Source organism: Bactrocera tryoni, chromosome 4, assembly GCF_016617805.1.
Source record: "Bactrocera tryoni isolate S06 chromosome 4, CSIRO_BtryS06_freeze2, whole genome shotgun sequence".
NCBI classification, from domain to species: Eukaryota; Metazoa; Arthropoda; class Insecta; order Diptera; family Tephritidae; genus Bactrocera; species Bactrocera tryoni.
Window position 1 is genome coordinate 20475155 of NC_052502.1, and position 72089 is coordinate 20547243.

General features: G+C 32.8%; 2 protein-coding genes across 3 annotated transcripts; both read right to left on the reverse strand.

The window, feature by feature from the left end:
- Positions 1-4150: 4150 nt before the first annotated feature.
- On the reverse strand, positions 4151-4816 carry LOC120773718 (keratin, type I cytoskeletal 9-like). The gene has a single exon (XM_040102766.1). The coding sequence runs from the start codon at positions 4814-4816 to the stop codon at positions 4151-4153; it is 666 nt and encodes a 221-aa protein (XP_039958700.1).
- Positions 4804-57109, reverse strand: LOC120775565 (homeotic protein ocelliless). Of its 2 annotated transcripts, none has more exons than XM_040105793.1 (4): positions 55857-57109; positions 33729-33958; positions 25623-25777; positions 4804-6016 (listed from the first exon to the last, which is right to left on the reverse strand). In XM_040105793.1, exons 2-4 carry the CDS (start codon positions 33925-33927, stop codon positions 4826-4828), a joined length of 1545 nt encoding a protein of 514 aa, XP_039961727.1. In that variant the 5' UTR covers positions 33928-33958; positions 55857-57109; the 3' UTR covers positions 4804-4825. The 2 variants fall into 2 exon arrangements, with proteins under 2 accessions (XP_039961727.1, XP_039961725.1); XM_040105791.1 differs by having other exon boundaries at positions 33720-33958.
- Between the last annotated feature and the right edge of the window lie 14980 nt (positions 57110-72089).

Genomic DNA, 72089 nt, shown 5'->3' on the forward strand with positions numbered 1-72089 from the left:
TGTTTTAAAGAACGCAAACTTGCGAAAAACTTAAGCGCATTAAAGCGCAACAACAACACAGCTAACCGTTAACACAGCAAAACAACACAACGCAAAGCAAAAACGTAAAATTTGCGGAAATAAAAACTTTGTTTTATTATTCATAGTTTGCAATCGCCTAACAGTAATATATAACTGTATATGTGGTATATACACTAACAAATATAAACGCAATTTTTTTGTTGTTTTCAATACACATTACATTATATTTATTTATTTGCTTTCAATTATGTATATATAATTTTTTTTGTTGTCTTTTAATTTAATTGTTAAAGTAATAATAATTACAAGTGGTTTTAATTATTTGTACACAGATTAAACAACTTATTAGTTAGCTAGTTATATATGTATAGGTTGTTGTTTTTTTCTTTGTTTTTCATTTTTATTTACTTCAATTACATTTACTGTTAATGACAGCTTTAATTATGCATACGCTTTACAACTTAATGCGCTAACTAATTACTTTTCTTTATTTTTTATATAATTATTAAACTTATTTAATTGTTTTTTATTTTTATTATTTTTAATTATTTTTATTTATTTATTTATTTATATTTTTTATTATTTAATTATTTATAATTGGTAATTATTTTTAATGATTTGTAATTTTTTATTATTTTCATGTTTTATTATTTTTTTTATTTAATTATGTATTATTATTATTTTTATTTATTTTTTATGTTTATTTAATTTAATTTTTTTTTTTTTGATATTTACAAATTAATTTAATTTTGCAATTCTGCTTATTTGCAACAATTAATTTAATAACTTAGCTGTCTAAGTAAAATTAACTAGCGGCTAACTCATCAACTTTGCTCTCTGATATAACGGTTGCTTGCGGTCCATAACCAGCCTGTCAAGCAACCGGCGCCTTATAAATGCCTTTGCTTTGCTTTTATTAGCCTAAATTGTTTTTGTTTTATTTTGTTTTTGTAATTTATTTTTAATAATTTACATGCTTCATTTTTATATTTTCATTATATACCATTTACACACACTGCTAAAGAAATGCTCTTATAAAATAGTTCGTTTTTTCTTTCTTTTCTTCGTTAAATATGCAAAATCTGAATTTTTGATATGAAATATTTGCGTTATTAGTTAGACTTTATGCAATATTGTTGTTGTTCTTTTTAATAATATTTTTTTTTTATTTTACTTTTGTTTTCGCTTATATTATTATTATATTTTACAATGCATAGTAATTGTGGGACGGGTAGAGGGGTGTTTCGGAATGCTGACTTAAATGTACAATTTGTGTTTGCAACTTACCGACTAAATTATGCTAATTTAAACTAAAATGCAGCAAATGATTGATTTTATAATAAAATCAAAATTAATTATTTGAATTAATTGCAGTGGCAGGGCGTTTGATGTGGTGACAGCATGGTAAATACGATTTTTTAAATGTTTGAAACAGCGGTTGCGGCAAACGAAAAATTTTGAAAAATAAGTTTTGCGCAATTTTGTGGCTAAAAATGTGCATGAAAAGGGTTTTAGGTGTGTGTCTATGCTAAGGCAGCATTAAAACAATAATAAATAATTAATTATAATAAAAAACAAATTTTTAGGCAAGTAAACAAGTTTCACAAAGTGAGAGTGTAATATTTGAAGTGTGTAAAATAGAAAAAACAACAAAAATGCAAATTTATTTATATGTTAAGGGCCTTCATTAAAAACTTTTTTTACTTATTGTTTTTACATCATATACAATTTTTTCAATTAATGTATTGTTTAGTTATTTAAACTCACTGATACAACATTTTGCACCTGCGTATAATAATTTTATTTACCTAACTGTTGTTTTAGCAGTTTAAAATAATTGATTTTGCTGAATAAATGATCCGTGATGAGAAAAACTGAAAAAAGAAAAACACTGTCTGTTTGTTTCTGTCTGTTGGAGAGAGTTAAGCCACAAAGCACCCAATTTGTGATACAAGTTTTGTGATAAGATGCTAAGATGCTAAGACATAGAAGATCTGCTTCTATGTGAAGATGTAAGATATACATACATACATATATAAGGCCTCGGTGGGCTCATAAATTAAATAGCTGTGCTGTGGGCCTTAAACCTCCTTTCTTTAAGTGAATATTTAAAGCTCATAAAACCACCAGCACTTGACGATTAATAAGTTGATGTTTCATGATTCAAAAGTTGAAGAATTTGATGTACAATATATACCCATTTTATGATAGGTTAAGTTAGGTAAGACGGCTGATTCCCAGCATGGCGGGGGATCACACATAGACTGTTATGTACAGTCCATTGTAAAGCTAAACGAAAAACCTGCCTTAGTTGGATCTTAGCTATCCGCAAAAACACCCTGAACCTATAATTAAACTGGTTAGGGATTTATTATTACGCCAGGGAAGAAGAAGGTATTTTATTTCTATTTCACCTGTATATCTGAACGTATGAGATCCGAGGTGTTTTTGCCCAAGCCATGGAAATAATAGCGACGCTTTTCATTACTCATAAGAAAGGAAAATATATTCGTTTTTTTTTTTCAAAAATCTTCCAATATTAGTAAAATAAGAATATACAAAGTTCGCACTTTAGACCAAAAATTAGTGAAGTATTTAGTTCCGAAATTCCTAAATTAAGGAATAATTTTCGAAGCCATTTTTTGATTCGTCAGCAGTTTTGTTAAGAGTGCTTTCTAATTTTGTGTTTTTTATTTTAATCGAATTTTTATTTTCAATTTACGAATTATTTATCATTTTATTAGAAAAAATATTGAAACAATAAAAAAATGTTTTACAAAATATATCATTATTCAAGTATGGTTTACAGTTCGAATTTATTTTAAGTTCCGTTCAATATTATTTCTTTTATTTTTAATGATTTACAGCTTTAACATATAAAACATAAACAAACGAGAATTTTAGTAATTTAAATTAATAAATAAAATTTGAATGATTTACTGTTATAATCTCCACTTTCCTGTGAGTATTGTTTATGGTTTATAAATCGATTAAAACTTGATAATTAGCCGTGCAGAAACAATTTATGAAAATTAATCAATACATTTTCTTAATAAACTCATAAATCCATTTTACAAAATTTCAAAACATAATTTTTCGAAGAATTTTTTTAAGCGTAACTCCAAAACAATAAAACTTTTCAGCAAATTTTTGCAGTGTAGTTCGAAAACAAAAGGTTTTGATAAAAGTCTTCGAAGTTTAGTTTGTAAATAAAATATTGTTAAACAATTGAACAAAACATTTTGAAATTATTTTTAGTCAGCGTATTTCGAAAACAAAAGATTTTGAAAAAATTGTTTGAAGTGTAGTTCGAAAACAAAAGGTTTTGAAACAATGTATTGCGGTGTATTTCGAAACAAAATGTTTTGAAAAAAGTTTTCAAAATTTAGTTCAAAAATAAAAGATTCTTAAACAATTTTGGCAATGTGGTTCGAAAACAAAAGATTTTGAAACAATTTTTCTGTCAGCGTTTTCGAAAACAAAAGGTTTTGAAACAATGTTTTGCAGTGTGTTTCAAAAACAAAAAGTTTTGAACATTTTTTTACAATGTATTTCGAAAAAAATATTTCAAAAATTTTTGGAAGTTTAATTTAATTTTTTTTTTAATGTAGTTCGAAAACAAAAGATTTTGAAAATTTGTTTTTAAATCTGACAAATAAAAAGTCATAATTCCTCATCACCAATTATTGGCTAAATATTATTGATAGAAATTTCAATAAACAAAAAGGGGCAACACTACAGCGCATTACGGTATATTTGAGTAGATACATTACTTACGTTACATTTTTCGTTTAAAGTTTTTGTTGAAATTCTGTACAAACACACACATACGTACACACGTTAACTATAATTAAAGAGATTTTTGAAATTTTTGTTCCTAATTTATCACTCAATATTTCGTTGATACTGGCTGCAAATGTTTTTGCCTTCACACCTTGCTTTCTTCTCTTAAATAGCTTCATTCTGACAGCAATAATTCCGCTCTACTCTCTATCTTTCACACACTCGAACACTTTCACTCACTCTAACTCTCTATCTATCTCTCTCACCCCGCGCACTGAGCATTTTCGTAGTGTTTCTCAACACTGTCACTAACGGATATGTCTCTTGAGTGTTCCCAACTCCAAGCTCACGCATACTCATCCGTTGATTCGTAGAAATGCGACGGCGGTGCTGGTGGCGGCAACAAGGGCGCTCCTGCCGACGGCAAATGCAGTAGCGGCAGCGGTGCACTTGTCATTGTTGTTGTTGCTGTTAGTGGAGTTGTTGCCGGTGGCGGTGTGCTGCCTGGCGACAGCTTTATGGCCAACTGTTGTGGCTGCTGGTGATGATGTTGCTGATACTGATGTTGATATTGGTTGGACAATTGTTGTTGTTGTTGCTGTTGGTGCTGCTGATGCGGCTGCTGTGTGGACGCATACTGATGTTGCAAGTTACTGCGATTGTTGACATTGCCGCCGCCGCTACTGCTGCCACTACCACCACCATAGTGTGGCAGCATTGCGTAGTCTTCGTTGCCATCGTGCAGGCCATAAGTGCCACGCCCACCTACGCCAATGTAGTTATTGCCGCCGCCGCTGAAATGCTTGATGCCCTCACCATATATGCCACCACCACCGCCACTACTTGCACCGCTGCCACCACAATTACTGCTGCTGCTCCCACTACCCATTAACGAAGCGCTGATGCTGCCGCTAACACCTCCGCTACCGCCACCGCCCACACTACCGCTGCCGCTGCCACTGCCGCTTCCGCTAGCAGCGCTGTTGTTGCTATTGCTGTTGCAATATTGCATCAGCAGATTCTACACCATGTTCACGTACTTGTCTTGTGGCGACATGTAGTCCAGGCTGTTCTGCGAGAAGGCCTGCGCCGACACGGTGCCGGTGAACGAGGGACTAGGTGATAGGCCGAAATTCGAGGCGCTGTAGCCGGTGTGGCCCATATTGTAGTTGACCTGATTCTGGTTGCTGAAATACTCCATTTGCGAGTAGTAGCTCGGCGCCTGTGCATAGTTGTTGGGATACTGTTGATATTGATTATGCCAGAAATTGTACGAATCATGATTCGGCATGTACGCCGAATGGGCGGCCGAGTGATGCGCCGACTGTGCGCTTTGTGCGGCATGTGCTGCAGCGGCGGCCGATTGTGGTGACATGGGTGTGATGGGCGGTGATGGTGTTGTGATGCTGGAGCTCGAATCCATCGGTGTTATATTGCCACCGGGTTGCACCAAACGTGGATTCGTCGCGGCCGCAGTGCCATAGATGCTGTGATGATGTATGGCGCTGCTGCTGATGTCGCCGCCGCCGTCCTTCAATGTGTCGTAGGTGGAACGCAAAGAGCCGTCATTGCCGACCGGACCGCCAGGGTAGCCGCCGCTGATGTGTTCCTTCTTGCAGACAATGCTGACGGGACTCACGGAGGTGGCGGGTGTGGGCAACAGTGGTGAGGAGTTTTGATGCGCAGCCACTGAGGCGTTCAGTGAATTCACCGTGGCCACGGATGGGCCGGACGCTAGCGAATTGATGCCACCACCGGCGGACATGTGATGCGGATGTGTTGAGTGTGCGTGCGACGAAACGGCCGAACCGGAGGTGGGCGTTACCGCTGAGCCCGAGGCGGAAGCGTTTAGGAAGGAACTGTGATGGGATTTTATAGACTGTGCGACGGCGGCGGCGGCTGCGGCCGCTGCTGCTGATGAACCGCCGGCATTGTTCGGATTATTCGCATTGCCGCCGGCGCCCGAGGAGTTGCCAGATTTATTGCCGCCGCTGCCGCCGGACGTGGAATGCGATGAGTGTGAACTCGATTTGTTGGCATTGGATGAGCTGGAATTGTTGTTGCTATTGCCGCTATTCGATGTGTTGCGCGATGTAGAGCAGGAGCCGGAGCCGGAGCCGGAGCTGACATTCTTCGAACTGTTAAGGCTATTTGATTGCTGTTGCTGCTGCAGTTGTTGGCGACATTTGGCGCGCCGATTTTTAAACCAAACCTGGAAGGAAAGAGAGGAAAGTGAAATGTTGAAAGTTGAGCTTACAATTATTTTATAAAAAATTTCAATAATTTCTGCAAGTTTTAATTTAATTTTATTTGTGGAACTTTTGCTTTAAGCTGAATTTCGAAAACGGCTTAAAATGATTTTAAATTATTATTTTTAAAATTTCCAAAAAATTATTACTGCCAAATTTCGAAAACAGTTTTGAATATTTTTTTTTACAAATTTAGTAAGATGTAGTTAACAATTTTTATAATTTCTTTAAATTGTTTGCAATTTTTTTGGGAGCTGAATTTCGAAAATAGTTTTTAGTATTTTCTGCACGTTTTAATTTGTTCATTTTTAAAACAGTATTTTTATTTTTTTAATATTTAAAAAAAATTCCAAAATTTTCGAACATACTTTTGAATATTTTTTTCGAATTTTTATTAACGTTAATTTGAAATTTTGTAAAGATTCTTTTTTTTTAACTATTGTTGAGCTGAGTTTCGAAAATAGTTTTCAATATTTTCAGCACGTTTTAATTTGACTTCTTTTAAAATAATAATTTTACATTTTTTAATATTTAATTGCAACATTTTCGAAAACATTTTTGTATTCTTTGCAAATTTTAATTTACATTAATTTTAAATTTTTTTGATTTGTGTGTATATGCTATTGTTGACCTGATTTTTGAAAATAGTTTTATATTTTTCTGCAGATTCGAATTGAATTTAATTTAAAATTATGCTTTTTTTTTGATTTAGTAATTAAATTTTTAGTGTTTTCAAGAAAATTTGTCTTTGCTAAATTTCGAAAACAATTTTGTATATATTCTAAAATTTTCATTAAATTTCCTTTAAAATTTTTACATTTTAAAAAAAATTGCTTGAGGAATGTTTGTTGGCGCGGGATTTCGAAAATAGTTTTCAATTTTTAGGCCAGTTTTTACAATATTTCAAAAACAGTTTTAAATATTTGCTAAAAGTTTTAATTAACTTTATTTTAAAATAATACTTTTTAAAATTAAAAAACATTTGGTACAAAATTTTGAAAACAGTTTTGAAAATATTTTAAATATTTTTCGTGTTTTTTGGAATTCTTGAGGGAGCTGAATTTCGAAAATAGTTTTCAATATCTTTTCAATTTTTTTATTTTTAAATACTATTTTTAAAAATTAGTTATTGCGCAATTTCGAAAATAGTTTTGAATACTTTTTACAAATTTTGATTAAATTTTACTTACTAAATTTCGAAAATAGTTTTTAAGCTGTTAATTTTGACTGTTACATAATCAAAAAAAAATATTTTTAATATTAAAAAAATATACAATAACAAAAATAAAAATATTGCTATATTTCAAAATCATTTTGCAAGTTTTGCAAGTTTTCTTTTAAAATTCTATTCGCTTAATGTTCACTCACACGCAACTAAAATAATTAAAATCCGCAAAATGTCAATTTAACGACTTCAATTGCCGCATTTCGCTGACAAAAGCAAAGAACAGCAACGCAAAACAGAAAAAAATCAAAACTTGAAAGCAAATTACAGTTACGCAATTCTAAAATTCAATTTCATTGTTGATTAAATGATTTCAAAAGTGACTACTTGCAAGTAAACGAAGCTAAACGCAAATTTAACTGCGGAAATATGGCTGAGAACAACGGCGAAGGCAGAAGGGTGCCACCCTCACACGCGCACACACACGCACGCATTGAAAGCAGCGAATACGAAGGCCTTTATAAAAAGTGAAATCAAAATCAATGCATTACACTTGACAATGGCACGCCAACTCAAAGAAAACTGTAATATAATTCGCATTTCAACGTTTCGCCTTTGTCAGCGGTGTTCCAGAGGGTGGGGTGAGTGGTTGGGGGGAGTGGGTGGAATAGTGAATAGTGACGCTGTTGATGAGATGTGAGCAATTTGCGAGCCTTTTTGGTGGATAACGGAGTTGTTGTTGTTTTTGTTGCTGTTGTTGCTACTACTATGCTTGTGGTTGTTTGTGTCACTCGCGTTGTTGTTGTTGTACTTTAAACAAATTTTATGCGGCAACAATGCATGAAAATGTGCTGTGGTGGGGCGTTAAGAGGGTAATGAAATTTGATACGCCTTGTTTAATGCGTTTTTCCTACTCCCCTCCACACTATATACTCGTACAACGGTAATCTTGCGGCGAACACACAGACACACAATGTCAAATAAAACGCCCTCAATTATTTTACCGATTTCAATGAAATGCTCGAGTGAACACGACTCGATAAAAAGTCTCATTGTGTGGGGTGAAGTGCACTGTGGTGGGTTGTGGTGTGAGGTGAGTAGAGTTAAAGTAACGGTTGGCGATCCTTTGGCAAGCACACTGTCAGCCAGCAAGTGTTAACTTCACAAGGCCGGGTGATAATGTACATATAAATGTTTGTGAGTATGTATATGTGGGTGTATGTCTGGCTTGTAGAATGCTTGAGTGTTGGTTAGTGTAAGTGGTGCACTCATTTCCTTCCTCAAGTAGTGGTTGCTGGGTGGGAGTGCTTGATAAATTCGGTTGTTTACCAATGCTAACCATTAGCAGGCGTCAATAAATGTGTTTGTGCGTGTGCGTGTGTGTGTGTGTGTGTGTATATTTATTAGGAAGTGTGGGCATTGGCGTTGTAAAGTAGACCAAAATCACTGAAATAATATTGGTAAACGAATACGGTCGTTCGCACACACACATATACATAAATATTATTATATACATATGTACAAACACACCTACATGCATATAGTACAATCAAGCAGGCTGAAAGCACAGTTGTTTGCCTCAACGAGAGGATTTCAAGCGCTGGCTCTGTTTAAGCGCTCATTTATTCATGATATGTATGTATGCATGTGGGTTGGCGGTGAATGCTTGAGAACCGGGCGTGCGGTCAGGCGACGTCAGTGGCAGCGTCGAAATCAGTTACAAGGACACTTTTCTCTACGGTTTTTATACCCAGATCCACCAGCCCTGTCCAGCTATCTGTTCAACTGCGAATTAGTTACTCAGTTTTCGAGATCTTGAACTGAAACTTTGCATACATTCTTTTTCTGCCAATAAGCTACTCATTTGTCGAAATCAGCGATATTAGATCACAGTGGCATATAGCTGTCATACAAACTGACTGTTAAAACTCAAGTCCTTATATGGAAAATGTGCTTATTTGACAAGATATCTCCACCAAATATGACACAGATTATTATCCAAATAAACGCTATAAGCTATGAAAAAATTGTTCAAATCGGACCACTATAGCATATAGCTGTCATACAAACTGACTGATAAAACGCAAGGCCTTCCAAGGAAAACTTTTTATTTGACGAGTTATTTTTACGAAATTTAGCAAAAGTTATCTTCCAAGTCAACGCTAACAACTCCCAAGAATTCGTTCAGATCGGACTACCAAAGCATGTGGCTGCCATACAAATTTACACATCAAAATCAAGATATTATCTCTTTTCATGTTTTTATGCTATAAGAAATGCAACTGTGTAGGGTATAGCAACGTTTTCATGTTTTTTCCTCTCCACAGAGTTTATTTTGAAGCTTCTGCATCAGCTCTCCTTTAGCATAACAAATAAGGATAAGTGAATGTCGCCGCCTGCCGACTGTTACCGAAGTTAATGGGATGTTGAGGCAGCAAGTCGAGAGGGTGCAAATGTGTGGGCGTGGGTGGGGTTTGCGCACTCAACAATATAATCGAGTCAATTTTCTTAAGCACGCGCACAAGCAAGCACACACACGCACACAGAAATAGACACATACACTTGCTGCGTTGGTGGGCACATTTTTATCCTTTAGCCGTGAGCTGATTGAATAACTTCATCAATGGGCTGCGAACAAGTTGCTCTTTGGCGTTTGTCGGCTTGTTTCCTCGCTTGCTTATATTTGTTTGTGTTGCGGTGCACACGCGCGTGACTTTTTGCACTTGCTCTTGGCAGTGTTGCGGCCAGCGGCGCCGGCGTTGCAATCAAAACACTTTTTATGTGCCTTCTTCGCTAGAGTGCCGTTATAATTTATTCATTAATGCCATTTCCGTTCGGTTGACGGTCTCTGCTGTTTGCTGCTTAACACTTGACGCCGAGGAGAGTGCCCACCACATTGTTGTGTTGTTGTTGGCTTTTCGTCCTTTTTTATTATAGTTGCGTTAGCACTAACAACAATGCCGCTCGCACTAAATAAATAAACACAGTGGCAACAAAGTGTGCACACTCCACATTTTCGACACTCTGCGGTGGCTAATGGACAAATATGTGAGAGTGTGTACTGTGTGTGCTGTATATGTGTATGTAAGTGTTAAGCAATGCAAAGTGCTGCTGCATTTTGATACATTGTTGGGTGTGTGGAAATGTTAATTGGTGAGGGAAAATGACAAAATGACGAGTTGTTGATGGAATTTTCTCATTCAAAGTGTTGTTGTTATTATTTTTGAATAAAGTGAGTTTTTTTAATTCAAATAAAATAAATTTTTTAGAGGAGCTTGGGGAGAAATTTCTTCAAAGTTTGAGTTAAATTTTTTGCTCTTGAAGTCAGTATCAACGAAATAAGCCTCGGCAAGTACTGGCAAGCGTAGAAAAAAATAGATTATTGAGTTAACTTTTAGTAATGTTTTCTGGATTCCCTAATATAAAAATCTCTAATCTCAGAACTGCCAATCCAAAGGCATTGAACTTCTGATTTTTATTTTCGTAAAAATTGTTTATCACAAATAAATTATAAAATAATTAAATAAATAATTTTTCTCAAAAAAATCAGAAATTTAAAATCTCACAGTACATTTTGTTTAAGAATTTGAAATACATATTTGAATTTAGTTTTAAAATTTATTTTCTGTAATTTTTCTTTTAACTGGAAATATTTTTTGAAATAAATTATAATAATTTTTTTTCAAAAAAAAACTCCAAATTAATGAAATTTTGTAAACGTAATTACGTATGTAAATACAATTTTTAAAATTTCATAACTTTTTTTAGAAAAAATAAAATGTTCATTATCTTCCAATATTTAATAATTGAGAATTTTTAAATTTGTATTAATTAAATTATAACTAATTTTGTTTTTAAATTTTTCTTTCTAGAAATATTTTTTAGTTGTAATAAATTCGAATAATTTTTTAATAAAAAATTAAATCCAAAAGTGTGTACATAATGTTTAAAAATTTATAAACGTGACTTTTTATAGAAAAAATATAAATTTTACATTTTGGAAATTTTAAAAATTCATATTTTTACAAAAAAAAATTAAAATGTTCTTTTCTTTAACTCAATTAAAGCCAGAAAGAAATAAAAAACATTAAAACATAAATTATTCATATGTATTATGTGGTTAGCTTTTTTAATAAATAAATAATTTTTTTGTTTTTACTTTTTATTTATAAAATTTTTTTTGTAAATGCTTCCTTTTTTCGTTAACAATTTTATAATAATTTTTTTTAATTAGTTGTGTTTAAAATTAGTTTTGATTGACATTTTTATTGATTTTGAATTAATAAATATTCTTTTTCATATAAAAATATTTTATTGCTGATTTTATTCATTAATAAAATTTAACAACAAAAATATTTTTAAAGAAACAATATTATTTAAATGATACAAATATTTTTTTTAAATTGGCAAAAAAATTTAAATTTAAAATTTTATGTAACAAATTTTTTCATTAATATTCGTTTAATTGTGAATTAATTTTTTTATAACATTTTTTTTAAATTAAATGTTTTTAAAATTAGTGTTCATTGATATTTTTTTTATCATAAATTATTTTTAATTAATAGATAAATATTATAAATATTTTTTTATGGAAAAAAACTTTAGTGCTCATTTTTTCGTAAAAAAAAAACAGAAAATACGAAAAAATATTTTTTAATTAAAAATTCTTGAAAATTCAAAAATCTTATTGCTGATTTTTTACGAAAAAGAAAATTTTATGAAAGAAAAAAAACGATTTTTACGAAACAAAATTATTTATTTATCAAATTAAAAAAATAAATCTTTTTTCAAAATAAAATAAGTATGTAAATACTAAAATATCAAAGTACAAAATATATTTTTTAATTTCAAAAAATAGAAAACAATTTTGTGTTTTTATTAGAAATTCAAAAATTGAGAAGTTACAAAAATATTTTTTAATAGCAAAAAAATCTCAAATGAATTATGCAATGCCCATTAAATGTGTCTTCTGTATTTCCTTTCAGAAGTCATACGAAATTATTTAAGAGTGTTATGCAACTGCTAATGACAAACACAACAATGAGCACAATACAACAAAATAAGTTTAATTGCGAAAATAGAAAAAATAATTTTCTGACAATTATAACAAAAGCTTGCAATTAAAAGCCCGAGGTGTCTGCGGAGTCAAAAGAAGCTGGCCACACAAGCGGGTCTTACTAACGTACATAGACATACATATACATATGTATGTATGTATATACTTATGTGATTCTTATATTTGTATTCTTGCAACAAAGCATTTCACAATTATCGCATTACGCACTTGTGTTGTGCAAACAGAAAACACGTATCTACATACACACGTATGTAATATATACATTCAACTAAATATGAAGTGTTGCTATGTGACATAAGTGACAAAAGAAACAAGAAAACGCAAAGGAAGTGATGAATAGCGTCTTTAATGGTCAATGGTGTGCCATAATGTTCAACAGACAATTTTCAAAAACAGAGGAAAACAAAGAAAAGCTTTCGTATGCATTGTGGCAGGCGCGCGAAATGCGGCAATAAATTGTAAGTTTATGTAACATGTGGCGAAGTGAATTGGAAAAAAGAACAAACAAATTTTTTTCTTTGTCTTTTTGTAGAAATACAAAGCGCTGAGAAAGCAAAAGGAAATAATTTCTCAAATAAAATCGAAAAAGCGCAAAATTGTGTGAAAGCAATAGAATTAAAAAGAAAACGGACAACAATTGAGCATAAATTGGGAAGTGATGTAAAAAGTTGCAGCAAATAACCAATTTCAATTAACAGTAAATCAATAAAATAAAATTATATTTCGGAAAAAGAAAATTAAAAAAATGAAAAATAGCGGAAGCAAGGAAGACAGTCCAAAAAGTACACAATTAATAATAATAAACGCTAAGCCAATTAATTACGCTGACGACACACTAAATTTGTGACAACGCGACGCAAAGTGATGGAAATAATTTACAAATTGTGGTCGCAACAACAACATACATACACAGTATATTTGAATTGAAAAAATAAACGAAAAATAAAAATCAGAAATTACAAAATTTAAAGGTGTTGGATATTTTCGAGCAAGCGTGCAACGCAATGAGCGGAGTCAGTGAGCGAACATTTTTAATCCGCAGTGAGAAAATTAAAACGGGAAACAGCTGCAGTGCTGACAAAATATACACCGTTATTTATATAAACATATAAACACATTTATTCGTATGTATATATGTATGTGTGTGGGTTTATAAATAAGGTTACGTTGACAATGTGCATGTGCAGCGAGCGAATGCGTAGCAGCCCTACAGGCGCACAAACAAAAGAGTTGCGCTAAGCGTACCAACACATGCACACACACTCTTACGTGCATAAAATGCTTAAATGCAGTTATAAATTGAAAATATTATAGTTGAATGGAAATTATAGAAATGCTGCGTGTAGGGTGACAAGCCGTTGAAGCGTGGCAGCGACAATTTTACAAAACAAGAACAAGAATAACAAGCAAAAACGTTAATTTTGGTTAATCAGCAGAAATACCCTTTGCAAATAAAACGGTTTTCTATACAAGCACTTCATTTTGATCGTGCAGTTTGTATGGCAGCTACATATACATATGCTAGAGTGGTCCGATCAGAAAAATTTATTCGAAAATTGCATCGTTGCTTAAGACAATAACCTGTGCCAAATTTCGTAAGAATATCTTGACAAATAAAAAAGTTTTCCATATAAGAACTAGATTTTGATCGTTCAGTTTGTATGGCAGCTATATGCTATAGTAGCCCGACTTGAACGATTTCTTTGAAGATTGTACCGTTGCATAGGACAATAATCTGCGCCAAATTTCGTAAGGATGTCTCGTCGAATATAAAACTTTTTCATATAAGAACTTGATTTCGATTATCCGGTTTGTATGGCAGCTATATGCTATAGTTTTCCGATCTGAACGATTTGTTCGGAGATTGTAACGTTACTTTGAACTATAATCCATACCAAATTTTGTGAAGATATCCTTCAAAATGGAAAAGTTTTCCATACAAGCACTTTATTCTAATCGTTCAGTTTGTATGGCAGCTATATGTTATACTGGTCCGATAACGACAGTTCAAACAAATAAACAGCTTTTTGGAGAGAAAAGTACGTCTGCAAAATTTCATAACAATATCTCAAAAACTGCGATACTAATTTGCGTATATCTAGACAATTCTACAAATCCTGTTCAGGGTATAAAAATGCAAGCAAAATCAAAATGGTAGGCGCTCTAGGCATACATAGGCACACATACACAAGCATTGGATATGGAGTTTCAACTTGTATCTATATAAAATGCCGTTCGTGCCACCGGTGTTTGGTTGGTCGCTGGCTCGCTCGCCGGGTCGGTTTTATCTGCGCCTGACGGTTAAATTTGATTTATGGCCAGGCGTTACAGCAGCCAGCAGGCCTCGTTGTGTGCCACCCCTAGCACGCGTAAACCCTCTAAAAATTCATATTCACACCGCTATTAGGCAGCAAGCGGCTGTATAGTCGAATACAAATACAAAAGGTTACGTTACTAGAATATATATGTACATTCAATACATATGTATGTATGTATATAAAGCATATGTATGTATGTATATTTGTGCGATTGGGCAGGGCGTAAATGTTTGCGCTGCGCTGGTGCAGATAAGCTGTGGAAAATTATTACATTATTTGTATTGGTCGCCAGAGTCACACGACACATTTGTATGCGGGCAACAACAGAACAACAAGGACCGTTGCATTCGGGGTACCGTTCAGATTTCATTGCGCACAATAAATATCACGCTCATGTCAGTTGCTTTTTTTCCACCTTTCTAATTTTGCCCAAATTGTGCGCCCGCCCTATCAATTGTGGCAGCCAACAACAACAACAACAGTGCGTGCATGTGTGTGTTAGATGTATGCATGTAGGTGTGCTGTGCAATGAAAGGAATAACAGTTTACTTTGATTTGCGGATTTTGTGCGCAATGCGGAGGCAAATGCTTGCATGTACATATGTATGTATGTGTGTGTTCGTGACGATGGTTGAGTGTTGCTTTTAGGTTGGCAAGATGAATATCATTCAATTAATATTACAGTAACGATTTGTGTTATTATTTATTGGTGTGCGCGGCTTGGCGGTTGTGGTCTGATAGAGTCATATGTACATAAGTCGGCATATATGTATATATGTATGTTTGTATATAATATATATATGTATGAAATAGTCAGTTTTTGCTTTGCACTAAATATTCTGCGAGGGGTTGCTTTTGCTTGTGGGAATGGCCTTTATGAATATGATTTTCGAAAATAAAGTAAATGCACGCACAGAAATGCCCCATAAATATTCATGAATCGCATAAATAATGTTTCAATTTCGTATGCGTGCAGCAACTAAATCTGAAAGGTATCTATGCGGTAAAATATGCAGGATTTATAATTTACAAATATGTATATCGAAAATTATAAAAAATATAAAATTTATATTTTATTTATATTTTCAAAGATAAAATTATTTTTTTTTATTTTGAAAAAATTAAAAAAAAATTATATTTAAAATTCTTCGTTGAAATTTTTTTATTAATTATAATTTTTGCATTAATATATTTTTTTTTATTATTTAATTTTTTCGTAAGAAATAATTTAATTAATAATTTATTAATTAAAAATATTTTGAATAATTTTTTTATGAAAAAATCAGCAAAAAGATTTTTTACAAAACAAAAGTATTTATTTATATAATAAGTATCAGAAATTGAAAAGTTATAAAATATTTTTAACAGCTAAAAAATCTCAAATGAATTATGCAATGCGCATTATATTTGTCTTCTGCATTTCCTTTCAGAAGTCGTACGAAATTATTCAAGAGTGTTATGCAACTGCTAATGACAAACACAACAATGAGCACAATACAGCAAAATAAGTTTAATTGCGAAAATAGAAAAAATAATTTTCTAACAATTATAACAAAAGCTTATAACGAAAAGCACAAGGTACCTGCGAAATCAATAGAAGCTGGCCTCACGGTTATGTAAAACCCGAATTTCAAGTACATACATACATATGTATGTAATAATGAAGATATATAGATAAGTAACTGTGTAGTAATATTCCAACTGACGAGTAAAAATTTATTAAATTTCGAAAATTATTTACATAGAAAGGGTTTCTAGTGCTTGGAAGAGCATTAAAATATGCCGTTTTAAATTGTAATTTACATTTTAGAAGAGGGAAAACATAAGTATTTAACGACATTGTTGCTATAGCAAAATAATAAACTTAAAAATATTAATTAATTAATTAATCAATTAATATTATTAAAAGAACAATGAAATTAACAATTTTTTTTTTATAAAAAAAAGAACGGTATATTTATGGGTTATCCTTTTGAGCCCAAATTGGTTATTACACATATAAAAAAAATGTCCTATATATAGTGATTTTGACAGCTTGTGGCGGCCATGTATAACTACAGAATTATGTAAAATTTTGTCGGTGTGTTTAGTGAAATGAAATTTTGTCAGTGTGTTCAGTAAAATCAAATTTTGTCAGTGTGTTCAGTAAAGTTTGCCAACGTCATGAAACACTTTAATGCTACATTTGGATATTGTCCCAGATTCACAAATTCACGTTACCGTTTGGTGCGGATTGTGATATAGAGGCATCATCGGGACTTATTTCCTTCAAATTGAAACAGACAATGCCATTACCATCAATAGCGAGCGTTATAACACAATATTGACCGAATTTTTCCCAGAGTTTGATGAAATCGACGCGGACGATCTCTATTTGCAACAAGATGTTCCATATGCAAACATGGCCTAATTGAGTGCAAATTTTGTCGACTTGTTAATTTCGAGAAATTACCGTCAAAATTATGCGATTTAACGCCTTTAGAATATTTTCCCTTGGGGATTATTATACTATAAAGGATTTGCCCCTCGAGCAACGCTTGAAGATCTCATTGCATGTCATGTATTAGTTAGATTCTATCTTTTCACACCGTATGTAATATATAAACATATATTTTCCTCAATTGTTTCCGGTTTATATAGTGTAGATATTTTATAAAGAAGATTATATCTTTTATCACTGTTATTTTACTTTTTTACACAAATTTATGTCTGCAAATTATGTCATTCTCATTGTCTACTACATACGGCTATCCTCCTCTATTACTAACCATTGAGAGGAGTTATGAGTACTTGTAGGCATTGCTAACGCCTCATGGTAGAAAGAGATAGATTGAGTTCAAATGTAAATATTGGCAAATTAGCGATCAGTGAGTTAGAAGTATGTAACTTAAGGGATCATCTCAGTGTAACCCTCCGAAAAATCACTGATTTTCGCGATTTTGTTTTTTATGTTGAAACTAACTTTTTTTTTTGTAAAAAAATACTTTCATTACGAATACAAAATAATTTTTTTATGTTTATTTATTAGGTGTATAATAGTTAAATAAATTGATTGATAAAGTGACGCGTAAAAAAGGTCCTGTACGATGTCCACAATTGTGTAGGAAAGTTGCTATCGCGCTATAGAAGCTTTTTGTTTTTTTTTTTTTTTTTTGGAAATTCGACAAAATGGCGACTGTTTGAATAAAAGATATCGATTTAAGGTCTTTCTTTTGACAGTTTTTCGTAGAAAAAAATAGGAAGATTTCAAAAAAAATTTATTTTTTGAAAATTTCACACTGAGGCAATCCTTAAGATCCACATACATAAGTCAGTTGACGTGAGTTCTAAAAAATTTTTGACTCCGCGATTACTTGATATAGAATTTTTGTTAAGTTATTAATTCGATCAATATCTAAGTATGGATAAAAAGACTGAATTTTTCTCAAAAGAAAAGTCAATATTACTTATCTAAAATATTCATATGTTTGGTATATACATGCAATATATACATACATACATTGCGAATATACAAGTAAATGGAAGTGATAAAAAATATGATTTTCAGATTTGTGCATATTAATTATACGTAGCGTCATCCAAAATTTTTTTACTCTAGCATATTATCGGGAGCTTTAATCCAAAATATTATTTTGTAAAACGTCTCTTTAAAACATAAATTCCTATTAATGGACTGCAAATATTCTCTTTCTGTATATTTTCTTGAAATTATACATTTCCTTTTGCATTTATTGATTTTTTTCGTATAAAATCTATATATCGTCACCTGAAATGCAAAATACCGTATCAACAAAAAATTCGAAATTGATTGTCTTATTGATTACGCTTCACTACTTCAAATTACATACATAATATTACATATGTTCAACATTTTCAAGTTCTGCACTCTGATATAAACCAGTTTTAACCAATATTAAAATTTTTTTCACTCATGTTCCATTTTATTTCGTGTCTCATTCACGCCATTGTAAATTTCCGAAAATGTTGTTACGTTATTTTGCATTTCAGGAGACGATATGTATATAAAAGAAAGTTGTGCTAGTTACACCATTTATAACTCAAGAACGGCTGAACCGATTTGACTGAAAATTGGTGGGGTTTCTTTGTTCAAAATTCGTGTTTGTAGGAATCATTTGAATATATGCATACAATTTTAGACAGATTCTTCCACAAAAATAATACAACTGCTAAGTATTTGGAATAGCAGAAAATAACTGCAACCAAATATGCAGTGAAATAGATTATAACTGGCTCAGTAACCAGTCGTTGATGTGCATCCCAAAATCCTGTCATAACCTTTCCAGCCGACTTTTTCGTCTTTCCACGCCTGAGAACCGGTTCATCATGTGCAGTCCACTAGAATGTCTGCCGATTTGACTTCAATGGTTAAAGATGGAACTATGTTTCTATTAAAAATCGATCAGACACCTCAGAATCAGTAATTCGTTTTTTTGTTGGATTATGAACTTGCGAGGCACCCACTTTGCACAGAGTTTTCGCCTCTTAAAGCTTAGCAAATATATTTTCATTGGTGGATTTCCTTGAGCCCAAATTCAACTGTATTTTCCCCCAAAAAGCTATGCTTTATTAACACACGAAATTCTTTATGATCCACATTTGGAAACTAACACAAGTTGCTTCACAAAAATGCTATATCTCATTAACTAATAGTTATAATCCAACTAATAGAAATCACATAGATGGTATCTAGTAGTAGTATTATCTATGTATCAGACACAGTAAAGCGTGGACGGGTCCTCTAGTATTTTTATAAAAATAAATACAATTTTTTTCAGATTTATTGATCAATATGTATTAAATAAAAATACTCTCTTCGGATTTTCCCGCAAAATGCTTGGAGCATTTCTACCTAACATTTTCGAACTGATTTGGCCTTACAGTCGCCGCTTTGTGCAAAAATCAAAGAATCATAATTATCCTTCTGACTTCTGCAGTTGAGAGATTGACGAAAAATTTTTAACTCTATCCGAATAGAGCTGAAGCTGTCATAACGAATAGACAAACAATAAGGGCATAATGTGGGTGCTGCAATACACAACAGTTTACTAAATGGCTATTTAAATTTCTACTTCAGGGACAACTCTTTGCAGTAAAGGATAAAATTAACGGGTGTAGCACGAGTTTCTGGCATTCAAAGAATTTCAACATAACTAAAATGAAGACATTTCTATGTAGAGAGCACTTTTGTCCTTTGCGCTTTGCGGTTGAAAGTGCTTTTGTGCACCGTCGTCGTCGATTGGCAGCGCGTCAAGGCCAATGTCTCACGTCTGCCGCGTGCCTGTCAACCAAACGGCCTGCGTGCCGCGGCGAGTACAGGTACAAAGGTGCGCTGAATGCAGACAGTAACTGATATATGCATTTGACTGCGTGGCGTGGTAATTCAATATTTTTCTAGCAATGTGCACGCAAAATGCGCACAGAACGAACGGTAAATGAAGCAAAAAGAAAGCAAAAACAAGAAAAACAAGAAAAACATGAAGAAAATAAAAGTATAGCACAGCCAAAGTCACTTGCAGTCAACGCGTTTAAGGAAAAGCGCGCATGGGTGTGTGTGTGTGTGAAGGGAAAAATGAGAAATTGTAGCCAAAACGCAGGCAGCGGATACCTTAGAAAAAACCAGCGTATTGATTTTTAGTGTAGGAATGCAGAAAGCAAATAAAAAAAAAAAATAAAAAACAATTTGCTGTTGTAACTGATAATTGTAGACGCACGTTGGTATGCATGTTGCATAAATAGATACACAGATGTGTATGTGTGTGTCATTTGTAGAAATGCCTCAAAAGTGGAAAAACAAATTCAACTACAATAGGGGGGCGTCTGTCTGCTGTCCACCTCCACATGTCGTGTCATTTTTCACTTGTTCCTGCCACGTTCCCGCCGCACACATACATACGTACACACATGCAGACACATATGTTAAAAAACTTATGTTTAGTAATATATGTATACAATTACTGGTGGCATGAATGACCCTCGCACACACCACCCCGTCGCGCGTACGTGCTCAAGGCAGCAAGTCAAGCGCCTTAAAAGGCTTCCTTTGGAGGCGCAACGTGCTGCAGACGTACAAGTAAAAGAAATAAAAGCGCAAGAAGTGGAAAAATGGAAGAAGAAGAAGAACGGCAGTAGTGTTGTGGAAATGTGCAATTGCAATTGTCATTAGTGGCCAATATGTAGCGAACATATGCAGTTTTTGTATTGTTGTTGTTGTTATTATACATTGTATATGCATGCATTTGTTTGTCTTTCTGTTTGTTTGCTGCCTTTTTGCTTGTATTCAATGTCACGTCCTTAAATTACACAAAATCAATACTTGCAATTTTGTTGTTGTTGTTGTTGTTGTTTATGAATTGGCGCGATTTTTGCATGTGACTGCAATGTGTTTCACAATAATTTTGGTGACTAGAGTTTTGGTTAAGTATAATTTTTTTACTATACAAATTTGTGGTTAACATAGAAATTTGAAAAAAATTCAAATTTCAACAAAAATTATGTTTAAATTATTTTAATTTTTTTGCATCGAAAAAATTTTTCAACCATGTTTTTAATTAATTTCTAGGTATTTTGTATTAAAATAATTTGTAGTTTTTGATAGATTTCTTAGCAATTTTCATTTCAGACATTTTTTCTTATTTTTTTGCTTTATTTATTTTTTAAAGTTCCAATTTTATTTTCATAAGTTTTATGTTATTTTCACATTTTCATACAAAAAAAAAATGTTTCTTATTCATTTTTAATTATTTTTAAAATTGAGCAATATTTTTTTATCATTTCTTAAGTTCTCATTTTATTATTATTATTACTTTTTATTTTATTTTTAAATTCTATTTTATTTTTTTATTAATTATTATAATTTTTTTATTATTATAATTTTTAAATTTATTTATTATTGATTTTTGTAATTTTTTTATAATAGATATTTTCAAAATTTTATTATATTAATTTTTTAATTTCTATTTGTATTATTGTTTTTTTTTTTTAAGTTTCTAATTTTGTAAATATATTTTTTTTTTGTTTTTGCATGTACATTAAAAAAGAATTTTCCTTATTTTTTATAGTTATTTTTGAAATTTTTAAATATTTTTTTCTTTTCTTTAGTTCCAGTTTTATAATTATTATTTTGAAATTTCTACTTTTTTTAAATTATTTCTTGTTTATTAATTTTACATTAACATTTTAAAAAAATTTTAATTTGATAAAAAATAATTTTAAAAAAATATTAATATTGCTTTATGCTTTATTATTTTTTTTAAGTTCATGTTTTAGATAACTTTTTTTGCAATTCCGTATCAATAAATTTTAGTTTTTATTTTATAATAATAAATTATTTTTATTTTAAAATTTTAAATTTTTACTTATTATTATTACAACAATAATTTCTTTTTTAAATTGGTTTCTAATTATTTTTATTAAATTTACGTAGTTTTTTTAAATATTTATTGTTTTTTTTAATTTTTTAAGTATTTTTATTGTTGTTTTTTTTTTTTAATTTTGTTTATTTTGTATAGTTTTATTTTTTATATTGTTATTTATTTTATATAATTTGTTTTTTTTTTATTTTAACTGCTTTAACTTTTTTTTTAATATTATTTTTGTTCAAAAGTTTTCGCAACTCAAATTTTTTGCCGTTTTTCATTGCCAGCTGTATTGACATAAAGCATTTGTCAGCTTGGAGGTAATCACGCTAACAAAATCAACAAACTTCCTATCTGTCCGTCCATCTGATTGCAACTCACTCGGCGGTGTCAACTTCTTGTTGCACGTTTGCTGATCGTTTGTTTGCTTTAGTCTGCTCACAATAACGGCAATATTTTGCATGTCATGCAACCGGCAGCCAGCCAGTTCAAATAATACCAACAGCAACAATAATCTACAAACCCAACAGCAGAGCTCAGTTGACATCTCAATTTTCAGTTAATGATATTTCATTATTTCCCAAAGTTTACAACAACAAGAACAACAGAAATTTCAATAGGAATTGTTGCAGCAAAAATAGCATTCAATTACAGCGCCAGCACACGCATACAATCGCAAATTTTCACAATTTTCAGTTATGATTGGCCCCAGGCCACGCTAACGTGCCAGCGTTCTAAGGTTGCACGCAACATGAGTTGGGAAGCGTGCAAATTCTAAGATTCTAGTTTTCGTGACAGCCTGCCGTTGTGTTGATAATCAATTTTATTTCTTCAGCAAACAATAGCTGCACACATACTTGTATATATGTATATAGCATGAAGAGATGCTCGTTGTGGGACGCCGAGAATTTTGCTCATTTTCGGTTGCATAATTTTGTGTTTGTTTTCTGCATTTTTTCCGCTTGTTTGTTGGAGCCAAAGGCAAAAATTCGCCAGCACTCATTTGGGTATACTTTACACCATAATGTGATATATCAATAATGGAGATATACATATACACAAACATATGTATAACGGTGACAATTACTCAAATGGTAAACAAATAAATTATGTAAAGGTACACAATATGAAATATGGCTTTGTATGTGTGTGTTTGTATCAAATGTAGCAAACAAAGGCAAATAGTTGCCAAAATCACAGCAAACACGCCTAAATAAATAGACGAGCAGCCGGAAATGGCGGAAGTAACAACATAATTTTGTGGCGTTGTTTGCGTAGAGAAATCGTAAAACTGATATGACGTGGGGTTTACGCATTCAAGGGGTGTGCGGAGCAGTGCAGAGGTCATAGAGACATTAGTCGTGTGACAATTTATTGCAAAATCAATGCATTTATGAAGCATTACACTGGGCGAAATTGCATAAAGAAATTTCAAAAATTGAAAGTTTTAAAATTTTAATTTTTTTGTTTGAAAAAATTAATAATAAGTAAATAAAAATAAATTTAAGCTATAATAGAGCTATAATAAGACTATTTTCAAAGTTTCTTTACTGTAAAAAACTCGATTTTTCTTGAAAAACAAGTACATTTAAAAAAAATTAACGAAAAATTATATTAATAGTAATAAAGTAAAAAAGTAAAAAAAATAGATATTAATTAAAAAATTAAAAATAAAATAATAATAATAAAATATAAAAACAAAAAATAAAAAAAAAATAAATATATATAATACTAATAATAATATCTAGAGTTTTGATGAAATATAATTTTTTTTCTATACATATAAAATACTAACATTCAAATTCGAAAAAATTCAAAAATCAAAATTCGATAAAAACTTAAATTTAAATAATTTCAATTTTCTTATACGTTTTTTTGCATCATGAAAAATTGTCATCTATTCCTTTAATTAATTTCTAGTTGTCAGGCTGTCACAAAACCTAGAGTTTTATTTTGTATTTTTGATATATTTTTTTTAATTATTTTTTTTAACAATTTTAATTTCAACCTATTTTATTAATTTTTTTTTTATTATTACTTTTTATAATTCTTTTAAAAATATTTTTTTATTAATTTTTTAAATTTCTAATTTTATGTTTTTCTATTTTTGATTTTTTTCCGATCTTAATTTTTTTTTTTATTCTTACATTAACGAAAAAAATTTCATTGATAAAATTTTAGAATTTTTTAAAGTGGAACTTCTTATCTCGCCTCCCAAATTTTTTCCTTCACATCACTCAGTTCTATTAAGTTCCAAAAACAGCCAAAAATAGAAAATATCACTTCCTCGTCGTCAAATCTCGTACTTTCGTATTTCTATTCATAACTCATCAAGCCAAATGGTAAACTACAACAACAATCGCTTAAATTTTCTTCACTGTGTACCATTGATATCATTGTTAGCCAAAATTTGTCAACGCTCCCCTCTAAACAACTAAACAAACAAGCGCAAAAATTAAAAGAAAACAAGCAAACCGAACGACACGAATGCCCAGAGCTCCTCTCACACGCATATAAAAACATATGTACGCACGCAAATGGAGCGAGAGGGTTGGCTGTCACACGAAAGTAGGCAGGAAAATATGTCATCACACAAAATGAAATGCAAAAACGAGAAAAAAAATGATTTCACGACGCTATTGTCAACGATGCCAGCGCAGATTTTCCTTTGCTGTCAGTCAATTTGTAGCTTTCGGCTACCGAATACCAAAAAAGGCAGTGGCACAAATCGCATTTACCCCGCAAACAAGCCGACAGCCACGCTGTTTTAAATACATGTGTGTGTGTGTGTGTATGCAAGCAGTGTTTGCACAGCAGGATATGCAGCGACATTTAGCTGCTGCTGCACCGCAACTAGTCAAAAGACGGCTGAAGGGCGGCAAGTGAAGAGTTGAACTCCATATATGTATGTATGTACATATGTATGTATATACATGTATGTACATATGTACATATACATATGTATGCATGAGTATGAATATGTGTATGTCTGTTATACAGTTAACCGCCTGAGGCCAGTCCACGTTTTCTAGCACAAAGATGTGCGGTGCGGTGCGCAAGTTTCCCAGTTTGTCTTGTTTACCCAATGGATTTTCCGGATTTTTGACATTAACGTAATTGTCGGAAATTATTTGCTCTTCGGTGCGCAGAAGGCAAAATGCTTTACAAATGAATAATTACCAAGCATGCCTCTGAATTACGCAAATATATAGCGCTATAAATACGCACAAAGTCGTTAGATTATGACATTAACTGCTTGCCGGCAGACGTTGTCTGCTTTTAGGCGCATACCAGTGTGAAGTCGTATAACACCCGCTGAAAGCTAATGTGTAGTTAGACATTAGTGGCACATATGTTTTTATGCTTCAAATCTTCGTGATTGCATGCACTTGCCGGCATTATTTGCTTTCACACATGCACATACATATCTACATATGTGTTTATTTGCTGGTATCTATATTTGCTTTTGTCGGTGTGACTGTTGAATTAATTTTACGCTAAACTTACTGTGAGCTTACATTAATGCAAATAAACATATTTATATATGTTTGTATGTATGTATGTGTATATCTATGCTCTATGTATTTATATATGCGTACTTGTTTTCTATTTGTATTTATTTTTTTTGCTTACCTGTACTCTGGATTCGGGTAGATTGATCTTCAGCGCCACTTCCTCTCGCATGAATATGTCCGGATAGCGTGTTTTACCAAATAACGCTTCCAATACGTCCAATTGGGCGCGTGTAAATGTGGTTCTTTCACGTCTCTGCTTTCTTGTATTCACACCTGTGGACGAGTACGATTAGTAATGCCTCTCTAGTGCAAAAAAATTGCCTAAAGTTGCGTTGAAATGTGTCAAGGAATGCGGTTACATACATATGTACATATATTTTGATATTTATATTGGGCAGTTGAAAGAGTATTTTCGGTTTTTTCTTTTTTTTTCAATATGTGGGTAATTACCATTGGTTGAAAAATATTTAAAAAATTAATATAAAAAGAAATCAAAATTAAATAAAATATGTTTATACAAATATGGTTGCAGGAATGTAGAAAATACTCTTTATTTGTACCAAATTTAATGCTGTCTATATGGAAATCAAGGTTTCAGGTTATGAAAATTTATATCAAAAAAAGAAATACCTAAACTACTACAGCACCGAAGCTAAAATACCGGCTACTGGTGGTTTCTTATAGTATCAAAGGGGTCAAATAGAATTCAGATATAGTAGCACTACTTTTAAAAATAATCTATGCCCAATTTCGTGATGATATCTTGTCAAATAAAAAAGTTTTCAATACAAAGACTTAATTTTAATCGGTCAGTTTTATGGCAGCTATACGCTATAGTCATCTGATCTGCATAATATATTCGGAGATTGTAGCGTTGCCTTGGATAGTAATCTATGACAAATTTCGTGTTGATAACTTGTCAAATAAAAAAGTTTCCCATACAAAGACTTGATTTTAATGAGTCAGTTTGTATGGCAGCTATACGCTATAGTGGTTCGATCTAAAAATTTTATTCAGATATGGTAGCACTACTTCTGAAAGTAATCTATGCCAAATTTCATGGAGATACCTTGCCGTGTAAACAAGTTTTCCATACAAGGACTTCAGCAAGAACGAACAGTTTGTATGGCAGCCATATGTTATAGTTGTCTGTTATCGGATGTGTGCGAAATTTCTTATCGATAACTCAAAAACTGAGGCACTGTTTCCCCCATATGTATGTACATATGTAGATATATACAGACTGACGGATATGGTTAAATCGTCTCAGCTCATGACGCTCTTTATAAATATTATACTACATATATACATATTTATTGTTTTTTATAGGATCTCCGACGCTTCTTTCTGGGTGTTACAATTTTAATATACCCTGTTTAGGGTATAAAAAATCATATATTCCAGTACATACACACATGTATGTATATCAGATATTACTAGGTAGACACAACTTTTTATATAAAACTCTATACACATACATATATACATACCAAATACATAAGTATACAAATATGTATATGCGTATTAGAAAGCTGCCACTTCCATTCGCAAACCCTCAACAGCCAGTGAAAGCATTATGCTGCAACCCTTATTAGCGCGACATTAGAAAATTTACTTATTGTGTGTAGTATGTATGTATGTATGTAAGCGAGCATGCTTGTGAAATTCTCAATTGGGTTGCCCCTCTAACACGCAAGCACACAAATCGATCGGATGGTGGGCACACGAGCGCCGCCGAAACAAGCTAAATGGTTGGCTGACTGCTTCGTTGGCTAAAGCAGTCGCGCTATTGTTATATACTGCATTATTTATGTATGTGTGTGTGTGTGTTCTGTGCTGCGCCCAATCCCTATTGTGCTGTTACAACGCTTGCGAGTCCTAAGCCGTTCGGCTATTGTTCGCCAACATTCAAGATAAGTTTGTATGAATGCTTGCATGTATTTGTGTGCGTGTCCTTTTGTGTCCTTTGCGCTGGCTGGCTGGCTGCTGTTGTGCGCTTACTTTGCGTGGCAAATATGAGTTACATACTTAATACTGAGTTATACGACATTTTTTTTTGCTGCTCTGTTTGTTGTTGTCTTTTTTTTTAATAAAATTTTTTGCGACTGTACACCCTTTTGCCCGCTTGCCTTCCCAGCTGGTTTTATTTAATTTTTTTTAAATAATTTTTTATAGTTTTATTACGCTTTGTTAGTGTCTCCGTTACAGCAACAAAGAAAGGCAAAATTAACAAATATTATTGCTGGCGGGAGAGGGTGCGCTCTTTTGGAAATTTCGTAATGGAGGATCCTGCGCTATAATACAGTTAATGTGAAAGTCATTGCTTTCATATGTGGTGCCGTATAGACATATGTATGTATGGCTGTATGTACATATGTATATGTATATGCATGCATGTGTATTTGTGCCGCAAGATCACTCCGTATAATCCCGTTTGTTAAATGTTGAATTTATTAATTCAATTGCAGTTGCAGTTGCAGTTGCAGCTGCCGCGAAAAATGGCCGTCGCTTAAAGGGTGGTTAAGCAAGGCAGCAATAGTCATTTAAGCTAACTTATGTAGTTTTAATTAAGTGGGCCGTTAATAGTACTACATATGGGATATTATGCGCTTTTGAGAAAATGATTTTGAAATTGACTTTTTAGCATATGAAGACGGTATCAAATATATTGCTTTGGCAACTATCGTCTGCCCATATGGCTGTATATACGCGAACTAGTCCTTTAGTTTTTGAGATATCTATCTGAAATTTTGCACATGCCATTTTCTTTCGAAGATACAGCTCATTTCTTGGAATAACAGATATCGAATCACTAAAACATGTAGCTGTCATACAAACTGATCGCTCAAAATTAAGTTGTTGTATGGAAAACTTTTGTATTTGTCAAGATAGCTTCACGAAACTTCACATGGATTATTTTCCAAGATAATACTTTTATACTTGAACATATTGTTCAGATCGGAACACTATAGCATATAGCTGCCATACACTCTGAGCGGCCAAAATCAGGAAAAGGATAATTTATACCCTTTTATGCTATAATAAATGCACGTGTAAAGGGTATAATATAATCAATTCAGCCGAAGACAACTTTTCTTTTAATTTTTAATATGATTTTGGAACAAAGTTTGAGGTTTTGTGTTGCCGAGCTAACGTTACCAATATCACACATTTTTGACCTGCCTTTAAAAAAACGTATGTATATCCATTTGCTATATTCCTACTAAATATTTATTGCTCACGTGTTGTTTAACCAACAAACATTTATCAATTCATATTCAATGAAAGCTAAACCTTTTTCATTTATCTTTTTCTGTAACTCGTCTCCACTTTGCTCAGCAATTTGTCGTACATTATCTTGAGCGTTCACAAAGTTTTTCTCTTATCATCATTAGTCGTGTGCTGCACTCTTTCGTTTTAACACACTTATTGCTTGCCTCATGTGTATTCTAGGCACGTATGAGTGCATATGAGATGTTAACTTCTAAAACCGTCGAAGTCAATAATAAAGGTTTTTGGAATTTTTGGTGCTAAGATAGCATATTTCTTATATTTTTACAGTTTAAGCGCATATAATGTTTAGTATATTTCTTGAATTATCATTCAAAAATTAACAAGCAATAGCTTTTTAACTCTATACTACTATGAAACCTACTTGACTTTGGTTTTAAACCATTTTCATACAAAACTAACAAGAAATTTTTGCATGTGGTTATAATAATTTCACGAATAAAACAAAAAATTAGATCAGCATTCGAAAATGAGAACCAATTTTGAATATTACTTTAAAATTGACATCTCCTGCTGTTAAGCATTATATGATTTTTATATCGGTTGTTGCAAATTTTATTTTGAATCAAATAAAAAGTAAAACAAAAAAAATATTGCGCAATAAAAATTATTGTGCAATTTTTAAATATTTTTGAATCGGTTGTTATTTTAAGATTTTTATCCATTGTTGCAAATCATATTTTGAATTGAACAAAAAAGGATTTTTACTAAGAAAATATTGTGCAATTAAAAGTATTGTGCAATTTTTATATTTTTTAAACCAGTTATTATTTTAAAATTCACATTCATTGTTGCATATTTGTTTTTTTTTTGAATCGAACAAAAAATTAGTTTTACTAAAGAAATATTGTGCAATAAATTTTGTTTCATCGAACAAGAAAATATTTTGACGATAAAAAATAAAAAATAAATATTATGAAGAAGGTATTTTTAGAAAAGCACAAAAAATACAGAGCAATAAAAATTATTGCGCAATTTTTGATTTTTTTAAATCGGCTGTTATTTTAAAATTTGTATACACTGTTGCACAATTTGTTTTTAATCAAACAAAAATGTATTTTTACTTAAGAAATATTGCGCATTAAAAAATACTGTGCAATAAAAAAATTTTTAATCGAATAAGAAAGTATTTTAAGAAAAAAAAAAACAGAAAATAAATATTGTGAAATTCAAAAAAAAGTGAACTAAAAATATTTTGTGTAATTTGGTTAATTTTAAATGTTTTCTATTCTATATCATTATGTACAATATGTATGTTAACAACCTTCCGAAATTCTGAATTAATTGTTTCTAGTTAAAAAAGAATAGCTTGAAAATTTTAGCGATCTCTTGCCTTAAAAAATACTAAAACGACTTAGGCAACTATCAACATAAACAACAACTGCAGTGTATACTCGTATGTATAAGCTTTCCGTAGGCTTGGTTAGTTGCCACAGATTGCTGCTGCTCATTATTCATTTTGACAATATTATTGATAATGATGTCGATCGGTGAATGGCGTGAGTAAAATATTGAAAACATTTATTGTTGCGTACACTATTTTTGTTGTGGTTGTTTTTTACTTTCTTATTTTGGCTTTGTTTTGCTTCGCTTGCCACAATGATTTGCAGGATGTGATGACAAAATGTGAAACAACTGAGGTGCTCATATATGTATGTACATACTTATATAAATGAATATACATACATACATATGTATATATGTATATGTACATACATAAATACATATATTTGAATATAGTTGTACCAAACAACCTTTTAACAGTTGCGGCATCATTTTCAGCCGCTTACTAGCTACCAGCCAGCCGCCGTAGTCTTCTGGCCGTGCTGCATTCAAGCGGTTTGTTGGTGTTGCTTTCCAGTTGAAATCACCTTGTCATTTTTATTTAAATTAAGTTATCAGTGGCATATCAGTAGCACAAAATTCACTCAGTTTGCCAACAACTACAACAACAACATACGCGCTTAGGTTAGCGAGGACTTTGACTGCAGCTGGCAACTGGCGAACTCTGGCTCATTTGTCATTGCTTGCACGCTTGTGAGTATGTACATACTTGTATGTACACATGCGAGTATATAGCGAGGAGGGAAGCTTTGCCAACATATATTTGTGTGTATGCCACTAGCTACATATGCAACGGCAAGCGCGCCTTACAACTCATTCATTGAGGCATTCCGGTGCGCGTCTCAATTTCATTGCGAATCAGTTTCACTACACTTGACTTGCCCGCTAAACGGATGTGCGATTGCCAGGCGGCGTGGACGACTGACTGTCTGCCTGTTATGTCGTGTTGTTGTTGTTGTTGTAGTTATTTTCATAAATTTTTTTACTACTAAAATTCTCAGTAGTTTCTCACATTGCTTATTATTATTTTAATTTTTTTTTATTTTTATCGCTTCTTCTGAGATTCACTCTTCCCCAGAAATGCATTACAATGCGGCAAGCATGATTTTCAAGTTTTCGTTTTCTTTCACTTCAATGCAACTCAATAAAATTCTGTTGTAAGGTGAGGTTTGTTCTTGTTGTTATTATTGCTTTCGGTTTAATGTAGTTGCTTTCGATTTGTTGTTGTTGCTTTCGATTTGTTGTTATTGCTTTGATTTTAGTTTGTAGTTGCTTATATGTATGTATGTATGCATATACATATGTGGCTATAGTCATATTTGTTTTGGTATCTGCTATATCTTTCTTTGTCAAATCAGTTTTGTAACAATATTTGTGTTAATGTGTCTCTCTTTCAATAGAATTCCTCCAACGATTTATTGTAGCGGTGTTTTGTAAATTCGTTTCGTGTCAAATGCAGCCAATTTGTTTATAATTTTACGGGTTAATGCACCTGATCGTCGATATATCTAAATTATTTTATCTCGCCTCAATGATATGCACTTTTCATTGAATTTAGAAAGTGAGCGAGACCCAGCGGAAGAAAGAGATGTATGGTATGTGTGCAGCTTCGAAGCATACTTGGGTACTTGAAGTTTTTTTTTCAAATATTTGTAGAAATTATGACTTATTGCTTGTTTTGAAATAAAATAAACTGTTATCAAAACATTCATTGAGAGAGTTATGTGTCAGTTGCATAGAAAAAAAACAAGAAAAAACGTTAACCTAACTGAGTTGTTGCTATAATACCCTTCATAGGTGCATTTCTAATAGCGTAAGAGGGTAAAAAGAACTTTGATCTCGTTTGGTTCGGTCACTTTGTATGACAGCAATATGCTATAGTGGTCTAATCCCAGCAATATATCCGGAGATGGTATGGTTGCCTTAGATAATATTCTATGATTACCTTTAACTTCAATTTCTTCAATTTTTGTGAAGATATCTAGTCAAACAAAATTGTTTTCCATACAAGGACTGAATTTAGATCGGGTTTGTTTGGCAGCTATGTACATCCCTATATACTATGGTACCGATGTATGTATGTAAGCATTTTCTTCGCAGATTATGTAACGGTTGTACTGAGCAGCCTCTTGAAGCGAAAAAGGCGTATGTTAAATTGCAGATCGCTATCTCAAGAACAGAGTGGCTAGTTCGCGTTCTTAATGTGCGCTGTTGAGGGTATAAATATTCTATGCTGCTTCTTTAAACTAACAAGCGGCTAATTTTTCAAAGTAACTACCAAAACCAAAATATATGTATGTATGCGACTAATTCTACAATTACTTGTAAAATATATATTTTTAGTATTCCTTTTCGTGAGCAAAGTGTTCTAAATATTATTATAAAATTTTAGGTAATTTTTTGATGGCCGTGATATGAATAATTATTTTTAATTTATTGTTAATTATTTTTAATTAAAAAAAACTTGAAATTTATTTCGTAATTAATCTTAATTTAAAAAATTAAAATTTATTTCTTAAATATTTTTAATTAAAAAAATTAAAATTTATTTCTTAATTATTTTAATTAAAATAAAAAAAATAATTGAATAATTTCAAGCTTCAATTAATTTATTAAATTATTTTTAATTAATAAAATTTTTAATTTATTTTTAATTAGTAATAATAATATTTCTTTTAATAATTTTAAATTTTTTCTAAATTATTTTTAATTATAAATTTTCAAAATAATTTTTACTTTTGGAAATATTACACTTTATGTTTACTTTTAATTTTTTAAATTCAAAATTTTTCTTCAATAATATTCTCTGAACACTTTTAAAATGTTAATTAAATTACATATGTATATGTATATCTATGTATTTATATCAAGTTTAAAATAATTATTTCAAATATTAATTTTTATGGCACTAGGGTGAATAATTCATTTTTCAATTATATTTAATTTAGGAAATTTTGCTATTAATTATAATTTTAGAAAATTATTTCTGATTATTATTTTTAATATACCTATTTAATTTTAGAATTTTTTTCTATCGATTTTAATTTTTAAAAACTATTTGCTATTATTATTTTTAAAATATTTATTTTTAGAAATTTTTTCTATTTTTAATTTTTATTGATTTTAATTTTTTTAGAAAATTTTAATTTTAGTAGTTTTTAAATATGTACATACACGTTTAGAAATTTTTGTTATGGATTTCATTTTTAGAAAATTATTTATTATCATTATTTTTTAAATATATTATGTTTCAGAAATTTTTTCTATTGATTTTAATTTTAGAAAACTATGTATTGTTATTATTTTTTCAATATGTAATTCCATAGCAAAAAGGATTTCAAATAAAGAAAAAATTATATGTTATTACTATTTTTTATATATTTTATTTTAGTATTTTTTTTTCTTGATTTTAATTTAAAAAATTACTTATTATTATTGTTTTATATATTTTTATTCAATGTTTCCTTTTAATAATATTTTCAGAACACTTTACTCAACACTACACATTTCAAATCGCTTGTTATTATAATTTTTTTTAAATCAAGCTAAGTTTTTCTACCAAAATCGGTTCGATATTTACCCCACATACCTTGGGAGAACCCAACAGCTTCTAAACCGTGAGGTAATCCGAAGGGTCCTAACGAAGGCATCGGCATTCCTGGTGGCAGCGGCCCGTGCGGCACCGAATGATGTGGATGCGGGCCGCCATAGCTGTGCGGATGATGGCCTAAATCGCCGGATTTCAGAAAACCCGCAGCCATTAAGGCTTCTGTCGAGTGCAGCGCCATTGTGATAGCTGTGCGGTTAACGGTCGGGAACCTAAAGAACATGAAGAGAGAGTATTGATAAATATTTTGTTAATAAAAATGTGGGGTAATAGTATGAAAAATAAATTAAATATTAATTGAAATAAATAAAAATTAAATAAATAAAACAAAAATGTTTAATTATATAAAACTAAAAAATATATCCATATAAATTAAATATATAATATACATATATAAAAAATAAAAAATATATAAATTAAATAAATAAACAAAGAAGTTAAAAATACACAGAATTTAAAGCAGCCATACCAATTACAAATACACTGGCCAATCTATCTAGCGCGCTTGGCATTGGCCACCGACAAATAGTAACATACGACGATTTGCAACAATCGCCGAACAATGCGGCACCCGTCGGGAATTGCGTGTGCGAATAAATGCTAAGTATTTTGCGCACGAATTCTATATACACAGCAACAGACGACACGAGGGGTGGTCGCTCGCCACGAACGCTTGCATTTACTAACTATTATATGCGTGCATGTAAACGAATGTGTGTTTTGTTGCATTGCAAGCAATTGGTATGTATAGTATATGTACTATTGTTGTTGTTGTTGATAATGGGTAATCATAAATTTAAATTTGAGACAGATGTGTTATTAATTTACGTGTGCGCGTGAGCATGTAATTTGGGGTCGAGTATATGGTTACCTCTAATGGCCAAACGTTCACGGCTGATAATGGTTAATGATGATGAAGGTGGTGATGGTGATGAGGCTGCTGACTGACTGATTTCGGGTGACGAAAGTTGTTCGAGTGCAATTTCGACTGCTCTATGAGTAGGCATATACGCACACAAGCATACATATACATACAATCATATACATACATATGTGTAACCAATGCATTTGAATGCAATGAAACGTGAAAACGATCTGACAAAACAAAGCGCAAATTTCATCGGAAAAGTAGGGAAAATATGAAATGCGAAAAACACACGTGCAAACATACCTACATATGTACATATAAACATACATATATGGATGTATAATACATTGAAAATGTAGGGAGTTGCTTTGGCTCATAGCTGCTGTTAGAGGCGGACCTATTGAGGGTACGAGACATGTTCAAACCAAGGCATGTGGTAGACCAAATCAGAGCAGAGGATCAACCAACTGACAGGCATGCGAAACAATGGGTGAAAGGATGAAAACACGGACGGACATGGAAGGCGACTGCATTTTGTGTCAAATAGTGATCGCATATGCGAAACGAAGGTGTGGATATGTGAAGTGCAATTGCTTGCCGTCCTCCTTGTCCATATAGAGTAATTTTTTGCATACCTGATGGAAAGAAAATTTCCCATATACTATTTGTATGTATGTTTGCATGTGTGTAACTGCAATAATCATAGATATTTGTTTGTACACGAGCGTAAGACATAAGTAATTTGCACGAACGTCCTAAGCCGGCCATTGTGTGTGTGGCACAGAGCAGCGTATTTTAAGTTAATGGAAAATCGCAAAGCCGTGCTGCAGACAATGTGTGCGGCAAAGGATGTCAGGACATTCGGTGCGTCAATAGATATGTACACATGCATGAATGTGTATGTATGTCTGTCTTTATTCCATAGCAATTTTAAAATATGCGAATTTGTATTTAAGTAGCATGCTGCATGTGCAATATTTTTTCAGTTATTGTGCACATTGCAATTTACAGGTATGAGCAGCCGTGAAAACTAATCCAGGTCGCAAGATTATGTAGGACGATTATTATAACTGAAAAAATATGTCTACTTTATATGTGTGTATGTATGTATGTATAAATTTCTATTGTATGTGCTATTTGTCTAGTGTGAGTGCAATGCCTAATCTATTTGGTTGATTTTTTGAATGCGAACAAAAGCAAGAAATTATGATGAGCGTAAGATCAAAAAGACCACACCGCAAATGAGGCGACAACGTGTTGATGAAAATTTGAAGATGCTCTTGCGGCGAAAACACATGCCATTGTTTCTTGAAAGAAAAGCCAGAAATTTGATGAAAATCTGTCGTTTGATTGTTTTGCAAGCAATAGAAAATTAAGGTAACAAGTTTGGCAATAAAGAGGTGAAAAAATATAAAAGTAATAACAATGAAAAAATAAAAAATAAAAATATTATACTCTCTATCAACAGGTTGCAAGAATATAAAAATCCATTATAGGGTACATGAAATAAAAAATGTTATGGAAAAAGTAAAATTATTACGAAAAATAAGTAAAATTAGTCATAGTAAAGAAATAAATTATTATGAAAAACGAAAAAAATGTTTGTAGAAACTTACGGTGGCTTTTTAAATTATAATTAATATCAGAATAACCGGCTGAAACTTAAAAATCAGAAAAAAACGTAAACTTTCACTGAAAGTATTATGTCGTTGATAGGTATATTTCTTATAGCAGAAAATGGTATACAAATATTTACTTTGATGTTGGATGACCAGTTTTTATAACAGCTACATACATATGTATGTGTATGCTATAGTGCTTTAATCAGAAAAAATTGTTCGGATATTGTACCGTCTCTTTGGTCATCCACGCAAAATTTCTCAAGGATATCTCGTCAAATAAAAAATTTCTCGATAGAAGAGCTTGGTTTTGTTCGTTCAGTTTGTATGGTAGCTATGTATATGTTAAAGTAGTCTGAGCTGGAAAATTTCTTCAGATATTTTAGTGTTGACTTGAGTAATAATATATGCTAAATTTGGTGAAGACATCTTGTAAAAAAAAGTTTTCCCATACAAGAATTTTATTATAAGATAACAAGATTTTTTAAAAGATTATGGGATTTTCTTATCTTATATGTGTATAAGATCCGATATCGGCGATTTTGACAAATAAGCAGCTTTTTCAAGAGAAAAGAATATAACAGAAACTAACGATTTCATAAGTTTTCTTTTATAAAAACGGTCTTAGGGAGCTATAAAAGCATGTATTACCAAAATCAGAAGCAAAAAACAGCCAATTTAAACATATTTGGAGGCATAATAGGAGGTGTGACGAAATTTAATAAAATAAAATGATTGATTTTCTCGAAATTCGTGATTCATACTTCAGAAAAGTACAAATTGGTATATAAATTTTAGTATAAAAAGGTATATAGCATACCTTTATATACATATACATATGTGTACTATCGTATATTGAGAGCAAAAAATATTTATACATACATACACACATATGTATGTACCTCCCTATATCATATTACATAAGTTGAAACAAGAAATTACCGTGATTTATTTTTTGTCTCAACCACAATGATACAGACCATTAGTGTCATATAAGTATATACCATACCATATACTTAAATATAGGCATGCGAAAAAGTGAACATTTGTGCACAATAGTCGATGTACGTGACTTTACTAGAAATTGGCGGAAAAATCATATATTGTACATATGTATGTATGTATGTATTTACATATGTATGTATATAATTTGACAAAAGACAACTGACACCTTTTTGGGCTAACGAATATGCCACATGCGCCTAACTAACCAAGCGTACGAGCAGCCATCAATGACAGTAATCAAAAGTATGAAATATATGCATACATACATACAAACATACACATAACTAAACAGCGTACGGATTACATTTGCCTTTTTTCAGCAAAAAAAAAGTTGTAATAAAAAGAGAAATGCCTCTCGGTAATTTTTATTTTCGCCTTTTTGTTTGCGTCTAAATCGTGTTAGTGCAACTATATCACGTACGCATGCGCATTACATTACGTTGTAAGCGAAAAACGCAAAAAACAACAAATAAATTGTAAACACAAAAAACGTAAATGTATGTGTAAGTTTTCACTTTCAGTTTCCGGCAGCGCGCAACAATCAAAAACTGCAAGTAAAAAATGAAGAGACAGAGCTCTGAAAAAAAGCAGACAAAAATCACAATTGCACATGATGGTCATTGTTGTTGGTTGCTATAAATGAACCATAACGAGTTGTTAAATTCACACATATGTATGTACATACATACATATGTATATACCATATGTCACTTATGTTTTATTTTATTTACGGCAGGCACAGTAATTGTATTATGTGGCGGATGGAAAATAATTTTAGAAAAAAAAATATTTTTATAACAAAATATAACAGCCAAGACATGACTTCTGCTGTTATCAAATGATTAAAAGCATACATAAATTTTTTTAACGAATTTTTCACACAAACTATGCAATAAATCGCCACATCATATGACATCATTGAGTTGCACACGCCACTTGGGGGCCAAAAGCAACTACCCGACATAGGCTCTATAGCATCCGCACATTTTTACCAAATCATTTGCCTCACACACTCGCATTCTCCCACTCACACGCTTATTTACTCGCACATTTCCAGTAATTACGGTCAAAATAATATTTTGTATTTATTTACGGTAGCAATAGCGTTATAGGTAAACATCAACAGAAATGCCCAAGGAAATATAAACAGAGCAAAAGAGCAGTCGCGACAGTCAATCAGTGCCTCTACGGTGCTCCAAGCAAGCAGAGATCTCTTCGACTTGCATACATATTTACACTGGCTTCGGTGTGTGTGTGTGTCTGTGTGGACTAATGGTCAGCGTTGTGCTCTAAGTGCCATCTGGAGCAATGCTCCTAGCGTTGCGTCGCCGCCGGTTGAGGATGTCAAGCGCGATAATGTTTTGAGTGGCTCTCGAGTGTGCGTCTAAGAAAAATACCAACAAACAAGCCTGGGAAATATGCGCGTCCAAGCAGTTGAGTTGAGTTGAGTCAGCGCAAATGACCAGTAAGCAAGTTGACGTAGCAATATGGTAAGATACGATATGCTTGCTGTGTTTTTAGGCATCATTAAGCACAGTGGATTGTTTGTTGTTGTTGGTCACAGTAGCTGTCATTAGAGCAGCATCATTAAAATGTAGAGAGCAATAAAAATTAATTAATAATATGTAAGTTGCTGTGCAAATGAACTAAGTTGGTTGCATTGATTGAGTGATTGAGTTTTTTTTTCTAAACATATAGCAAAAATAATTAATTAATATAAATGTTATTTAGTTAATGTATTATTTAGGGTATGAGAAAATGTTGAAATGAAACCAACAAAGAGCACTAAGAAATATTAAAAGTAAAAAAAATTAAAAAGCATCTCCATTTGGAAAAAAATTTAATATTTTTAATTTTTTAAATAAATTTTTTTAACATTTATTTTATAATTATTTTTATTTTTTATTTTTTTGAAAAAATGTGGAGAAAATTTCCGTTAATTGTTTAATAATTTAATAATTAATTAATGTAAATGTTGTTTAGTTAAAATTTGTTATTTTGGGTTTGACAAAATATCGAAAAAGAGTAACAAAAGCACTGAAATTGACAGAAACTAAAAAAATTTTGAAAGTGCTATAAATATTATTTAATAAGAAAAATTATGCAGCATATCCATTTAGAAAAATAAAATTATATTTTTCTTTAATTCTTTTAATTAATTTTCTAATTAATTTAAATTTTTTTGTAGCATCTCTATTTATAAAAAAAAATTATTTTTTGTAATTTTTAATTATTTTTTAAACTAATTTTCTAACTAATTTTTTTTTTTTTGTAAAAATGAAGAAAATTACCGTTATTTATTTAAAATAAAAAAAAAACAAAAGATAATATTAATTTATATGAAGCTTGGGTCACAGCTAGCATACAATTTTGAAAAAAATATTTTTTTTTTAACATTTGTATATTCTATACCCTCTGAAAATACCAGACTGAAATTTGTAATGAAATTTTTCAAATGTATATTCAGTTATAGCCTTCTAAAGGGCAGCCGCTCAGTTCAATCAGCCCCATCCGTTTATCTTTAAACATTTTTTTCTTAGCACTACATTTTTCAAACTAGTTTTAGATTATGATTACAGCGAGACCATTGATCCGTTCACTAATTTTGCCTTATTTTCTGTATATACATAGTTCACCAAAAAATGACTTACTTATTTTTTTTAACTGATCGCAGGTCAAAAACGAACAAAATTTTAGGTAAATTTTTTTTTTTTTAGTTTTTTGTTATTTTTTGCACTTTGGAACATTTTAGTGACACTCTCCGTATTCTGTGGAGATAATCCACGAAACAGATCAGAAATTAATGTAAATTATTTTTTAAACGAGTTTTCCAAAAAAGTCATACTTACACACGATTACATAAAAGTCAGATCCCACCGCAGACCAAGGTTTTTGGTACAACTACTGATCTACAAATCTCAAAAAAAAAAGCATTTGTGACGTTATAAAAATCAGATTCTATGTAGAGCTAGATCTATTTAGATATAAAAATCAGTTTCTATAACGGACCTAGATTTTTTGATACCACATGAATTCTTTTAATTTTGAACTTTTTTCAAACAGCTGTTGATTTTTAAAATTTGTATCAAGTCATAGGTAGCATAAAATTTTCAGCTTCTGCTGTCAGTTATAACCAATATATATCCACTTTATAACCATTTTATAACCAATTTATAACCAAAACTCAAAATTTTCTTTCTATATGAGTGGTTTCTATGATATCGTTTTTCCTTCGCCTGTAAACTTATAGAAAGTGATGTTACGTTATTTTGCATTTCAGGTAACGATATCCTATATTGTTGCAATTTTTTCTATATTTTAAGAATATACAGTTTTAAGGCTTTATTTTAAGAATATATAGTAACATTTTAAGAATATACAGTTTTAAGGCTTTATTTTAAGAATATATAGTAACATTTTTCGGGAAAAAAATTAAATATTTTTCATGTTACACACGATCTTTAACGACCCTACACAAAGGTCCTCTACTGCTGCAATGATTCCGGTCATCTCCGTGAATGAAACCTTAAAAATATATTCGCGCCTGGAAAATACTATCCATGCAATGACTTAATGTCGAAGAAAGGTGAAAAATTTACAAAAAATTGGCGTTAATACGAAGTTGAATTTTTTTTAAATTTTGGTTTTTTTTTTAACTGCCAAAATTCGAGTTTTCAACAAATTATAAACTGATAAATCATTGTGAAGAGAACTATATCATTGCATGGAGAACTATATACGGGAAATGCAGCAAAAATCTTTGAGTTGTCGCCGAGTAATCACTCAAGTATATTTGCAAAATGAAGCTTTGGAGGAAAACGCGTGTTAAGGAAAACCGACGGAGCTGTTTGAACTGAGTGCCTAACTTTAACAGGCTGAAACTCAAAAATTATATGAGATAACGCTTTCAAATTGTAGTATGTTATTTTTGGAGGTATAGAGTAGGGAAACATGTAAGCAAAATAGATGAGATTCTTACGAAATTTCACAGTAGCTGCCTTAAATAACTTTGCTCAATTTCAGCGCAATATTTTTCCAACTTCCAAGCTTGCCAAAAATATTTAGGCTAATAATATCGTCGCACCGTTGAATGCGGCACAGCGCATACCTTTCACTCATATTTCTGAAAGTTTTACTTTGACGCCGCAGCGCTGCCCCCACACAACGACAAATACAAATCAACGATAAAAAGCAACGAATTGTCCGTCCGCTTTATTAATGTATGCACTTAAGCAGATATTAGAGTCTGACTGAGCGGCACGGCTACTGGTTTAATGCACAAATATTTTTCAACTTTCGTGAACGCGCTGAGAGAATGCAGCCGTTCTACTTGTACATATGTATATTCAGTTGGCGACCGAGCGCACCGCGACACAGTGCCACTGCTGCAGTAGTTGCTCTACGCTGTTGCTGGTTTTGTTGTTGTTATGTGGTGCATAATGAGCTGCTCCCACTGTTAGTTGGGGGAAAAAGTAATGCGGCTTAATAAACTTAGTAAAACAGCGGGTTATCACAGCGGCGGCTAACACAGACGCTGGATACCACGCTGCAACAATAACAACAATAAGAGTGGATTGCTGGTAGTTGCATACATATTTACAATTTACATGTGACTGCATATTTATGATAAGTTTGTTTGTTTTGTGCACTTTGAGCGGGGCATGTGGCATGCAACATATGCATTTTAGTGTGTTTGCTGCGCATTTTGTTGAATAGTTGTTGACGTTACGTTGGCCACGGGAAAATTATTATTGCAACTTGACCAAGTTGCGGTGCGATTTGCTGTGCTGGAAATTAGAAATGTTCGGATTGTTTAGTGTATGTATGTGTGTGTGCGTGTGTTAGTGCTTAGATGTGCTTTAAACGCCTGTTAGTTGGCATTTCCACATTTCCTTTTCAGTTCGAATGCGTGCTGACATTTAATTCGAATTCGCATTTGCTTTTGCCATTACTAGGCATTATGTGTTGTTGCTGTTGCTTTGGCATTTGAACATTTCAATTGCAGCAAGCAGCCTAACGCCCGCTGACACTGACGATTGCATGCCGCATGTGGCAGCAATGCGCGTCTGCGTGGCAATTTCTATTTATAAAGCGATTTTTCACAAATTACTACACTGACGTGCAAAAAAAGTGCAACAAACTATAAAAAAAATGTGAAAAAAGTGTGGCAGCTAAAGTCGCGCAAGCGTGGCAAGCCGCGTTTGTGCAACGGAATTTGCAACCGAAACTGCGTGATGAATCTGTTAGCAACGCAACGTGAAGTTTAATTAAGACTCAAGCCGAAAATGCGTAAAATATTTATATGAATGTGAACTACATGTGGTTATGCCTGTGTTCGTGTGTGTGTAGCGCTGCGACTGCGTTTTTTGACGATTTTGACAAGTTTAAGACTATTAACTGTACAAGGCACAAGGCATGCAGCAAATTCAAGGAAAAATCAAGCAAAAATGAATGCATGCCATACAAACACACACACACATACATATGCATGTGCACCTGCGCAGTAGATGAGTTGGCCTAGAAATATATATTAAAACAGGCTGCAGCTACTTAGCTACATACTACTTAATAAACACACACATATGTACATACAAGCAAATGCAAATAATTGCTCATATAAATATACGCGAGTGCCTGCACTCCTTATGCCGCCACACTTGCTGCCGTCGCCGCTGTCGCTGCCGTTGCGCTGTTCGGCTGTGCGAACAAGTTGTTTGCTTTTAATTAGTTTTTTGACATATGCAAATGCAAATGCAATTTTTCCACGCCGCTGCCTAACGGCTGTCTGTCAAATGCGTTCGCCTCAAACACTTGCTGACGTTTGCGAATTTTCACGTTTCACGCCGCCAACTTGGCAAAAGCATTTACATACATACATGTACACATGTATATGCATATGTAGGTGTATTCGTTTGTTTATTGACACTCACTAAAGCATTTGAATAAGTCGCTAGTTTATAAATTAAAAACGCATTTAAAAACGGTACTGGCATTGAATGCGTCACTTCTTCGGAAAAGCTGCGCCAAAGCCAATTGATAAGCCGTTGCTTTTGTGGCTACAAATAATCACATATAAACATACATACATATGTACATATGTATATGTAAATATATGTACACACATATGGAAAAGATGCATAAATATGTGGTTTAACCAGCTTATAGCGCCATAATTGCCGCTGATACGCCCAAAAATGACTGTTCACTTTTGGCTAGTTGGCGCTTAGCTTAAAAGAAAGACAAGTGAGGATACAAGTATTAAATCTATTAAAAAAAAAAATAAAGTAAAAAGTTGTTAAGCTGAACAAAATTACTATATTAATATTTTTTATGAAATTCCATTAGTTTAAGGGTTTATACCAGTTTAGACCAATTTAATTTTGACAATTTATTCTGAGAGTATGAAAACGCATTGCCCCCTTTGAAGCTTTATAAAACATGTACATACATACATATTTAAGTGAAAATAAGAAATTTTATAATGACGCTTAACACAAAATTCATTTTTCTTTAGTTTATGGTTTTACGCGAGTTTAGACCAAACAAATTTTGACAATTTAATAAGCAAAAAAAATATAAAGATATTTTTCTTTAAGCTTTATTTAAGTGTATTAGAAAGTGTTTGTAATAATTTTTTGGTAGAAAATTAGCCAATCTTCGGAAACACCTTTTACAAGTGTCTCTTTAAGAGCGACGGCGTTGCTAGAGACGCCTACTAACTAAAATAATATGAAAATCGAGTTAGTATTAAACTTAAGACTACTTCCTATGAACGTACGTACATTTTTGCCTTTACATATGTAATTTTTTCTCAAAATGGCATACTTGCCGACAAATGTTTGAAATTTTGACCAAAAAAAAATTTTATTAAAAAAACTAGTAAAGTTTAGTAAAAAATTTACACTAGACACGTGGGTTGAACTACGAGTCGTCAACCAACTCGAAAAATAAACTTTTGGGAAAAAGCTATGTACATTTTTACGTTTTGAGACTGACTGACCGAAAATCTGCAATAATACAGAGGTCAAGGAAGCAATGTTTTGCCACTCTCTGCCAATCAGCAACGTTTTCAAGGCATTTTTCTGAAAATTTTAGACCATCCAAAGTTTTTGTACAGGCGTAGGAAACACGATATGAAAAAAAACCACTAATAATGAAAAAGAATTTGAGTTTTGGTTATATGTGGTTATAAAATGGTTATATATTGGTTATATCTGACGGCAGAAGCTGAAAATGAATAGTTTGGAGCTCCAAAATATTTTCTGGAGCTTATAAAGCATTTTTAAAGATTTTATGAACAGTTTCAGATTTTAGGCTTAAGGTTCTTATCTTTCTTTAAACCTTTAAAAATATTTTACAAGCTCCAGAAAATGGTGTGGAGCTCCAAAAAAATACTATTTTTCTTCAAAAACCAAAAAATGTATACGAAAAAAATTAATATTAAAAAAAAAGTATGTGCAAGATTGCCATATTGGCTTCACATATAGAAAACTTAATCTCAAATGTAACAAAGATCTGTATTTAATTGGATATAAAAATTAAGTTATTTTACACAGCAATTTTTTCAATTAAAAATATAAGCACACATACAAATATGTATATAAATGAGTTGACAGTTTTTGAGCTGAAAATAGTGTTTGTATAAAATTGAGTTGCTCGATTTTTATCCATAAAAGGTATAGAAATTGCTTTATTGTTCTTACATAACCACAGCGTTGCTATAAGTACGTTGTTTTGACTCGAGAATAATCTAGTTGTAATCTAGCAATTATTTTCTTCCATATCAAATTTCTTAAACGCCCACTCAGACTAAAGGTTTCTTAATGCCTTATTAACTTCTTACAATTTTATGAATATTTTTTAATTGTTTTTTTTTTCTTTTTTTTTTAAATTTATTTCTCATTTATTTATTCGCTTACACCGCCAGCTAGGGAAGTGACTTCAACGCCAATCAACAATGCCAAAACTATGCGCTTACTTCATATACATATGTACATACATACTATGATACATATGATAAATCTCTCGACCATAAAGAGCGCAGACGAGATAAAAGCGTATAAAAATCTTTGAATAAATATTAAAAAATTTGAAAAAATAATAAAAAATTGTAAAAATAGAGAGAAATAAAAAAATTGTAAAAATAGAGAAAAATAAAAAAATGAAAAAATAAAAAAGTAATACAAATAAGTTCTATTTTTGATTTCCTGTTGATATTTCACGTTATTAATTTCGCGCTATTATATGCGCCAGCACTCATAAGCCTGTTTATGTTAATTTTTTTTCATGGAATTTTTTCAACTTAAATTTTTTTGTGTTAATTTTTTTCTGTTTAGTTTTTTTTCAATTGAAATTTTTATTAAATTTTTTTTTTATTATTTTTTTCAATTAAATTTTTTATTCAAATTTTTTTTCTTATTATTTATTTTGCTAACAGCAAAGCAAGCGAAAACAAACAAACAGAAGTATTACAGCACAGTGTCGCCAACAGTTCTTTGTAAATTTTTTGTGCACTCCAAGCGCTGCTTGACAATTTACCAAGCAAACAAAAATAGTCACTGAAACAACAATAACAACAACTAAAATGCTAGAAAATAATTAAGGTAAAAATATATATCGCCAAGACATCAGCTTTGAAGGCTAGAGAGCAATCATATAACCTGCCTGCCGCGGACTGGCGGACGCCGCGCAGGCGCTGACTAGAGCACAGGCTCCGCATTGCGGCGGGTGTGCACCAGCACAAGACAACTTCGTGGTTACTCATATATTTTTTTTCATTTACTCATATCAGCGCTGCCATATCTGTGTGTAAGCGCAGCTAAAAGACAACAACCGACTGAGTTGAGCCTCGAGAAGTAAGCGTTGCGTCATTTCCATTCATATTCAAGTCAGTTATTAGTTGTTGTTGTTGTTGGTGTGCTGCAGAACACTATATTGTATAGTTGTGGCAATTTATAATTGTATGTGTGTGTGTTTTGTGTCTTTTGCTGCACGATCTTGATAGTTGCGCTTTACACTTGAATGATCATTTCTATTTGAAAGACTTTGGCAGCCAAAAAATCGAGCAAAAGCAATGAAATTGTATAATTTGGGGGGAAAGAATAAAAAAAAAATAAATAAATTGAATTCAAGCTCGAAAAACTGTCAACAAGCGTGTGTTAGAAAAGCTGTGAGCCAACAGAATTATGAGCGAAGAAAAAAAATAATAAAAAAAATATAAAGCGCAAAGGTGTGCTGCTATTAACCACAATGCCACAATAAATATTAAGTACAAATCATAATTTTAATTATCAATTCAATTAAAGTTGCGACGCGTCGCGAGTCTAGCCATTTGGCTGATAAAGAAAACCAGAAAAAACAACAGACAAATAAGTGACTACAGGCCATAAGCACTCACACACACACACGACGACAACACCGCCGCACAATGCTGAAAAAATCTCGAGCTTCACTTCAAGCCTTCAATCACTTGATTGACTTATGATTTTAAAATTCACTTATTATTCTGTGGCAGCGCGCATTGTTGTTATTGTTGCCGCTTATGTGAGTGTTTATGCGCTTAGTGCGCGCTCGAAATCATTGATTCAAATTTAATTTCGTTTTCAAGCCCAGCCCAAGATAATGCGATTTTTTTCTTATTACCTTAAGATTGCCAGCTTTTTCAATAACAAGCGTTTTTATCAAATTTGTTTGCTTTTTTTCTGAAAAAAAAAGTGTGTGCCTGTGGTACCGGATATGCCCTATCTATGCAATGAATGAATGTTTTCTTTACATTATTTCTCGTATATGTGTTGTTGTTGTGTGTGTTTAATTTCCATTCAATAAATCTGTGATCTTTGCTAGTTGCGTGGGTGGCTGCTTGTAGCGGTTTTGACAGCCAATAAACTGGTTGCCGCTGGAATTCTACTTGTCCTAACGATTGCCTGGTTGTTGTTCTTGTTCAAAAGTGTGATTGTGTGTGAGTGCTGTAGTGCTGTTGAGGAGCTGCAGTTCAATAGGTTTGTGCACTGATTGATTGATTTGTAGCTGAGAAAGTTCAGTGGTACCTTACTGCTTGTGAGTGTAACATGAAAATACATGCACTACTTATATGTATGTGTATACAGTAAAGCGTAAAGTTTTAGCAGTGGAAATTTTAGTAAAGAATTAATGCTTTTGTATCGTGTAAAGAATTTTCGTTCTCTATACATAATATTATTTAATTATGTAAGAACGATATTTCTTCTTATATTAGCTAAACTTTCAAATAATATCATTTTTTATACATTTTACTTTATTTCAATGCATAATGTGTATATATTTATTTTTAAATAATAAATATATGATATGAAAGTATTTTTTTGAGCGTAATAATATAAATATTTCACTTAATTTAATACAATTTCATTAGCACATATATTTTTTGTGTAATAAGAATAGTTAGGTTTTTGTAGACTTAAGTGGGAATTTAAGTAAAAACTTGCTTGTATGTATGTATATATGTACATATGTACGTATATAGTATGTATTTATGAAAGGCAAAAAATAATTATCGGATTTAAGAAAATATTATGTTTTTTTTTCTAAACGGTGTATAAGAATATAAAACCAGTATTAAAAAACGAATACAAAAAAATATTTTCAGCCTTTAATTAATGATTAATTCTAATAATAATTAATTTAATTAATTAATTATACTTTTTTTATATTTAATTATCACTTTTACTTTTAATTTATTAATTATAATTTAATAAACGTTTAAGCGTAATATTAATGCTTTCACATTTCTTAAAAAAATCATGCAAATTATTTATATTGAGGTGATCAAGTAAACGATTTGCTTGTCAAAAATTTTCAAAAAATCATTATTTTATGCGGCCAAGGACGGTAAACTCGGCAGAATTCTGTCGCTACAACAAACTCGAAACCTCGAAACTGCAGTTTTCAAATCGGCTGACGATGGTTTTCGTAGAGTATCGTATACACCCAATTTTCTAACTCCAGCGTTTCAGTAATAATGTATTATCTAGTAAATTACCTTTTACTTCTGCAATTTTATCTTTTTGTGGACAATTTTGAATATTCGATAAATATTGAAAGGTAAAGCTATTATGAATAAGAATTTCAGTTATAGATTGTAACCGTGAATAATAAAAATTAATTATTTCCAAATATTATTATAATTATTATCGAATTAAAAAGCTGTGATTGTTGTTGTTGTAGTTTCAAAAGCAACAAAAATGTTAAAAAAATTTTGCGGAAACCTGAGTAGTATGGAAAGTAAGTCCAAATTGGCTTAATTTTAATTAAATAAATGTATAATTATTAATTAAGGTGGTAAACTCTGCCTCTGGCGCGCTGTTGTAAACTCGGCTATAACCGCGTAAGCAGTGTCTACGGCAATAAAGAAGAAAAGCCTCTGGCTTAGAAGTCTTAATCCTTAATATATAGAAGCGTTTAATAACCAAAGTTAAAAAATATTTTCATTGTAATTATCTATATAATAATTCTTTGCTTCAAAATAAAATACTCGTAATAGTCAAAAGGCCCTGTTTGTACAGAATTTTTGATTAACACAATCGAAGCGACGGACACGTATTCTATACTAGTCAAAACTAATATTCGAGCAGCAAATCATATAGTAGTTGACTAATTTATTTTTTCTAATATAAAATTTAGTATAATAGTGCCAAAAATAGTAATTTTAATTTTTTGTTGTTTTTATAATTTTTTACTTCATTTCTTTTTAATTTTGTATTTTTCTTTATTTTTCTGTTATAAAATTAAGTATTCTGATTTTATTAATTTCATTTTAATTTTTTTTATAGTATTAATTTTATAATTTTTTATTTCATTAAAATTTTTTATTTTTATATTTTTGAAACAAATTATTTTTCTCTGGCTTTCTATCAAAAATTGTGGAGATTTATTTTCATATGTGTTAATAATTTTTAATATTCTACAATAAAAAACTTCTTGATTTTTTTTTTGCTAAAAGTCGAGTTTTTTCCTTCAAAGTGTTTAATAAAAATGTAAAATTGAAATTTCGAAAAAACACACTCACGGTTACCAGCGGTAAACTATTATTTAACGAATGAACTTAAATTTTGTGATTTCGTGAGATCGAGCACCACGCTATGATTTATACATCCTTCCAAGACACTTCCGAATAATTGCTGTCATTGCCAGATTTGTTGATATTTCTACGTGAAAACAACACTTTTCGAATGTAAAAAACGCGTTTAAAGACAGTGCACTTAGCCTAGCTGGCCTCGGGCGCATATGTAAGTTCTGAAACTATTACTCGGAACAACTTGAAAATTTTGGACAATATTTTAAAGGTGTTGTAGAACTTAATAAAACAATTGAAAGGTGTTGATTAGGACACTTTCTATTTTTCCGGATGGTCTTTTATTTATATATTAAAATTAGAATTTACAAAATTTATTGAATATAAGATATTATCACACGGGAGGCTGCGTTCGCGTTGGCGGTTGAAATTCAAGTGTTGCGTTTGATGTGCCGGTGATGCCACAAGGATGAGAATTAATATTTTGCATAGGGTTACCTTACGCAATAAAATAAATCGATTTTTTGAAACCCGCAAACTTAATGTACCATTGACTCTGGGCACAATAGAGCTCAGGGCGTGATGCCATCTTTATCTATTTTTCTTGTCTTTTTGGTTTTAATAAAACCGTCGTCACAAAAAAAATCACCTAAAAATGCCTGTCCTTGCACGACTTAAACCTCAATAGTTTGTTTCTACATATTTATAATTTTCATTATTTTCATCAAATTCACTCCCTCAGTAATTTTACTTTTTAAGTCTGCATTCTAGTATGAACACTACTAAATCTACAACTTTCTCAAAACTTAGACAAGCATAAATTCCTAACACACAAATAACGAAAAGTCAAGCTTTCCAACAGCAGCCAAGAAGAACATAAGCGGAGCAACTTGCGGTTTTCCCCAGCCACAATTCATTCTTATCAATACAAGTAAATTAGAGATAGAATGGAGAATGCCTCCGCGCAAACAATAAAATATTAGACTAGCATGTATTTAGCAGCCAAACGCTTTAACTAAGTGTGATACTATGCATATGTGCGTGCATGTGTGTGTGTAACCAGTTTTATTGTGCTGCCATATAACACAGCAAAAGCATTTGAAAACCGAAATGATATTAGGAAACCCCTTCTTTTGAAAATTAACATTTCTCACTGAATCGCCAAACGGCTGCGAGTAATTTGTACGACGCTTGTTTTTGTATGTAGTCATTATAAACGGCTGTATGTATGTATGTACACATGTATATTAATATGTATGCTTGTAAGTTGCTGTCGTTGAAGCTGTGCCGCGTCGAACATGTGTAGCATGCATGTATTTGGTGTTGTTATTGTATTTAATTTATACAATATGCAAATCGGCGGTCAGCGAAAGAAGAAGCAGCAGCAGCAGCGGTGGAAGTTAGAGCAATAATACAAGCAATAAGACAGTAATGAGGAGACCAGCGGTGCTGCGCGGGAAAGGAAGTGCAGCGCTGTGCTATGCTTTCATGATCAATAATTAATAAAGCAACGAATATATTGATCGTGTTTGTCGGCTGCTTGAGCGCTGCCTGCTCGCTTGGTTGGGTGCTTGTGGTCCGCTTGGGGCTCGCACGGCGGCTGCTAAGCAAAATACTACAAGACATTAATATTGTAACTTTGGCAGAAATATACGAAATAATTTATAGCGGCTATTAAGAATTCAGCGTGTTCAACGCTCCAACACTCAAGCGCTCAGCACCAAAACACACACACGCACACATAAATATATAAATGTAATATGAAAGCACAAAAGCATATTTGGAAATAAACACGTTAAGCGCGCAGAAGGGGTCCCACGTAAGCGACGCGCGGCGGTCGGTGTAGGGACGGACATCAGCGTTGCTGATGTTGGTGGCTGCGCTGTGCAGTTGGTATAAAGCGCGACTGCTACTTACAAAAACGTGTGAATAATGTGTCGGCATTTTAATATGTTAAGCGTTGGTTAATATTATTGGAGTTTTGTTTAATGCTGCACCGCCGCCGATGACGCAGTGACCGCAGCGGTGGCGTGAGCTGGCGGAAAATCAATGCACCGCATTTTTTTGGTTTGTTTGGTTCTTTTCCTTATTTGATGTTTTGTTTATAGTTTTTAATTTTAATTTAATTTTTTAAATTAATTTTAATTTTTTAATTTTTACTAATTTTTTTAAATTTTGTTTTAATATGTTTTATATTATTTTTTAATACTTTTAAACTTTTTTTTAATTTTATTAATTATTATTTAATTTTTTTTACTTTTAATATATTGTATGTATCTAATATTATAAACTTATTTTAGTTTTTATTAATTTTTTTAAATTTTGTTTTAAAATGTTTCATATTACTTTCAAATTTTTTTAATACTTTAAAATGTATATTTATTAATTATATTATTTTTTAATTTTTAATTTTTAATTATATTTTTTTTTTAATTTTATAATCTTTTTAAATATTTTTAATACTCTTAAATATTTTTTTTCATAATTGACGAAATTTTTTTAATCATCAAATGTTAATTATAAAATGTTGTTTTGTTGTTATAAAATGTGTGAGGCCTTCGTGCATTTTCATTAATTTTTTTTTTGTTTTATTTTATTATATTATGTTTTTTATTTTTTTTGCGATTTCTGTTTATTTTCCTGGTTATTAATTTTAAAAAACTTTTTCTTTATTAATTTTTATTTTAATTTTTCTTAAATTTAGTTTTAAATTAATTTATATTTTTTTTAAATTATTTAAAGTTAAAAAATATTATAAAATTAAAAAAAAAAATAACTAAAATTTAATAAAATTAAAAAAAATTAAATTTTTTTTGAACAAAATCATTTTTTTGTTAATTTTATTAATTTTTAGTTATTTTTTAATTTTATTAATTTTTATAATATTTTTAACTTTTTAATACTTATAAATATTTGTTTTTAATTTTTAATCATAATTAACACAATTTTTTTAATCATAAAATGTTATGTTTTTGTTGTTTGTAATGTTTAATATCAACATAAGTATTTGAAGTCCTTTTGCATTTTTATTATTTTTTTTTATATTTGGTTATTTTTATTTAATTTCATTATTATTATATTTTGTTTTTGTTGCTATTTGTGTTTTTTGTTTTCTGTTAGTTTCTCTTTTACTAACATTTTCCTCTCATTTACCTTGGACATTTTGTCAAAGTCTACCGCGGTTCCAGTAATTTTACGAAAATCTTGAAAATATTTATGACTAATTGCCCCTACCCCAAACGCAGATGCGCGCTCCTATTTGCATATTGTGCGTCCAAATTTTATTTTATGAGTCTACACGCTCTTCTGGGCATGCGTAAGCATTTATTAATTTAGTTTTCTATATTACTTTTTGTTTTAATATATTTTTCGCCTCTTAATTTGTATTTATTTATTGTGTATCTGAAGGTAACACAGCGTGAATATTGGCGAATTTTCGCCGCAAAGCATCTATTAATTAAGTCGAAGCCGAAATAGCTGGCGGTTTACAATGACAAATGCTTTAAAATTGATTTATAACCCAAAACGATAAAATTATAAATAAATATTATCTAGTGCAGAAGAGTGAGAAAAGGTTTTGCCATGCACAAATGTTCAAGACTAAGCAAGATTTTTGGTAGAACTACTAGTTGAAGAGGCATGGGTTGTTCGACTTTTGCAATTAGCGGTACACCATAGAGCAGCAGGTAAATATGTCTTTTGAATTATTATTTTGATGACTACACAAATACTCTAACATATTTTTTCAGCTAATAGTGCTTTATTTATGCTAAAGCTTATATTTTTTTATGGAAAATAAGAAGTTAGATTGCTTTTATGGTTTATTGCTGGAGAACACTGCATTTTCATAACGCAAATGGCTGAGAGATGTTTTATCTATATTGAGCATACCATATTAGCTGTAAATACTTTTTTCAAATGAACAATTTATGCTTTTTTTGGAAAATAGTATCTTGATTGGCAATTGGATTAGTTCAGAGCATGGTTTTTGTTTATGGATAAATTTTTTTAAAAAAAGGTAAAGAGTAAATATTAAAACTAAGGATTATAAAGTAATTTCCATGTGGTGTGTTCTCAAGCAGTTGCACCGAAGCTAGAAAACCCTTCACAAACACACAGAAAAGTTTCAATGAAAGAACTTGATTTTGATCCTTCAGCTTCTATGGCAGCTATGTGCTATAATGGTGCTATCTCAACAATTTTTGCGAAAATTGTACCGTTAGCTTAGTTAATTATTCATGCCAAATTTCGTGAAGTTATCTCATTAATTAAAAAAGTTTTCCATACAAGCACTTTATTTAGATTGATACGTTGGTATGGCAGCTAGTATATGAAAGAGTGGTCGGATTTGAACAATTTGTTCGGACGTAGTGCTGTTACCTTAGATAATAATCTGTGCCAAATTTCGGAAAGATATCTTAACAAATAAAAAAGTTTTTCATATAAGAACTTGATTTTGACCATTCAGTTTGTATGGCAGCTATAAGCTATAGTATTCATATCTGAACAATTTCAAGGACGATTGTACAGTTACCTTAGGTAATTATCTGTGCCAAATTTCGTGAAGATATTTCATCAATTGGAAAAGTTTTCCATACAGGCACTTTATTTAGACGATTCAGTTTGTATGGCAGCTGTATGTTATAGTAGTCCAACATCGTTGGTTTGTACAAATGAGCAGCTTTTCGGTGTGAAAATTTCGTATGCAAAATTTCAGCTTGATAACTCAAGAACTAAAGCACTAGTTCGCTTTTATACTTGGACATGGCGAAATGGATTTAGTTTGTCGCGCTGATTATTTATATAAATATTTTCGTTCTGAATGTTACAAGCTTCGCCGCAAACTTAAAAAATGCTGTTCAGTGTATAAATACAAAGCTTGGATCGCAATAATTAAATCCCATTCAAACAAAGCGTAAGCGAAATTTGAGTGAAATTTGAGTATTTCTTCATGCTTTGTGTGTAATCATGTGATTATCAGTAGTTCTGGGCGGGTTTCAGTTGACTATGATTAAGTTGTAATGCATTAACTAACTTTACATATATCCCAAATTGAAAATATTTTCATGAATTGCTTGTATTTTCTTCTAAGTTGTGTTTTTTCGTTGTGAACATTTCTTTGAACCTCATTTTAAGCAATTTATCTATACACAGTAGTCATTTGTTGTAGTAATCCAATGAAAAACAATCAAGAAAATCAAAAATTAAAATCAAATCAAAACTATTACCATTACTAGAAACTTCTAGAACTCTTACTTTTGCAGCAATCGTCTACAGAAATGTTAATTATAATAAGCAAATACATTATCTTAGAAAGCGGAACTCGTATCAAAACTTTAATGTTCATGTTCCTGGAGTCTACCTTGTAACAATTTGCAATTTTATTTATAAAACGAAAGCAACACCAACACTGGTAATGCACCTTGTAAGCGGAATGTCATAATGAAACAACACTTGTCAACTTCCTAAAAGCCTCTTAAACCCGTCATTGTCTATAAGCCTGGATATCTAATTGTATCAGCCACTGCAGCGCATGTAAGGCAGTTATATTAAGAAAAAAAAAACCATGCTGCTGAAGTATAATATCAATAGTTTTACATACACAAATGAAGGTGAGATCAATTGCATCGAAAAGGGAGGTTTAATGGACGGCAAGTTTTTAAACCCCTACGTTGTTGACAATATCCAGGATTGGATCGCAAGTACATTATAATGTACATATCTCCAATCGAAAGACGTGACAGCGAATTTGTTCTATAGTTATTTTCTTACAGTGGACAGCTTTAGGTTTCGATGGAGGGCCTCGTTTCTTACTCGAAAAATTGTATCTACAATGGTATAACCCTAACAGTTTGATGCCACCGAGTTACTTTATGCATGAGAAGACTTTTCCAAGGTTAATTTGGAGATTTTGATTTCATACGAACAGATCGGCTTCAATATTGCTTTATGTATGAGAACATGTTTCCAAGATTAATTTGGAATCTTCAGAAAATTTGCAAGAAAAAACTTTTTAGGAGAGTCTGGGTGCTTGGAATTAATTTATAGATTATTATAGTAAGAAGATTTTAATATGGGTAGTACCAATTTGGCTTAAATTAGGAAAAATTGGGTGCTATAGTCATATGTGTGAGTTAAGATTATATATTTAATATATGTATTATTGTTAGACAATAATTTTCTAATTGTCTAAATTTTGCAATTTTATTTGGTCCATTTAATCATGTTTCCATAATGTTTTAGAACGTTTTGAATAACATAAGTGTGCTTAACACACAATCTAGTACCAAAACCGAACCCATCGCGCCACATAAAATATGACCTTAAACCCATAAACTCGGCATTAATAACATTTGTAGCAAAAAATCAATTTCTTTATAATATAATCTGCATTATATTTCCATATAAATTTCCCTGGGCTGTGCGATTATATTTCCCTTTCATTCTCATAGCAAATTATCAATTTCTTTATCATAAAATCTGCATTATATTGTTATTTCTTTAGCATTTTTCCCAGCATCATAATTCCTTCTCATTCTCTATAACATATACACCCAAATTTGACTTACCAAACTATATTTCTCGCGCTGAGGCGGCTTTGCTTGCACTTGGCTAACGGCGCGTTTGTAGCTTGCAGTTGCGACGGCTCTTAGCTTATGAGTATTCCAAATTTGCTGGCATCGGTACACTGATTTGTTGACTGAAATGTCACTTTTCACACAAGTAAACTATAAGTTTTCGTATTTATATATTTTTGGAGAATACTAGCACAATTATTATGAGTACTTGGCACAAAGACACACAATGACGATGTTGTTTTTGCGGTGTTTTATGGATTTAAGACAAGTTTTCTGTCAGCTAGGTATGTAAATATGTAATCCAATGCTGCTATTTGTTGTTGTATGAAATACACTGAAGGAGTTATGAGTTTACAACTTTTTTTCAAACTTGTCTACGGTTTTATTGGTTTTATTGTACTAACCAACGATAAAATGTACACAATGTTAGATGTTTATATGTATTTTTTTTGCGTTTTTTGCTTGCTTTGAACACAATTGAATTCGCAACAACACTTTTATGCCGCCTAAGCTGCCACACTTTGCATTTAAGCTCTGATGCTGTTTGCTGTTTTTATAACTTCGCTATTGTTTCATTTCTGCTTGCACATTTTTTGCAATTTTTTGCAAATTTTGCTGTTTTTGTTTTAATATTAATATTTTTAAATAATTTTTTTGCGGGGTTTTTGCGAAACCCTCGCTCTTTTGCACACTTTTCTCGACACAGTCGCTTTTTCAATTGAATTTTGGGCGTCAAATCATCAACACGCTTACTAATTTCGCTTGCGAAAAGAACACGCCAAGTTCGCAACGGCACAATATTTGCGTACTCGCACGAAGATGAACACGTTTCAAAATATGGAAAATAATTATTATTTTGTTATTAGCACACTGCGTTTGATATCGGGCAACAGGCAGGCGAGAAAGACGGTGTGTGGATAAGCGCAGCGCACAACACGACAACGACTACGACGACAACGCTTCACAAAGACCGAGTGAACTGAATGAACGTAACTTTTGGACTGACTGTGGTGCGGCTAACAAACAAGCAACACCTTTGCGCCTGTGTGTGCGCGGTGGCTGCTGTCCGTGTGGATGGTGTGTGTACGACGGAAAAACTCGATTTCTTTTCAAAGCCGCGCGTCGTGTGTGCGTGTGCATGAGTATGTGTCGACGTTGTTGCTGTAGCAGCAGCAGTTTGCCAACAGTGTTGTTGTGTTGTGTCTTCACAAGGCGAGGGAACGGACGAAAGTGCGTCGGCGAAGGTGAGCTGTAAGCGAAATGAACGATTAGCGGCGGAGCTATAGATGACGGCGGGGTTGACTATATACTATGAATGTTTGCGCGCAAGCATGCAAGGTAAGTGAGTGCAATAAAGATAGAGAGTGTGGTTTTTCCAACGAGAGCACCATAAGTATGAGCAAGAGCGAGAAGAGTAGCGTACAGTAGCGAGTGTATGTGCGATGTTGTGTGACGAAATATGTAGCGAGTAAACGCGTAACAAACAGCAATACAGTGAAGGCGCGCTACACATGTGTGTTAGAAGGAGACAACTACACGCTAGGACCGTCTGTAGATGGCTGCCACAGCTAGAAAAAAATTTCGGGTTTTCTTGTTGTTTTTGCCAACTACGGCGCACGCTACACGCTACACTTGAGCAATATGAGTGATAGTATTGTTGTTGTTGTTGCAATCGCTGTTTGTAGATAATATTTATAAGCTCGTCGATATGCTTTGCAGCTGTAAATACACATGAATGTATTCATTTGGAAGCCCAGTTGGCGGTTATTTGCCTATTTATTGCCCCAACCACCTACATTTCTTATGCGCGCACCCACACCGCTCCACCCACCAGTATAATGGCAGCAAGCAACTACACAATCATATACACATAAATATGTACATATACATACATATATATGTATAAGTATATAAATATTTATAAGCACAGCAGCAAATAGCGTAGCACAACCTTAAAGCTAGCGCAAGTACTTCTGTGCACATATACACACACACACTCACGCGTAGTCAGCAGCGCACCTATAACCACACCCCCTACGTGTCGGTTCAACAGCCGCACATTTGCCTCATCATGAGCAGGAGCAGCAGCAGCAGCCAAAAAGCGCGAGTCGCTGCCGAAAACTTTGTAGTTACACTGTTTTGCAGCAAATGGTTGCCTACAAAAACACACACGCTCACACATACATGCATGTACATATATGGACGCAAGTACGCTAGAGTACAGTGGACGAGTGGGTTGTGAGTGGCGCTGTCGAGGTGACTATCCACCAGCGTCATTGTAGCTACACCTCGTCACTAACAGCAACGCTGTTTTTATGTTGCTGATGCCTTTTATGCTATTGTTCTTGTTGCTTTTGCTTTGCTTTGCGCGACGTCGATCGATGTGCTGTTGTGGGCTAGAAAAGGCTCAAGTGGTGCCATACAGTTTGTCACGCACAGGATTGGAGCCTAGCCAATATGTACTGTATGAAGTGCATACATATGTATGTATATGTATGTACATAGTATGTAAGAACGTACATATGTATATGTATATAACATTTGTAGGCGTGTGTGTTGTTGTCTTTAACCGCGCAAATGTCGGCTGAATTATTTTTGTTTTTTACATTATGCATTTCAACACGCGCCATCTTGCGACGCTTTGCCTTTATTTACATACAAATTTACATATATATATGATACATATATGTATATTCACATAGGCACATACAGATAACATGCCGTCAAGTAGCCTACAAATATGCACAGCTACAATCATAATGCTCTTCAAGTATGTATGTATTGCATAAACACTCATACATGAGTACATATAAATATGTATGTATACATATATATAGTATATATACATATACATATATTTACATACTCACATTCATATGTATGCATGTATATATTTAATTTGAAGGGATCCCTCGCCAAAGTCTGCCAGCAAGTGCGCCCACACACAACTATTCCGCACATTTTACACCACAAAAATATGTTTGTATGTCATGAAAGCGAAAAAATGGCAATAAAATATGCGCGCAGGCTCTTCAGGCTACCGTGAAAAGCTGAATGGAGCTTTGATTAAAATACACATGAATTACGCTGCAGCGAAATCGAATAGTTGGCGCTAATAAATTTGGCAGTTTTTGCAGCTACTTTTTTGTGTGTTGTGAAGCAGCGTAAATATGTATGCGCGTATGTATAGATAGAAGTTGTGATTGTGATTGATTAAATCAAGAGATTACAATTGTAATTTAAGCACATTATTTGTATGTAAATATGTATGTCTATAAGTACTAAATTTCGTAATAGTTTGAGGCGCATAATTTTGAAGAAGTTAATAGCTGATAGCGTAAGTGAGATGCCAGAAGCGGTGTAAGAATCATGTAGAGCGCGTTTTTTCGCAATTAAGTATTGCATATTTTTAGACAATTTCTTAATTAATTTATTTTTTTTTGAATACTTGACATTTTATAAGAAAAAAATGACAAGTACGCAGTTTATCGCGCTGGGCCACAAAAATCCCATTATTTTATGGCAATTTTGCATTTTCCACACAATTTGGACAATGTCATAAAATATCAGCACCGTCTTAGTTTAACTAAGATTTGTTTTACACATTTCTGACGCGATTAAGGGGTTACATGGGTTTCCTCGGGTAAACAGTGTGTTTATTTTTTTCTCATACAAAAAATGAAATATTTTATTAGAATTTTTAATTGTTGAAATATTTGGAAAAAAAAATTTTCTAAACTCGGCCATAAGGACGCCCTTTCCGGTGACCCCTCGGAAGAAAGATGCGCTCGCGTTGGCAGGATAACTCCTTACGGGATCATCTTAAGTGAAAAAATATTTGTTTTAGTTAAAACCTTAACTTAGAACTTGGACGAAGGAAAAATACTGAAAATTGGATTTTTGGCAAACATTTTTACAAAAATTAGAACATTTCAGAAATCAAAATAGTTGTAATCGAAAAAATGCCTCTTCCAAATCTTTAAGAATTGTATCTCAAAAACTTGTGTATTGAAGATCGGTTGATTAGTTCTCGAGTAATCTTACTAACTGTCTTCAAAAACACAGTTTCGAGAAAAACATGTTTAAAGTCAGCGCAGAAGCACAAGTTCTCAAGCCGATTTCTTCGAAACTATTACTCGGATCAACTTTAGGACAATATTCTAGGATTTTTTGAAAATTATATTTATTTCGAGGAAACTAATGACAAAGCCGTAAACAAATATCCAGCTTAATTTGAAAAATTAATTACTAAAATCTACAAAAATAGTATATCACAAAAACACAATTCCATCAACTTTAATATCAATAAATCAACAGTGAGCTTAGCTTTATAAAAATTAGAGAAAATGTACGCCTGAAAACTCAACATCATGGAGGACGGTTCAAAGTTACAATACGGCAAGACGGCTCAAAAATACTTAGATAACTTAACAGGTTTCCAGATAAGTCGGCGGTGATCGGCGTTAAAGCCTTAAATACGAAAGTTAGCAGCCGTGCTGTACAATGAAGCCCGCGTGCAGGTGTGCTACAAAGTTCTAGAGCAACCAAAACGCCGTTTATATCAAGAAAAAATCCATGATCGATACGATTACAATTTGCTCGGGAACCCAACAACTGACCAATGAAACGAAGGAAAACAATAAATTGCTCTGATGAATCAAATTGTAATTTAAAATAATTCAGACGAAATGGGAAGAATTCACCGACCGAAAAATAAGCGGTTAGATGCTCACTACTGCCAAGGTATAGTTAAGCATAGTGGAAGTTTCGTTATGGTAGGGAATGTTTTTCCGGATTTGGTATTGGACCTCTTCAATGAATCAATGGGTAATGCCAATAGATTCATATAGATAGATAGATTAATATCAAAGTATCTGCAAAGTTTGACAAGACGAGTGGAATTTGCTGCTTTCGTGGTCAACACGACAACGACTCACCACGAAACTAGTGGCAACCTGGACCATAGCTCAAAGAATTAATGTCCTAAAGTAGCCAGCTCAATCACCGGATCTTCATGTTATTGAGAATCTCTGGAAGATAATAAATAGAAGGATAGAGAGAGAAGTTGTAATTGGAGACAAAAGCAAATTGTTCGAACTGGTTAAGCATTCTATAGAAAGTTAAAATATTACGTACAACAATCTCATAACCTCTATGACAAATAGTTGCAGTGAAGTAATAAAAAAATTATTTTCCTACTAAAATACTTTCATGCCCTTGAAGGTTATGTAATCATCTGCACAAAACTAGATATAAGCAAAAAATCATTTATTTTCAGAAGAATACCCTACCCCCAAATTATGAATTCAATTCAATTTGAACTAAAAAGTCCATTGTGTCTATATCATATATTTGTATGTAATTTTCTTGTTTTTTACATACTACTAAAAGCAAAAAATAAGTAATACTTTGTTCATAACTTTAAAGTCCTTGATTTATTCTGCAAAATCTATGTCGCCTTCCACAAAGTAATTCCTCTTGGCCCCAACACACTCGTGGCAACGTTTTTTCCAATCCTCGGATCAATTATTAAAGTCAATTTTCGTTAAATGTCTTCAATTAACTTAAAACGGTTTCCCCGGAGCAGTCGTTTGAGTTTGCTGAATAGTCAGAAGTCACACGGAACTAGAACAGGCGAATATGGTAGTTGCGGCATGATATTGTGAAAATTTGGCGAAACACTCACGAAGAATCAATGCAGTATGGATTGAGCAAGAGCTGTTAGCCTATAATTCCCGCCTCTTTTAACGAATAAGTAGCATCGCGAGAACGACTCATAATACAAAATAGTTTCCCATGTTGACAGTTTGGTCGGCCGGAGGGAATTCGGAATGCACCACATCTCCATAATCGAAGAAAACTGTCAACATAACCTTGATTTTTGACCTGCTTTGACGTGTTTTTTCGGTTTCGGCACACGTTTGCTACGATATTCGACGGATTGATCGTCTGTTTCCGCGTCGTAAGCATAAATCCAAGACTCGTCGCCAGCAATAATACGTTTCATGACATCAGCATAGTCGGAAAGCATTGCTTTAAAGACGTTGACGGGACGCTGTTTTTCGAAAAAACCTTAGTGATTTTGCAACAAATCGTGCTTTCACTTTCCTTAGGCCCAAATGTTTTTTCAAAATGGTTTTCACTGAACCTTTCGATATTTCAACGATGCCAGTAAGATCTCTGACTGTTAATCATCGATGTTCAAGCACCAATTTCTTTATTTATTTGACGTATTCATCATCAGTTGATGTTGATGGCGGTTCTGGAAGGGGTTCGTCGTCAACGCGCTCTCATACGTATTATAGAAAGACAAGCGTATACTAAACACTAATGATTACTTTGACGTGACATATGGCACAGCTGTCACTGACAATCATACTAAAAAATAGAAAAAAATCGACGAATGGGTTTTCGCCTGAAATTTAAATTAAAAAGTTTTCCTATTTTTTGCCCACAGTATACTTACACACCTTTAATTACGCAAAAATCTGCCCCGATGAAAAATGAATTAACGGTCATACAGTTTCTCATCTACATGTGTGAAAGGCATTGAGGTTCAGAGAAGAGTATGAAAATAAGTAAGAAGGTTGATATAATCTAGTTAATAACAAAATTAAAATTTTGTTTCATAGTGAGTGATTTCTATTTTATTTTCTATATTGTATCGCTGTTTCATTAATTTAAGCTGACGATATATTCCGTCTCTTGTTCTCTTCTCCTTGTAGGAGATTGGAAACTTGTGAAAGAAACAATTCTTATATTTTAACTTTTTAAAATGGATTTGCCTGCAATATTTAAGTTAATACTTTGCTCTATATAAATTAGTATTTTCCGTGCAACATCACTTGATGTAAATTTGCGTGTGTTTCACAATTGATGTTGTACGTTTTGCAGCGTCTTTGTTGTTGTAGTCATTGTGAAGTTAATAGCAACCAAAAATACCTGACGAAGAAGCGTAGACTGACCTATACTTAAATGCAAAAGGGCTATACAAAACTTTAAATAAATGCACATATGTAAAACAACACTAAGAATGCCTTTAAACGCAAGGATAAGTTAACTACTGTTTCCCATTTATTTTAGTCAAGGTGTAGGTGGGAGGTTTCAATCTTATTTATTTAGCATAGCCTTGATTTTTCGAAATCATTTCAAAATCACTAGCTGCGCTAGCTGAGATATGGCTGACAGGTCAACTATGAGCTAGGTAGTAAAAAGCGCAATTGTTTTTGGAAGAGTTGAAGAGAAGTACAAAATACTGCTTTTTGTTGTATTTGTATTTTTTGCTTTGTTACAAAATGATCTCAATAGTTTAAATTTCTAAAGAAAGCAATAATATATAACCATAAAGATCATTTATCGTTCCTTTTCTATGTAGGAATTCTTTCCTTATATAAAATGAAACACTTTCTTAATTGGTATAACGACACGTCCTTCCTTTATTGGATACGATTTGCAACTGTACGTTCTCGTTCGTCGTCGGTAAGCATTCCGCTTATTCAGAGTTGCATTTAATAGGTTTGTCCGGATCGTGTGTTGTCAGCAATTCTCCTACACTCGGCCGTCCTGACCTGTCGTTCGCACCGAACGCTGGGTGCCACGGTTTCATACATTCGGCCACCGTTATAATTCTACCCGGTCCCTCAACGTCACCTAATTTTTTCACATTTATTATATAAAATACACTTCTGGGTCCTAAAAACAGTATTCAATTGGTAGCATAGAAAAATTATTTCTTCGGCCCAATCTGCCGTAGTCTCAAAGCGTTTGGGTCTGTCAAATTCAATGCATGAAATAGCCTTGTCAATAAAACTTGAAATGATTAAATTCAAATTATTTTCCTCATTCCCAGAAACAATTGTCAAAACGAGGCCGTTGAGAACTGACTTCACCTCTCAAGGGGTTATATTCATTTGGGAATCTCAAAAATTGATTTGGGTTTGCTTACATATCGAATGTGCATGTATTTGGGAATATTTTCTGAAAATTTGTAGCTGATCGAGTAAAGTGTGTCGGAGATATGAGCTCATTTGTAAGATTTTTTAGGTTAGTGTAATCAATTCCCAAAACTTTTAACGCGTTTTTCTCGTAACACTTGATAATCGGTGAGGAAAATTTCTCCGAAACGGCAGGAGACCTATACTCTATAAATTTTGATACGAACTTCAAGGAATAAAATTTTCGATTTTTCACCGAAACGCCTTTTTTTCAGCAATTAAAATTGTGACTAGATAATATGCAGTGTCGGATCCAAAACCTTAGATTTTGCCTTAAGTTCAGAAGAATTTACAAAGTGACATGAATATTAAATATATGTTGGTAGGAAAACCCGACCAAAAATTTCGGATTTCCGCAACCGGCGGATACATTAAAATATCTAGGGTTCAACCTGGATAAGAAGGTTTCATGGCAGCCGAATATCGAAGAGAGAGAAAAAAGGAATCGATTGCTTTATACAGCTGTAGAGGAGCTCTGGCTCTACGACATCATAGTCAAGCCCATTATGTACTTTGGAGTCATTATGTGATGGAGGGCTCTAGATAATACAACACTTGCAAAACAAACTCGAGAGCGCTCAACGAGCGGCGCTAATCAGCATGTGTGGTGCACCAAGTCCATGGCACTTAACGCCATATTGCACATAGTGACATCGTCGGAAAATCTGGGTTCTTAAAAGTGCACGTATCTGAACACTATGGATTCAGAGGAGGGAAATTGCAAAGCTGATGAGCTAGCAAGAAACGTACCCTAGAACCGCTATCGGTAGAATGGGGGAGGGTCGGTACTCCCTTGTCATTTTCTGTTCTACTACTAGCTAGCTGGGCTTCACGGAAGCTCAGCTGTCGCAAAAGCTTTTGCTACAAGACTGTTTGCCGGAGATCTCGTGATCTCTTTGCCCTCAGTGGGGCTAGCCTCTCACTAGTTGTGGGGCTTTTCACAGGCAGATTTTCGGAGGTCCTTATGTTGTTGTTGTAGCGGTAGAAAGCATTCCTGAAATAGTTTTAAGGAATGTTGTCGAGTTAACAGTCCTTAGCCGGTTAAAAATCCGGATTCGCTCCGGTTAAGTAGACTCGACTATGGCGGGTTTCAGTGATCCTCTTGGAGTTTGGCTACAAACTGTATCACCGATTATTAAAGTGCATTTTTTATATTTTATAATAGCTCTTCGAAAAATATTTCCCAAAAAACGTGTTTTTTCGGACTTCACTAAGCATAAATATTGTCAACAAGGTATTGTTTATCAAGACTTCTTTTAGAGAAAATTAAAATCTTTATTCATAAGGAAAAAAATCACAGAACAATATTTCTTTTAGTTTTGACCAGTGACGAGGGTTTGGATATTAAATGTTTGGATCCGCTACTAATTTGTATATTTATCCATTGTCAGTTACGCACAATCACCAAAGTTTGTGAATAGCTGATATATTTGCCTGCACTATATTTACAAGGTCTGTCGCAAAAGAAACAGAACTTTTTAAATACAACTGTTTCTGGTGGCGCCACCTATTGGTGGGTATATGAAATAAAAAGTTTGATCTCTTGTTGACATTTCGTAAAAATTTTAAGACAATTGGATAACTACAATCGATCTTATCGATCAAAAAGTCACAGCAGCTTTTGGTCATCGGTCGTAAAATGCATTTTGAACAAAGAGCTAATATTAAATTTTGTTTTAAACTTGGGAAAACGTTTACTGAAACATTTCAAATGATGAAAAAAGTTTATAGTGATCAGTGCCTACCCTGTAGTAATGTGCATGAGTGGTTTAAGCGATTCCAAGAAGGTCGTGAGGACCTCTGTGACGATCAGAAGTCGGTCGTCTTCAGAAGTCAAAAATAAAGACAATGCTGATTTGTTTTTACGATTCCGAGGGTATTGTACACCGAGAGTTCGTCCCACCTGGCCAAATGATTAATGCTGTGTTTTACCTTGGTGTTATGAAGCGTCTTTTGTCACGCATTCGTCGTGCTCGACCACAATACCGTGAGGCAGGGTCCTGGCGCCTGTTGCACGATAATGCGCCGTGTCATCGGTCGACGCTTGTCACTGATTTTTTGACAAAAAACTCCATATTAACCATTAATCACTCACCCTACTCACCTGATCTGGCACCCTGTGATTTTTACCTATTTGGAAAGCTTCATTTGCCCATGAAAGGACACTGGTTTCAGGACATTTCAGCTATCCAAAAGGCGACGACCGATATTCTCAAGAGCATTCCGAAAAATGGCCTTAAACACTCATTTGAAATGCTAATTGACCGGGCTAAACGCTGTATCGAAGCACAAGGAAACTACTTTGAATAAAAAAATGTAACTCTTGAAAAATATTAATTTTTTGTTGTTTTTTTCAACAGTCCTTTTTCTTTTGCGACAGACCTTGTATATTTAACTGACAAAGAATATAAAAATATAAAATATTTAATTTATGCATTTTTTTCATTAATTCAACTTTAATTTTAAATAAGATACACTTTTATTTCAAAACTAATAAAAAAATGCGCTCATTATATCTGCAATTCATTTCACTTTCCTTACAACTTGACGCGAAGTCACGCTGATATAATATAATAAGCATAAATTAATATTACTGACATAGTATAATTTCATTAAGACTTGAAGTCTCGCAATTTAAAGTCAAAATGAAAATTTGCAAAAATAAAGCAAGAAACGCCGAGTTGCGACTAAGTACGCGTTAAAGGGGCGGAAATGAGTGAGGAAGATGCACGCGCGCATAAAAAGTCAGCGATTGTAAATATTTGCCAGCATGGCGGCGCAGCGCGGACCACCTTCGGCCACAAACAGCGGCACAACAAAAACAACAGCAAAAGTCAAGACGATACACAGATGCACAAAGAAGCTGAGAAGACATTTTGTTTGCATTTTTTACGTTTTTCGCTCATTGCTTTTATAAGTTTAAAATGTCGCAATAAGAAACAAACAACAGAAATAAGAAATGTGTGTGTGTATAGAAACAGGACAAAGGAATAAACGAACTATGAAAAGCAGCGAACCAAAAAGTCGCAGAAGTCGCGAGCGAAACAGCAAACACACCATCCAACCGACCAACAGACAGTTACACAAAGCACGAAATGGAAAATTACAACAACAACAGCACTGCCCACCACAATAACAATAACGTCGAACGTAATCAGCAGTCCGAGGTGGAAGTCCTTTGAGTTGCAACTTTTATTACCACTACTGTATATGTGTGTATGTATGTGCGTGTGCGTGTGTTTTTGTTGTTCTAGTGAATATCATAGGTTTTTATCACTTTCCATATTGTTGCTGCCGCCAGCACACGCTCAACTCCCACAGTTGCTGGCAATCAAATGTTGTCGCCAACATCAGCATAAATAATGCATACTATAAAAGCAACAAAAACAACATGCGCGCATATAACAACAACTTATAAGACACTTAACCACACACACACACACATATACCTACATATGTATGTATGTTTGTTTTTATGTATATATGTACATACAATCAGCCAGTGAAAACATAAATAGCCAACAACAACAATGCACAACAATCGAAACTGCTACAAATATGGCAACGAAAATGCAAGCTTCCAACGCAAAAGTGAGTCCAGCTTTTGTTTGCTGCTGCTGGTGTTGTTGTTATTGTTGACGCTACTTTTATTGGATTGTTGTCGCAGCATTATTTATACGTTTCGCATTGTTGCAAAAACAGCTGTGTGCTTGTAGTTGTTATTGTTGTAGGTATTAGTATGTACATATGTACGTATATATATTTTTCATATGGCTGGACACACACGCATAATGGAACAAACACAAATAGCTACATATAATTAAATCTGGAATTTGTTATATAAAATATGAGAAGAGTATGAAAGCACTCCTGGAAGCATAATTCAATTTTTGTCCAAATAACATATTTTAGTCTTACCAAGTTCCAAATTAAAGCAGATGCTCAGCAAGATCTTCTGTGCAGCCTTGGAAGTACCAGTAAAGAGAAGCTTCCAACATTGAAGGAAGGTATCAATAAACCTACGTTGTTATAATTCAAGAATATATATCCCGATCCCATTCGCGGTTGAAAAATTTGTTTTATAGGAAACTTTCCATTGTAGTCTGTATGACAAATCCTAAATGAGTTTCACAACCTGAATCTTTAAGCCTTGACGGTACTTAGGAAGAACTTCACTTAAGTGGTCATTTGAATTTCGAAGTCAGACATAAGATTTACAAAAATATTTTTTTTAAAACCTCTTTTATGGTCTGGATTCTATCAAATTTTAACTTGACTTGGATGTTTGCTTATGTAAGTGCTTCCTTAATATTAGCAATGCTGTTATCTATAAAAAAAAAATGCCATCCTGATATGATTTTAAAGTTGCTCTTACAACTTTCAATTACGTCACCACAAGTTTTTGATGAATTTCGATCCAAAGAAACTCTTTTACATTATCTGCTAAATCTATTTGTGGAAAATAATGGAAAGACGAAATATATAATTTTGAATCGAAATCGCACGAGCGTGTTACAAGCGGGTAACCTAAAACGGGTAAACTCTTTAAGCGGTTAATATCAGTTGCGGTTCGCTATCCTGGTTCGCCAAAGGCATGACTGTTCATATTTTTCAACCTTAGTCTTACAAAAGCTCGACAATGGAGAAGAAAATGCCTGGACATTTTTACCACATTTTTCTCTATACAATTTTGACAATTTGCGTCCGACAAAATTTTTAGACTTAATGTTGCTCTAGCAAGAAGTAGTGTGTTTCGGTGGTACCAGGCCTTTTTGGAGGGCCGGGTAAGATGTCGCTGGTGAAGACCGTGCTGGTAGACCTGCGACTTCGACAAATACCGACAATATGACTCGTGTGCGCAAAGTTTTGAACTCAGACTGTCGACTAAATATTTGATTAATTGACCAGATGTTAAATTTAGCCAAATATGTGGTTCATAACATTGTGACGCATCTCGTGAATATGCGCAAGGTGTGCGCGAAGATGGTCCCAAAAGTGCTCACTGACGACCAGAAATTGTGGCGAGGGGAAGTGTGCCAAGAAAATTGTGAAAGTTACTCCCAATTTTTGAATAATATAATCACAGGTGGCGAGTCATGGATCTTTGAGTCAGTGGCACACGCCATTTTCAAACAGCAGAGGGGATTCAAGTAGCATGCACCTCGGCTCTCAAGGCTATTCCGGAGAATGCCTTCCGTGACGCCTTCAAAAGCTTGGATATCGCGCTGGCAACGCTGCGTCGACACAGAAGGGGTCTGTTTTGAAAGTGTTTAAAGAATTGTGAAATGCCTTTTGACCATCCCTGTGGTGCTTCCACGTATAGTTACGTATGTGTATATCGAATATAACTGATTATTTCTACGACACATTAGTTTCTCCACTTTATGTCCTTCGCAATCCATCGTAATTTATTTAAGATAGTCTCCTGACATTTTTACGGAGGGAATCTTACTATGATCAGATAGGTGGTGAAGGTACAAATAATCATCCGTATACCAACATTAAGTTATGGAGTTATATACACTTGTGTTGGTCGAACGTTTTTTTTATTGCGTTTTCTTAATTTATATCCTTTCAGGATTAATTCTTCTGTATTCCATAAGGATCTGAGCACTAGAGCCAAAGTTACTACTGTCGATAGCACGCTTCTGCCATGTACCCACCAGCAAGTGCCGAAAGTTGAAACGCGATTGTCTGAAAATGATGTTTCCGTTGAATAAGGAGTCTCAAGAGCCATGTGATCTTTCAATCTAGCTTTTGCGTTGAGCCAAAGAATTTTCATTTTAAAGTAAAGTTCTTTTGGATGAGAAAACTGAATTCAGAGACCTCGAAAAACCAAACCTTTCAATAAATAAATTTTTTTTGCCAAATCATTCGTATAAGTACGACGTTATAATAAAAGTTAAAAAAAACTATTGTTTTATTTGATTGCAGATGATCCATCGTCTACTTTTTATGCTAACTGAAAAGCGAAGTTCCATTACATTTTGTGTGCGGAATCAAATTTCTGGTGCCGACAAGTTCAGAATGTTGGAACAGATCTTCGCTCATAATTGTCGCGAGCAAGTGTTGTTGATTGGTGCAAATTATTCAAAGTGAGTCGACAACGCGTTGACGACGAACCACTTCCTGGACGGCCATCAACATCAAAAGATGATCAACACGTCAATAAACTAAAGGAATTGGCGCTTGAGATTTACAGTCACAGATCTCAGTGGCATCGCAATATTGGAGAGATCAGTGGAAACCGTTTTGAAAGATCATTTAGGGCTAATAAAAGTAAAAGCACGATTGATTGCTCTTGGTCTGTGAGACTTCTGACTATTAAGCAAACTCAAACGAACGCTTCGGGGATTACGTTTTGAGTTAATTGAAGGCAGTAAACGCTACGCGCATGGAAGGCTATTTTGGAAATTGACTTTAACAACTGTTTCGAGATTTGGAAAAAACATTGACATAAGTGTATTGGAGCCAAGTGGGATTACTTTGCGGAGGATGACACAAGTTTTGAAGAATAAACAAAAATTCTAAAATTATGAAAAAAGTCTTACTATTTTTTGCTCACAGTAATATGTATATATATTAACGTAGTGTTTGCAAACAAATGTCTTCTCAAAAACGATATTTTTCAGAGAATAAGTTTATATGACTTCTTAAGTTAAAGGTACTTTCCGATAAGAAACAGCTTCGATCATTCACGCTTTAGATTATTAGAAATATTTCCATGCATTTCTTTCAGGATTTTAATAAGGACCTCCCTCTGTGTAGCTTGTGAAAAGCTCACCATTTTTCGGAGCGTGAATGTACCATAACTAGGAGTCTTTACAAGGTAAATGCTGAACAGTGAATTATGGGATTTTTTGGAGAATATTTTGAATATATTGAAAGGCCTCGTAAAAATAAGTTGAGCGAACCGATTAACTGGCGCTTATACACAAATATTACTTGAATATGTAATTATGAATGCTCATCCGTTGCATATATTGACTTCAAAGGTATTTATTTCTTATCTAACCACACCATTTCTTGCAATTTCAATGCATTTGATGAAGTAATACTGCTAATCAACCCAGCATATAACCAAAAACCAATTTACTCCGAAATAATTTGCTGTGTCATTACTAATTGTGAATGTAAATTTTTTCGAATTTCTGTTTGTTGTCTTTGCAACTCATAATCTTTGGACCCTGCGTTTGAAATTTGAAACTGTTTTGACATCAAAGACATGTGATTTTTTCGTAACCATCGCTTCTGGAAACTTTATGTCGTACTTTCCCACACAATGCGAGGAAGTAAATATTTATGTAAGAGTGGATTAAGATATTTCGCCAAGGATTAGAAAAATTTAATCCTCAGAATTTGATAATTTGCTTTGTTTGAACATGAAGATGGGCACAAGGGCAGCTAGTTGACAGATGCGGATGCATATAAGCGCTAATGTAAACACATATTTGCACGTCAGAATGTCTGATGTGATGACAACCAAATAGCGCTGCTGAAAATCTGATGGCAAGAAGAAGAATTTATTAATGACAGCAAATAATTAGTTGTAATGAATGTAAAGTGATTGCTGCGAGATGGAGTATATAAAACAGATTTCTTTTAAAGAAAATAAGAAAAAACTTTTACCACGGTTGCACCGAAGCTAACTTGCCCTTCACAGCCTTCACTGGTGCATTTTCAATGTCATAGAGGGACTTAAAGAATTATTTCCTTGATTTTGATCGGTTAGTTTGCATGGCAGCTATATGCTATAGCTAAGTTCGATCCGAATAAAATATTCGGTGATTATAGCCTTGCTTTTGAAAATAATTTATGTCAAATTTTGTGGAGATATAACGGTAAATAAAAACTTGTCCATATAAGGTATTGTTTTCTACCAATTAGTTCGTATGGCAGCTATATGCTATAGTAGTTCGATCTGAAACATTTATTGAGAAATTGTAGCGCTGTCTTGGAAAATAATCTGTACCAAATTTCGTTAAGATATCTCTACAAATAAAAAAGTCTCCCATACAAAAACTTGATTCCGCTTGATCGGTTTATATGGCAGCTATATGCCATAGTGTTCCTATTTGAATAATTTTTTGAGAGGTTATAGTGTTGTTCTGTCCAAGTTTCGCGAAGATATCTTGTTAAATAAAAAAGTTTTTCATACAAGGATATGATTTTGATCGTTAAGTTTGTATGACAGCTATATGCTATAGTGTTCCGATTTCAACAATTTTCT

Coding starts and splice junctions, on each gene's coding strand:
- LOC120773718 (XM_040102766.1), bottom strand. CDS start 4,816: ATGCAATATTGCAACAGCAATAGCAACAACAGCGCTGCTAGCGGAAGC.
- LOC120775565 (XM_040105791.1), bottom strand. CDS start 33,927: ATGGCGCTGCACTCGACAGAAGCCTTAATGGCTGCGGGTTTTCTGAAA. Junction 25,778..33,719: donor GTTCTCCCAAGGTATGTGGG/GTAAATATCGAA, acceptor ACTCGTCCACAG/GTGTGAATACAAGAAAGCAG. Junction 6,017..25,622: donor TACCCGAATCCAGAGTACAG/GTAAGCAAAAAA, acceptor CTTTCCTTCCAG/GTTTGGTTTAAAAATCGGCG.